Source organism: Ambystoma mexicanum, chromosome 1q (genome assembly GCF_040938575.1).
Source record: "Ambystoma mexicanum isolate Mex_15411 chromosome 1q, UKY_AmexF1_1, whole genome shotgun sequence".
NCBI classification, from domain to species: domain Eukaryota; kingdom Metazoa; phylum Chordata; class Amphibia; order Caudata; family Ambystomatidae; genus Ambystoma; species Ambystoma mexicanum.
The window spans coordinates 1,046,112,793-1,046,184,881 of record NC_090922.1 but is presented as its reverse complement, the minus strand read 5'-3'; the positions used below and the strand labels follow the sequence as shown (position 1 = coordinate 1,046,184,881).

Below are 72,089 nucleotides of genomic sequence, written 5' to 3'. Positions count from 1 at the left end.
CCTATCACCCCCACCCCCCCAGTCACCAGGGGCAGCCTCCACCAGGCCCCCACTCATGTCTCCCACCACCCCCACCCCCCAGCAGTGCAGGGGCAGCCTCCACCAGGCCCCCACTCATGTCCCCTATCACCCCTATCACCCCCACCCCCCCAGTCACCAGGGGCACCCTCCACCAGGCCCCCACTCATGTCTCCCACCACCCCCACCCCCCAGCAGTGCAGGGGCACCCTCCACCAGGCCCCCACTCATGTCTCCCACCACCCCCACCCCCAGCAGTGCAGGGGCAGCCTCCACCAGGCCCCCACCCATGTCTCCCACCACCCCAACCCCCCAGCAGTGCAGGGGCAGCCTCCACCAGGCACCCACTCATGTCCCCTATCACCCCCACCCCCCTGCCACCAGGGGCACCCTCCACCAGGCCCCCACTCATGTCTCCCACCACCCCCACCCCCCAGCAGTGCAGGGGCAGCCTCCACCAGGCCCCCACCCATGTCCCCTATCACCCCCCCACCACCAGGGGCACCCTCCACCAGGCCCCCACTCATGACCCCTATCACCCCCACCCCCCAGTCACCAGGGGCACCCTCCACCAGGCCCCCACTCATGTCTCCCACCACCCCCACCCCCCAGCAGTGCAGGGGCACCCTCCACCAGGCCCCCACTCATGTCTCCCACCACCCCCACCCCCCAGCAGTGCAGGGGCAGCCTCCACCAGGCACCCACTCATGTCCCCTATCACCCCCACCCCCCGCCACCAGGGGCACCCTCCACCAGGCCCCCACTCATGTCTCCCACCACCCCCACCCCCCAGCAGTGCAGGGGCAGCCTCCACCAGGCCCCCACCCATGTCCGCTATCACCCCCACCACCCCCGCCACCAGGGGCACCCTCCACCAGGCCCCCACTCATGTCTCCCACCACCCCCACCCCCCAGCAGTGCAGGGGCAGCCTCCACCAGGCCCCCACCCATGTCTCCCACCACCCCCACCCCCAGCAGTGCAGGGGCAGCCTCCACCAGGCCCCCACTCATGTCCCCTATCACCCCCACCCCCCCAGTCACCAGGGGCACCCTCCACCAGGCCCCCACCCATGTCTCCCACCCCCCCACCCCCCAGCAGTGCAGGGGCAGCCTCCACCAGGCCCCCACCCATGTCTCCCACCACCCCCAGCCCCCAGCAGTGCAGGGGCACCCTCCACCAGGCCCCCACCCATGTCCCCCTGCCCCCAGGTCCTGACGATACACAATCATGGCAGTAATGGGCAGCATACCCAGCACAAACACCCAGGCAAGGATTGCATCCACCCACATAGTGAATGCAATTACATGACACAACCCCAATGGCAAGTATGTAAATGAACACATGTCCGTCACACACACATACACAATGGCTGCAAGTGAATGTCAAAACCCATATCATGACATGTATGAAACCAAAGACAAAATAAGACAAGTGGAAGTAAAAATAAAAAATGTATTAAAGATTAAAAATAAGTAAACAAATCAAACATACAACTATGTGGATAATAAAATAAATGGCCCATGTTGGAGAACAAAAGTAAAAATCAAAAAACGAAAAAGGAATACAAAAACACATGTTGACCAAAGCAATATCAAGTAGAAGCAAAAGAATGAAAAACCATTTCCACATGGTGAACACAACAATGAAAAAAAGAAAATGTTCCTTCAAAAAACAAACTAAATACAGGAATGTACCAGGGTCCATGAGCCCAACACCATAAAGGAGACCTACTACTACCTAATGAAAAAAATATATACAAAAAAGTGGCCATTGTCCGAGCGGTCCAAAATAATAAAAGCAAATAAAGGAAACCTAACACTAACTAACTATATAACTATATACAAAGGCAGCGGGCAAGTCCTGCGGCTCACTTGTTGATGTTGCTGGCCAGGGCATCATCGAACTCCATGTCGATGTCCTGGAGGCGGGACTCTGTCCTGGCCCCGAGGTCTCGCAGGGATAACCCCATGTTCAGCTCAAACTCCCTGCGAGCTTCCTCGAGGCACTCAGCCCGCCTCAACGCCCGACGCATGGAGAACTCCGCCCTGACCATGGCGAGCCGCTCCTCTTCCGCCCGCTGCCGCTCCGCACCTATCCGCTGGACCAACTGCTCCCACACGGAAGACACCACCATCCCAGGGTTGCCCTGCCCTCCGGCCGATGCCTGCCCCTCTGATCTTGATGGCCCCGAGCCATGATGCCTCCCACGTCGAGCCCGCTGCTGCCTCCGATGCCACTGCCAGCACGACGGCATCCAGGCTGATGGAAACCACCGACGCCGTCGTGCACGTGCCCTGCCTGATGATGCTGTCACATCTTCCATCTGCTGGGGTCCAGTTGCTGTGTTGTCCACCCATGCTGGACCTCCGACTCCCAACTGTGGCAGGGATGGGATCCCCACCGAGCTGGCTGCATTGGTCGGGGCAGGTCCACAGGGGGCCCTGGTGGCATCTGGGCTGGAAGACGGCAAGGAGAACGACTGGTGGATAGCCTGCACAGAGGAGGAGAGGGCCGCCACATTGGCCAACACATGCAGGAAACCCCCGAACATGGCCGATCCCAATTGGGCCACGTCGGCACGGTGCACTTCGTGATGACGTGCGTGCTCCTCCCGGGAAGCACGCACGGCATCACGAATCACAGCCGTGCGCATTGCGACCCCAATCAGGACCTTCTCCGCACGGCCAGGGGTTCCCACGTCCGCAGGTGGAGGGGAGTCAGGTGACATGGACATCCCCTCTACCTGCGGACGGGCCTGGGACGGGGCATCCCTGCTGCTGCATGGTGGTGCACTCACAGGGTCAGGGACAGCGACATGCACAGGCCCCTCCACGGTGACCTGTGCTGCCTCCTGCCCCTGGCCCTGGACTGCACCACTTGCACCAGCAGGGATGCCCCCACCAGGCCCCATGTGTGCCCCAGTGGCGGCCTCCTCCTCCTCTGTGCAAACCACCAACCTGGATGGCTCCTCACCGTCTCCCACCGTAGCAGGCCCCTGTGGGGGCTCACCCACCCCTTCCGCTGCAGCCGTGGGGGCATCCCCGCTGCCTTGCTCCACAGCGCCGTCTCCGCCCTCTTCTTCACTAGCCGCTGCGTAGAGGGAGACAAAGAACACAAGCATCAGGGCACTGTACAATGGTCCCCTAGACAGGAAGCAATAGCAGATGAGCACCACTGTCAAAGTACACTTCCATCATGTCCCTCCACAACACATGGGTCAGTCCAGGCAAAACACACACAGTAACAGACATGGTGCATGCCATGGACATTTCCATGCATGTCCAATGGACTCTTGAAACATTCAATGATATGTAACTCACATGCATCATGGCTCATGCCTATCACATGCACACACTTCACCTCAGTCACATCCATCTGGCCCCAAACACACCAAACACAGCGGATACAAGGGTAATTTGGCTGCTTCACTGAATCTGTGCATTGTCACACACGTGTCATGCATCCATGGCATGCACAAGTCACAGACACGCAGGTCAGGCACACAGACATGGCTACCATATATGTACCTGGCATCAGCACCCATCCCTCACCCCCACCCATGTCCAGGTACAGAGACTGGCATGCTCTCATGTTCAAAATCTGCATAGGGCTCCCCATGCGGCATTTCAACACATGCAACAACCATGTGGATCACACATCACTGGTCGCACATGCATTACCATGATGTCCCTGCACACATACATGGCCTATGGCACACATACAGGCAAGTATCATAGAACCAGCACACCGCAACATGCCCTGTCTCACACAGTAATGCTTGGACACTTACAGCTCAACTCCAGACGGGCCTCCCTCTCAAGGATCTGGGCGTGGAGCGCTGGGCGTACGCGTTCCAGGACCCTCATCTGGATGGAACTCATGCGGCCCCGGCCCCCCTCCACGAGGCGCCGGGCCTTCACAAGGGTCCTGGACCTCAAGTCCTCCCAGCGCTTCTTGATCTTCAGGACGTCGCGGGTTGCCACCCCCTCCGCGTTGATGGCAACCACACAGTCGGCCCAGATCCTCTGCCGTCCTTCCTTGCTGGCGCGGGACGATCCAAAGAGGGCATCATACTGCCCCAGGACATGCTCCACCAGGACACCAACTTCGGTGACAGTGAAGCTGGTGCCCCTCTGGCCTGGGGTTGCCACTGGTGCCAGATGTGGAAGTGCCCGACATGGCAACCCCAGAGGCAGGTGTGGGTGGGCAACTGGGTCCTGGGGTTGGGCTGTGGAGCGATGTAATCCCAGTCGGGAGTCTTCAGTTCCAGCAGGGGTGGACACAGCAACTGGACCCCTGCAGATGGCTGATGTGCAGGCACCAAATGGCAGGGCACGGTGGCAGCAGGCAGGCAGCAGCAGATGGCACGTGGGAGGCTGCTCGGGGCACTGGGGGGCAGTAACTCGGCCTTCTGGGCAGGAGCGTGGTCTTCCGTGTGTTTTCGCGTGGCCAGCTTGATACGGAGTGATTTGGCACGTGAAAATCCTGCAAGTCAGCGTGAAATCCGAGGAAAGGCCCTTAGCGCGTAAGCGCGTCAGCACGCATACACCATTCTATTGGACCAGAGTCCCTCAGCGCGTAAGCGCGTCTGTGACGTGACCCGCACGGGTGTTCCCCACTCAGCACGTGATGACGAGGCACACGTGGAAATACTGCACGTCAGAGTGTCATCACGTGTAATTGGACAAAAGTGCGCGTACACGCGATTGGCCTATGTACGTGTATTTAATGGGTGTGCGGGCACTTACACACGCAAGTACGTCAGCGAACCTGTATCCCGTGGTGCGTGTGAATTTCCACACGCTATTGGACTGGGAACTGGATTCCAGGGGTGCGCGGGTCACACACTCGCCTAGAACACGCGCAAAGCATAAATTTGCGCACTTTAACAATAACAAGCTCAGACGCCAGGATGAACATAACGTTCCTAGCAGCAGTGGCAGTGGGCTACCAAAGGAGGAGGAGGAGGAGGATAGTCAGGGCCAGAATATTCCCACCCAGAACCAGCCTTTTCGGGATGCCTGATACAAGGTGTATGGGAGGTACAGGTTTCCACCACACATTATACTGGACCTGGTGAGTGAGTGGGAGGATGACCTCACATCACCCACCCTGTGCTCCCAAGCACTCAGCCCCCTGGAGAAGGTCCTCAATGTACTGCACTTCTTAGCCACTGGATCATTTCAGCGGACAAGTGCCATAGTGGGTGGGGTGTCACAGGCCACCCAGTCACGCTGCCTACACCAGGTCTTGAACATCATGACTGCACGGCCATCAGTCCGCAGGCACATATACCTGCCCAGAACACCTGCAGAAAGGCATGCTGCCGCCCTGGATTTTTACGGTGTGGCACGATTCCCCAAAGTGCTAGGTGCCATCGACTGCACCCATGTGGCTCTACGTCCCCCCAGGGCATCTGAGCACATCTATAGGAACCGCAAGCACTGGCATTCCATCAACGTGCAGGTAGCATGTAATGCCAAGGGAATCATCACCTCAGTATATGCCAACTATCCCGGCTCCACCCACGACAGCTTCATTTACCGAATGTCCACCCTAAGCCGGACCTAGAAGCTGGGCGGCATGGCGATACATGGCTGCTTGGTGAGTATGTATGCCACTGCACATGCATGCATGTTGGATACTGAGCAAGGTCACAACCCCACCAATGATACCAATCACCACCTCCACAGGGGACAGTGCCTACCCTCTCAGCCCCCACATGATGACGCCAATTCGGAACCCCACCACGCCACCCGAGGTAAGATATAACACAGCCCACATTACGACCCGGGGCATAGTGGAGAGCACATTCGGAGTGCTAAAGTCACGCTTTCGCTCCCTTGACCGTTCTGGCGGCCAGCTGTTTTACGCTCCCCCAGTAGTGTGCAGGATCATAGTGGCAGCATGTGTCCTGCACAACGTTGCAACACGCCGGGGCCTGGCCGTGGACATGGTGGTGGCCCCACATCCCCAACCACATGCACAGCCGCTGCGCATGGGAGGGGAAAGGGCACGGGGGAGGCAGCCCGTACACAGCTAGTGGCTAATTACTTCACATAGAAATCACACCCCTGTGGAGTGCACACTGCCCTGGCACATTCCATCTGACAATCAATGATGACTCAACCTGACACTGATCCTGAATGTCTGGAGAATGAACCGTGAAACCATATCAGCCTGAGATTGTTCACCTGGAAGTGTCACAATGTGTGCATCCCTACCCACACAGACACCACCAATGCAGTTTTGTGAAGTTACACATTCAAGCAGCTAAAATGATTACCCACTTGCAAAATGCAACAAGAGGACAGTGCCATGTCAGCCAACCCAACCCCAGCACCGCCACACGACACACCGTGCCATGTCATGCTAATTGCAGGTAAACAAAGTAATCCCCACAACATGACACTAGTCTCACTATGTACAGTGTCCCTATTAGAAACCTGCAACACCTGAAATGCTCACAGCAATGCCGGACCAACAACATACTTGAGCACGTAGTACCATTAACATGACATCACAAATGTTACATATTAGTAGTCTCACCACCTGGAAATGCCTGCACTCCCACCACTACCAACTGTGAAGTGTTGGCGCCTGTAGAGTTGTAGGTGCACTGCTGCCAACATGGACCCCATCTCCAGACTAGAGGACCTTGTGTAGACATGAGGAAGGGACCTGCAAATTGGGAGGTAGACACAGAAGATGAGTTACACATCAATGCAACACAACAGCAATATGCACTAGGAATGTATACACAGTATTGACTACAGACTGCCCACACAGCTCATGGGAGTCCAACGTCACTGTGTAATTCACTGTCACTTGGGCACACCCTTTGCAAGCCCATGGAAACGGGAAGCAGGAGGGGTGTGTGTGTGACTCAAACCCAAGCATCTGAACCAAATACATTACAAGCCTGCATGTGCCCAGCCACAATGCAGCGTATGCCCCCAGGAACCACGGAAGCCAACAAATCGTCCCAAAAAAATAGGGAATAAAAGAAATAAGAAATAAAAATAAGAAACAATCAGAAATGGCCATTGATGGGCCCGGGGGGGGTTGGGGAGGCCACCCAGGAGGTCCGAGGACAGGATGCACACCAGAACCCACCTGTGTGGATCCTGGGAAAATAAAACACCTCCATGGGCTCATGGCCCACACGGCTACCCTGTTGTGGGAGTATCACTGCTGTCGCTATTATCACCCTGTGCAGCTGCATCCGGAGGTGGTTGCACTATGGGAGGCAGCCCACGCAAGGCCCTAGTCTGCTCCTCCATGGCTGCAAGCATGCGGGTGTGGTAGGTCTGGTTCTGGAGGATGAGTGTGCGGAGGTCCCCATGCAACAACTCACGGGATGCCCGGACCTCCGCCCTCGTTGCCTGCATCTCAGCTGAGAGCGTACGGGTGAGACGCTCCAGCTGCTGTTCTGTCCTTTGGTGTGTTGAAGCCTCAAGCTCAACAAGAGTCGTCCTCAGGTGAAGGAGCTCCTGCCTCGGGGCTTCCCTGTGGCCCTGGGACTCAATGGAGATGGCCTCCTGCAGAGTCGCCAGTGCCGCCCGCCTGTCCCTGTTGGACCCCAACATGTCCTCCCTGTGTGACTGGCAGATGGAGTCGGTTGCCTGCTCTAGTCGCTCCATCAGCCTTTCTGGGGGGACAATGGAAGTGGCCACCCTATCCATGGCCTGAGCCATCATCTCGGATGATGCAGCCTGTTGGGTTGCCATACCGTAAATGGATTGCTCCCATGCGGTATTGCCGGGTGGCGTACGGCCACCACGTTGGCGGGCACCACACCTGTCTGGGGCAAGGCGAACTGCGCCTTGCTGTGCCTGCACTGCCTGAGGCTGCAGGACTGCATTCCCCCTCTGATCTGCTGGCCCAGGAACAGGATCAGATGTCGCGGAGTGTGACCCTGCATCCGTAACCACCGAAGGCGTAGCTGCCAACACTGACATCCCCATGGAGGGTTCTGACCCTGGTGCAGGTGGGTGAGACAGAACAGAATCCCTCCCTGGAACACTCACCTGCGACGGCATGTAGGTCTCATCCGAATCAACACCTGAGTACAGCTCGGGGGAGGTGCAGCCAGAGACACCCCTTGAGAGCACGACCTGCAGCACTTGTGGGTTCTCCCCCACCACCACACCACGTCCCTCACTGGTGGTTGGTCGGCCCTCGGACCCCTCCTGGGTCTGCACCATCTCCACAACCCCAGCAGTATCAGGTGCGTCTTCCACTGCAAAGACATGAAAACAAAGAAATGGAAACAGGCATTAGCACCCTGGCACACAATGAGGGCTGAGAAGCAAGAGAACCAGTACTTGATTGACACATGTCCCACATGACTAAAACCCTCCCATGCATGCACCCTCACTGCGTATGAAGTGCAGGCAAATGGCACACACTGATGACACCAAGATGGAAAATGAACACATTTTCTGCATGCTGCCTGGTAGTGGCATCACACATTGGCCTGCGATTGCCAGGTGAAACACACATGCCATCACACAGATGGCATGTACCATTGCTATTGAGTGAAGATGGAGAGGAGGGCAGCACCTATTCATTCAGTCCAGTTGCCGCATGTAATTGCTTTTCTAATTCTAACAGGTCAGATTTTTCACCTGGAGCTGCCAGTCTGAAATGGTCCAATTGCACAGGGACATGTGTGTACAAATGATATCCAGGTAACAAAGTCACTCCACTTCACCATTGCCATGTCAGACATATGACTAGTGGACAGCGACATGGCTAGTAAAAGTGGGGGAATGCAAACAATCTGACTGAATGAACAGTGAAAAATCAGCAACAATGTTGTGGCAAGGTGACACTTCAAGGGCAACTGGCGTGGAGTTGGGCTAGATGTCTACTGTTGGCAGAAGGGATACTGCTATGGCCAAATGCAGCTGCGCAGGAAGTATTGCATGAAGCACATGGCTGACCCATACGACTCAGGCGCACACACTCTTACCTGGCACACAAACAGAAGCCCTCACACACACACCATGCACATGGATGACACACACATGCATGTGCACTCACCGGACAATGCCTCGTAATCAGCCAGATCTCCCACGCCTTGGATCTGTTCCTCCGGGACGTAGGTCCCAGCGACTGACTCATGTGGAGTGAGTTCCATGTCTACTACTGGAGACCCACCTCCAGTCACTAGAGTTGCGGCATGACTTGAGGCCAGCTTACTCTTTGCCCTGCGCTTTAGGTCATTCCAGCGCTTATAGCAATCATTGGCTGTGCGCCTCACGATTCCAAGGGCACTTACGATGTCCGCAACGGTCTGCCAGTGTGCCTGGCGTTGTGCAGGTGTGGTCTTGGATCCTGCAACAATGACCATCTCGTTGTCATGTCCGGACACATACTCGACAAGTGCATTCAGTTCGTCATCCGTGAAGCTGGGCTTCCTGGATGGGCCGGACTGTGTAGCCGTGTCTGGGGCATCAGCCTGTGCCGGACGAGCACTCTTCCTCTTCCGCTTGGAAGGTGGTGGTGATCCTGAGTGTCCTGCGCCGCTCTGGACACTAGGGGCAGGAGCCCTGGTGGACTCTGTATCAGGAGTGTGGGTTTGCACACTCAGCATGGGAGTTGGTGCAGGCATTGGCTCTAGTGTGATGGTGTCAGGGGGAATGTCAGCAGCATGGACTAAGACCGACACTGTCCTGGCTGGGTGTGTGAGGGCTGGGGTGGATGGAGCCGCAGCTGCCCCTGCAGCCTCTACGCCCTGCCTCCTTGGTGCAGCAGATGACCTTGCTGCCCCAGATCCACGTGGCATGATGGCATCAACGTGCACCAGCGCACGTGTCGTAGCCCTGCTGACCTGGAAGTCAGCCATGGAGTCAGCCAGGTCTGGTGCCACAATGGGCTGGTCCAACAAGGGCTGAGCATGGATGGTGTCAGCCACATCAGCCTCAACGGGAGGGGGGGAGGGGGGGATTATGGGTGCCCGTGACTGGTCCTCCACACATGGGGGGACAGGCTCACCCTGCAAGTTACGACCACGTCCCCTACCGGATCCACCACGGCCACCACTTGTGGCTCTTCCACCTTTGCCACCCTTACGGAATCCTCGCCTCCCAGCCATGGCACTGATGTTAATGTGCGTATGGGAGTGGATGTAGACTATTGTCCTGGGCAATTGGGGGGTCAAAGGGGTTGGGTACCAGATGGTAATTGTACCCTAGTGCTCTAGCAAGGCTGATTATAACCCCTGGGGAAAGATGACGGGTCACGCAACGCACAGGAGGCCCAAAAAAGGGAGATGACGTGCACGCAACCCCTCCTAGACCACGTATGCAGAAAGAAAAACCTGCACTACGCTGTGGCACCCAGTAACACAAGAATGAACGTATGCGTGTCACACGCAGCCTAGAATGACCTCTGAAGGGGTAGGCTACACACGGGGCAAGCACAGATGTTAGATACGTGCGTGACTCACCGTCTGCCTGGTAAACGAGCGTGTAAAAGGAGCACGTTTGGTTGGCAACACCCCCGCCAAAAGAAGATTTGTACGCTGTCTGAGGAGACAGGACAACAGTAGAAGGGAACACTGTTTGAGGGAACAGGCCCAGGTAAACCAGTAAAAGAGAAAAAAGAGAAAAAGCTGTCAGAGGTAACAGGGAATACGAACTTGAAACGCCGTGAAGTAAATCGCGTGTGAAACGACAAGAAGTACAGAATTCACCCACTCGCTCTCCACGAAAAGCACGTACAAGGAAAACGTGTTCTACACGTACCTTTTATACAGGCCCACACGTCCAGCGTCACTTACGCGGCGTGTACGCACTAGGGCCATTTCCACCAATTACATGCGATTACACTCTGACGTGCAGTCTTTCCAAGTGTGCTCTGTCATCACGTGCTGTGTGGGAAACACCTGTGCGGGTCACGTCACAGACGCGCTTACGCGCTGAGGGCCTTTCCTCAGTTTTCACGCTGACGTGCAGGATTTTCACGTGCCAAATCACTCCGTACCAAGCTGGCCACACGTACGCACACGGAATACCACGCTCCTGCCCGGAAGGCCAAACTACTGCCCCCCAGAGCCCGAGCACGCTCCCACCTGCTGCTGCCTGACTGCTGCCCCTGCACTGCTGGGGGGTGTCGGTGGTGGGTGACATGGGTGGGTGCCTGGTGGAGGGTGCCACTGGTGACTGGGGGGGGTGGGGGGAGACATGAGTGGGGGCCTGGTGGAGGGTGCCCCTGGTGACTGGGGGGGTGGGGGTGATAGGGGACATGAGTGGGGGCCTGGTGGAGGGTGCCCCTGCACTGCTGGGGGGTGGGGGTGGTGGGAGACATGAGTGGGGGCCTGGTGGAGGGTGCCCCTGGTGGCGGGGGGGTGGGGGTGGTGGGAGACATGAGTGGGGGCCTGGTGGAGGGTGCCCCTGGTGACTGGGGGGGTGGGGGTGGTGGGAGACATGGGTGGGGGCCTGGTGGAGGGTGCCCCTGGTGACTGGGGGGTGGGGGTGGTGGGAGACATGAGTGGGGGCCTGGTGGAGGGTGCCCCTGGTGACTGGGGGGTGGGGGTGATAGGGGACATGAGTGGGGGCCTGGTGGAGGGTGCCCCTGCACTGGTGGGGGTGGTGGGAGACATGAGTGGGGGCCTGGTGGAGGGTGCCCCTGATGACTGGGGGGGGGGGGTGGGGGTGATAGGGGACATGAGTGGGGGCCTGGTGGGGGCTGCCCCTGCACTGCTGGGGGGTGTGGGTGGTGGGAGACATGAGCAGGTGTGCAGGGTAGTCCCCTGTTTTGTGGGCTGCCTGCAGGGGCCGTGGAGGGTGTACAGGGAACACCTGTGAGGACCCACCCAGCCTAATCGCGTGTAAAAATTCCCGTGCACCCCTGAAATGCATGCGCCCAGGCTATTCGCGTGTGGAACTTCCCGCGCACCCCTGAAATACACGCGCCCAGGCTATTCGCGTGTGGAACTTCCCGCGCACCCCTGAAATACACGCGCCCAGGCTATTCGCGTGTGGAACTTCCCGCGCACCCCTGAAATACACGCGCCCAGGCTATTCGCGTGTGGAACTTCCCGCGCACCCCTGAAATACACGCGTCCAGGCTATTCGCGAGTGGAACTTCCCGCGCACCCCTGGAATACACGTAGCACGCTGGGAGACATGAGTGGGGGCCTGGTGGAGGCTGCCCCTGCACTGCTGGGGGGTGGGGGTGATAGGGGACATGAGTGTGGGCCTGGTGGAGGATGCCCCTGCACTGCTGGGGGGTGGGGGTGGTGGGTGACATGGGTTGGGGCCTGCTGGCAGGTGCCCCACAGTGCTGGGGGGTGGGGGTGGTGGGAGACATGAGTGGGGGCCTGGTGGAGGCTGCCCCTGCACTGCTGGGGGGTGGGGGTGGTAGGAGACATGGGTGGGGGCCTGGTGGTGGGTGCCCCTGGTGGCTGGGGGTGCAGGGGGACATGAGCAGGTGTGCAGGGTAGTCCCCTGTTTTGTTGGCTGCCTGCAGGGGCCGTGGAGGGTGTACAGGGAACACCTGTGAGGACCCACCCAGCCTAATCGCGTGTGATAATTCCCACGCACCCCTGTAATACACGTACCCAGCAAAATGGCGTGTGATAATTCCCACGCAACCCTGTAATTCACGTACCCTGCCAAATCGCGTGTGATAATTCCCGCGTACCCCTGTATTACACGTGCCCTGGACAATCGCGTGTTGAACTTCCCGCGTACCCCTGTAATACACGTACCCTGGGCAATTGCGTGTAAAACTGCCCGCGTACCCCTGTAATACACGTACTCTGGCTAATCGCGTGTTAAAACTTACCCCGTACCCCTGATATGAACAATACCCGCTTTGCGTTCCTCGTTTGACAGCCCTGTAAACTGGTCCAGGGTTAGCGCAGCCCTTTGCAATGATTTAGCAATTTTGATGGCTTTTCCTTGCGCGGGGGCGTTCTTGGGGGCGTTACTGGCGCTGCTGCAGGGTCGCTGCGATACTCTGCGCCACGGCTGGTTTGGGAGCCTAAAATCCATGAATACGCTGTGCGCGGAAATCGGTTTTAGCGCACGTGCCTGGCGCAGACAATCGCACGCGGACACTCTGCGCCAGCCGCTTGCGACACTTTTCTGCGAAATTCTATTAATTACCCTGATAGTTTCTCATTTTCAGAGCTCAACAAGATATACACCACTCAAGGGGTTAATTCCGGGAATCTCCGAGCCCAGTTAACATCCAAAATCGAATAACCCCATAATGGTAGTTTCTAGTACCATAGCTGGGGCTGAATCAAAGAGGGAGGACCCAAAATGGATAGAATATCTGGCCCAATTTAATGCTGTATGCCTGCAGGAGACCTGGCTGACAGGTTTCATTATTTCAGGATTCCACACATTTAGTCTGAGTGCGGAAAAAGGCTCCTTGAGGAGAAATAAAGGTGGGCTGACTACCTTAATTCACAGCCAGGAGGCCTGGAAGGTCTCCATGGGAAATTCTCACTGGCAGTGTCTCGAACAGTGGGACGAGGGAAAAACAAAGTTTAAGCTAAACCTGGTTAAAAGTCCCTGGCAGAGATAAGAGTGGGTTTGAATGATCTCTCACACAAGGAAGGACCTAGGAAATGTAGTCATGAAGGAAGACCGGAATGCTAAGCTTGGTCAACCCACGATTAACAATCTGGAAAGTAGAGTAAGGGATACACGAGGCACGCAACATTTAATAACCCCAATAGCAGCGGGAGATAGCTAGTACAATTCTCTAGTGAATATATTTTGGTTGAATTAAATGGTCAATGATCTCCTCTGAGGACATTTCTGAGACGTCAATACTCATCCATTATAGACTAGATGTTCATTAAAGGCCATCTTTTCAACCGAGTGGTGGAATTTGGGGTGGAGGACAGAAGGGAGTGTTAACAATTCCCCCTACTCTAGGCCCAATGCGGACCGGGCACCATCATTCAAACCAAAGGCATGGCCAGGATGAATGTTCGACGGAATGGCTGAATAAACAAAAAATGAATGGCCATTTCAGCTCTGGAGAAATACTTCAGTGCTGTAAGGTGCTACTGAAAATATGCAACGCAGCAGACAAAACTCTTAGCTTTTGAATTACTCACGAGATCCACAAAGAAATATATAACATTGTCAAAAGACAGGGTAGACAGGGTGACAGTATAAGAACCGATGCACCCTGGTTTGACCAGGAGTGCAGTGCCCGCAAAAGTCAACTATTTCTGGCAATCAAGGACGGCTCTATATCTGTGGAAGCAAGGTACAGGCTAAAAAGAATACAAGAAGTTTTTCAATTGAAAGGAAAAAGTTGCCATCATGAAACAATGGGGTATACTCGCCCAGGCAGTAAACAATGACCATTGGTTACTCTGGAAACTTGGGGAAAACCAGGGAAGCAACAGTTCAGATCTATAGAAGACAGATGGGTGACATTTTAAAAACATCTTCCACATAGAAGCGGGGTGAAGACTGTGCTAAAATAGGATTGCTCTAATAAAATTAACTTCACTAAAAAGGTGGAATTTCCAAGGGCCATTGAACAGCTTAAATCTGGAAAAGCAGCATGCACAGATGGGCTACTCTCAGAGGTGTAAGGGTCATGGTGGATGGTGGGCCTGTACACTCATATTGGGGTTGGGAGGATCCCAAGCAATTGCTGGGTGGATTATTGTATCAAACTTTAAGAAGGGTAATAACTCAGACAACCCCAATTGCTACCGCTCCATTACACTACTGGACATCACAGTGAAGATTTATGCTAAATGCATTTTGGGCAGATTAGATGAATAGGTAGCGGAGAACAATACCTTGGGTCACCTATAGAAGGTTTTAGCAGTGTTTTTTCCACGTTGGACCACTGTTTTGTAAGCTCCATGGAAGGGTTGTTTATGCTGCCTTTTTTAGATCTGGAAAAAGCATTTAAAAGGATGGACAGGGGTATATTGTGGACGAAATTAACAGCACTGGAATACCTGCAAATTGGCTGAGACTCATACATCACTGAATTCTTTGACTCAACCGGGGGGGGTGGGTGTGGGGGGTAAAACAAGGGTGCCATCTGGCGGTTACCAGACATTTGGTCGAAAAAAAATTGGTCGACCAGACAAATGGTCTAACCAATTTGGTCGAAAACCAAATGGTCGAATTTTTTATTTTCACCCTTTTTTTTTTTCTAAAAACCCATTTTTGTAAAAAACGAAAACCCGAAAAATAAATATATAATTAAAAAAAAAATTCGACCATTTGGTTTTCGACCAAATGTCATTCGACCAGTTTTAGGTCGACCAAATGTCTGGACACCCCATCTGGCACCACTACTTTTTATTCTTTTTATGATGGATTTTGACCGTACAAAGTATAACAGAACAGCAGGGTGTGCTCGCCTAGGTTGGGAGACAAGGAATTCAGCACTCTACTGTACTCAATGCTGATGACACTGTCATTCTGGCACTTACCCCGGCAGGCCTGAATCACAGGCTTAACTACGCTACAGAGTTCCTAAAGGTTAACCACCTAGAATTAAACAAGGATAAAACTAAGATTGTAACATTCAGAGGAAAGGATAGGAACACCATTTGGCAACTGAAAGGGGACCCAGTGGAGGTAGTGGACTCCTATCCGTACTTAGGGATTACATTTTCGAAAGACTGCAAGTGGTCACAGGCAGTGAGGGCCAGAATCTGTTTTCAGGGTTTATGAAGGTTCTACTTCGAAAATAGGGCGCCCGGAGACTGGATAAATGCATTGAGGTTTTTAGATGCAAAGTTTTTACCCAAATGCTTTATGGCAGTGTTTACTGTTCCTGCAAACCCCTTGAGGTAGTACAACTGCAATTTTGGCACCAAACTCTAGGGCTTCCAAACGGCTGCCCAATTAGCGCACAGAGAGTCGAGCTGGTGATCCAGAGTATTACTTCTCTGGCAAGAGCTAGACAATTAGCATATTTTGCTAAACTAAATCCAAATACGAAACTTCAAGTGGGATTCTCAGTCATGGAACGCTTCCCGGACTTACACAAGCCAGCATAGTAAAAGACTTGGGAAAGGTTCTTGGCTGGAAGAGGAAGAGCCATCAAGACAGAAATAAAAAAAACCTGGTCCAAAGAAAATCGCTGTGGGTGGATGAGTGGACAATGTGTTCTCTCCCATCTCTTGCAGCCTATGAACAGTGCAAGAGGACAATGTGTGCCCCAGAGCCAATACCAGATTCAAATTCGCGGGAGCTATGAAGTTTCCTACTCAAAGCCAGTTTACAACTGCTTCCACTGGTGAAAACAACTACCTTGTTAAAGGCTCCTTGCAAAATGTAACTGACATGGGGGTGGATGAAGATCTAGCGCACTTTATTTAGTTATGCCCATTTTATAAAAGGGACAAGATGATGGTTGAGACCTCATTTTCTCTGATCAAATATAAGATATTGCAAGGATGTGATGCTTTTAATGTTCAAGTTTCTTTATGATCTGATGAACTACCTAGTCCAATCTTTAAAGAAGAGGCTCTGCACAATAATTCTAGCATTGGTTTATGAGGAAAAGTGAAGGTGACATTAAACCATAAAGGATGCTGTTTTAGATGTATTTAAGTTATAATGTATTGATATTTAAAATCTTTGTTTCATTGTGAAATGTGTATTATTTTATCAGGTTAATGGAGATATCACGATAAAATGTTATGAATTAATGAATCCTGGGTGGGTGGGAGTGGATCACAAAATAAAGATCCATCATGAGCCGAAAGGGAAGTTAACCTCACACAAGAGGCTACTGAATGAGTCATCTAGCAAGGGCAACAGAGGTGGTGCAACCTTGATCTTCAATGTCTAGTTTAATAAGCTGAAAATCTATCCCTTTGTTTGGAAGGGATTCCATAAATTGCAAGAAGTAAACACAAAACCGACTTCAGGCCGATGTTATTATATTTGAGGTACTGGGGGAGAATATTTAATTACACAGCCACAAAACTAAAAGCATATAAGGAGATCCTCTATGTGAATACCCTAAGACTAACGGGGCTCTTGATGTCCCCACACGAATTGACAATGATCATCTGTGGCTGGCCCAAATGTCCCTTATTCCATGCACATTGGCAGTGGTCTCCGGGAAACCAACACATGCCCATCTAGAGAGGAGAGCCTCAGCAGATTCAGATGTGAAAGAAATAATTCACAGCCAACTCGAAATTTTCTCAGGGACAAAATATAACTACTCTTCACTGTTAACACAAAAGGAACAACCCGAATCACTAACCAGATCATCTACTTATCTGGTGGACAACTATTTTTGTTTTATCTCCCACCAAATGCTGAGGGAATTGCAGGCTCTGAAGTCTCCCCTGACAACATATTGGCTGTTACAAACACAAAATAACATGGAAAGATAAAGCAAATGTAACTTCATAACAAACTATGATAACGAAACAGCATAAGGAATATGCAAAAGGATTTACTTTTCGAGCAACAGTGCGTACTTCTGAGGAGAGAAAAATAATGCATTTACGATATGTATGAGTGTCGCAATACAAATGGGCACAAGCGCTTTAAAGCCCTCGAATACTGCTGTTAAAGCACACATCACCGCTGACCATCATCGGTTTAAGGTGCTCCCAAAAGCATCAAGATGATGGGGTAATTGTACCCTCTGCCCGTCAAACAGTTTGCACACCAGAGCGTGGTCACCAGGGAGGAACACGATATGTGCATGGAATAGTACATCAAAAAACAAAACTTTTCGCTGGTTTTGGGAAATTCTACTAATAGATTTTGCCAACATCTCTAAACAAATCGCAGGGGGCTCACAACTGCCACTTTTTTTGCGAAAGAATTTGACAAGTGCCATTCAGTTCTGCATGAACACGGCAGTTGGTTTCCTGGCACCCATTTATAAATGTAAATGAGCGACCTGCGGGGGCTCAAAAGCTACGAGCTTGGTCTGTCTGCACACCTGAGAAGAAGAGTCACTAGCTATGATGGGGGGGGGGAAAGTCAACTGTGGCCAAAATCTCATAGCAGCGGCTTGAGGAAGTTATGCACAGGACTACAGCTGGGCAAAAGTGCGCAATTTCCGTTGCAAGCCATGACTAAACCCGAATAATCCACGGATGGGGAATTTTGGAGCATTTTCAGGCACGTTTAAAAAAAAACAAATGGTTCAATGTTTCCATTTAGGGATTCGATTCATTTTTGCAAAAAACCCCAAAAGGTATCCACTCGTGTGTAACTGCATATTTCTAATATAACCACTTAAAATGTCCCCTAACCCCAAATTAAATACGATAAAATCATTAAAGCCTATTCCTCTAGACAAAATCTTAAAGGTGACAATCGGGGGCGGGGGAGGTCGAGTTCAAATTTGCTAGTGGAGTAAAAGTGTTGGCAAATTCTTCTCTCTCGTTTCTCCTTTAGGTGAATTCAAATTAATTAGGCCCCCCCAGACAAAAGTCAATGCAAAATAGATTGTGTAAAACACGTGCTTTGTTTAAGTCCTCTATAACTATAGGTTTGACAGGGGTGGAAAAGTTACTTAAAATCAAATAACCATATAATTAATTATTGTGCATGCATCACAGAGCCATGATCCCAATATGGCAGCCAATCAACCATATTCTATGTTGCCATTAGTGATTCAATGGTTCCCGGCATTACTACTGGACTCATTTTCCACCCAGTCGCAAATTGGTTTAAATTGAGATCTACTGCCTGGGCCAAGAAGCATCTTACACACGCAACAACCCTTTTAGTATTTTATTACTTAAATACACCATACTAGAGCAAATGTCTCAGAAAATATCACAAATAAAAGATTTGTCTTCATTCAGCAAATATGTGAACCTTTCTACACAGTGGCTATGAGCCACAGTTTTTTTTTTCCTTTTTACCATGGGAAGTAGTGACATTTGGACAAAAACAGGTACATGCATACATACATTGTATTTTACAGCGCTACGTTAAAAGGGGGTTTGTGATCGGGTACCACAAAAGCCACATCTCTTTCCTTATCTTATGTCGAGTTTGATTGAAACACGTTTCCTTACAACACTTAAATATACAAAGAAGCAAGGAGAATGTTGTCAAGGTAAGACACAGGGTGCACGGTCTGGCCTGCGCCCTGCTAATTGTTAATGAGGGTCGAAAGCAGATTTCGATGCGTCTTTTAATTAGCTTCATTAGTCATTTTCCCCTCAAAATGTCGCCAGTGGATTTTTTTTCTTGTCAGTTGCTCTACAGTCTCCCATTAGCACAGGTTCATGGAGTCCTTAGTGGTGCTCTTCAGTTATTTTCATACACCGATTGACGTGGGAAGGGCAGTCAAGAATAAAAGGTGCAAGGGCATGGAGCCGGCGCAGCATCCGGCTACAAAGGTGACTTGTCCACTGGAGACACATGGCATCCATCTGCGATGAACACAATCTGAGATGAAGGCACACATTCTGCATTTCTCCGGCTTCTTAACAGACCTGGAAGAATAAAACAGAACCTTAGTTACAATGTAAAATGTAAACGAACATGTATACAATAGCATCCACCGCGGGGCAGCCAGCCAATCGGCTCCCTCCAACGCCAGGTTAGCATGCACAGTAACAGCAAGTGTGTGGAGGGAGCCGCTGATTACCTCGCCATATGGGTACCATTCTTCCCCTGCAGCTCCCAGTGGGCACCACTCTTGCCCTCACTCCCCAATTACAAGTTCCCATCCACACTTAAAATACCCTGTTCGACAGTCCCTATGGCAGATCCAGGGCTCAAATTATACTATTAGCACCCTGAGCAACAGAAGTGTGGCAGTAGTATCAAGTCCTGCATAGGCAGGTGGGCCGTTAATGGCCAAGCTCAACGAAAAACAAAAGGGCTTAATGCTACACAAAAATAAGTAGAATTCCCCCTTTTTTTTTTTAAGTCAATATAGAGAGTGTGCCATACTTTTTTTATGGCTTCCCTGCATTCCGAGTCAACCATATTTTCTGCACACAGTAATTCTATGTGCCATACTTCCAAGTTAACCCGCCGTCCTGATCTCCCAACCACCGACCCATCCTAGTAATGCAAAATTCTCAATTTGTACCCCTCTACTGATCCAATGATCCAGAGTAACAGATTATCATAATCAAGTCAGCGGGCACTCGGGCAACATACAACCACCAAAACCCAAATACCTACTACATCCCGGCGGTACAAGCAACTTGCCTTTCAGTCTTTCCCTGATGCCTTCTTAAAGCAATCACCGATAAGTGGTAGCCCATATTGGTAGAGCCAGTGCTTTAGGCGGCCCAGTTGCATCAATTCGGCAGGCTCGAGTACAAGGATTACTGAGGCCAAAATGAGCTTGGATTGTCCCAAGGTGCAGTTTTAGCATGTATGTGGCCTTCCTCCAACTTCTGCCCTTTCCTCGACCACCACCTCTTATTCTCTTGGTTTCCTGCTCCTAGATTAGCAGTCTGCAGGTTAGGTGACCGAGATGTGGATGTAATAAGCTCAGGTACAGCTTATATTTATAGTTTACAACTGCCACCAGGATAGCAACTCTCACAGTTCTGTAGTTTGGGAACAGAGGTGCATCTTAAATGCAGCTCCTGAGCATCAATCACTTGGCGGTCATGGCAGTAGCCAGAGGACACTGGTTACCCCTGAACCGGGAGAGCATGCACTGCAGAAACCGGCTACCGAGTCAGCAGGGCACAGGTCTACACTATGCTTTTGCTATGGACTTTAGGAAAGGGGGACATGGCTAGCAGGTCACCCTTTGAGATGGAATTATCTGCATTAGTACATCGATTAACAACATTTAGACAAAACTGTAAAAAAAAAAATAGCCAGGGCTTTCACACCCTTACCAGATGACAATGCCTCAACACAACTGCAAACTATTTTGCCTCTTGCTGGTAACCTAAGTCAACCCCGTCTCTTTCACACGTACCACAGCACCTGTAGAGAAAGCCAATGGCAGTGGTGCCCGCTACAAAATGCACAAATGTCAAGTCCTTGCATTAAAGATTGCTTTACAAATCAAGTAGGTGTACAATGCATTCTGGCCCATGTGTGCCTGTAAATTCTAAATACAGTCCAAGGGGTGCAAGCCCTCACTGTGGTAGAACAGGCACTCTTGCCTATGGGAACCCAATAGATGAAAGACCTGCACTTTCACATCCACCAGGCATTTAGAAAGGGTACACCCCAGAATTGGCCACTTTAGGAATTAAAATGCTGTGCAAGGAACAAAAAAGGCACAGTTTGTGAGAATGTGATGCCCAGCGCATTATACTGCAATTCATCAACAAACATGAAGGCTTCCTTTAAACTTAGATTCTATTGATTTGTGAGATAAGACCTTCCACACTTCCGCCAGCTCTCTTCTGCTTACTTTGGAGCCCCTCATTCAGACAGGAGCCAGCACAGCAGCAAGTGCCACTAGATACAAATTCCTGCCTGTGCTCAATTGTAGCGACTGATTTTTAAATATTCTGTACAATTTGCCCTTTGAATACAACCCAATTTCCTTCTGCAATATGGTTTAAGCCTTGCAGCCCTCAGATTTTAGGCCCAATCAATTCAAGCTTTAAAATACCATTCACCACATATATAGGCATCAATATTTTACAGGACTGGTTTTATAAAAAATCCCATACTCATGACTTTCAGGATGAAGAGCATAAATACGGTTATTACCCATTCAGGGGTATTTCACTGTGTGCATACCTAGAACAATAATATAACTGAAGTCAAAGCAGAACCCTGTTATTAGTGCTGAACCACTCAAGACAACTAGGGAAAGGGAGGGATTTTCTTGCCCATTTTCCCCCCCCGCCAGTAAATTGTCCTTTAAATTGAGAAATACAATTTTGTTTTATATTAAAACATCACTGACGGGAATTTAGCAACCATGCACGTTGAATATACATATTTCTTTTACAAGCCATTAGCATGCGGGAATGTCAGGCAGTCAGTATTTCAATTGAGTTTTCTGGAACCTTCTTTGAAAGCGACATGTCTATTGAGTAAGACACCAAATGACGCTGGAAGTTCAAAATCTGTTTATATTTAAATTGATTAACTTCTTTCTATTGTATTAACAAATAGAACTTGTGTGCAATATTGTGTTTGTCGCGAAAGGGGAGGGAGGCTGTAGGGAATCAATAGTGGTAACACGAGTGTCCCAGGATCACAAAAAGAACTCAAATGAAAATTGTGCGCCCTTGATTTGAGGTGGGAGGAAAATACACTGGAACTAGAGGTTACCCATTTAAAACATCCTACAGAGCCAACGTCCTGGTGACTCTAGACAAATCACCTAGGGAACTGGATGCAGTTAATTTATCAATATGAAAGTGGATGGCCAATGGTCCCCCACAGTAGACTTTGATCCATTTGACCCTGGTGATGGGTCTTCGGGTCCTCAGAACTCTTTGGGGGGAAACGTAGGTTTCATACAGATTTTGAATCTCAATTGAATTCCAGGGAGTGGCGTTTTTCCAATTCAGTCAGTGATTATGTAATTTTTTTTTTTTTTTAAGTTGCACAATGGAGCCAGCAGTCGGGAGTTATGGGAAGGCAGAGGGTCCTAGGCCTCCTCTCCCAATCAGGATAGCTACAACACCTACGACGGACGCCAAAAGGGTTACAGCATTTCTTGATAGGGGTGTGATGTTGCCAAGGGGGCCCAGCATTCTTGTCCGGATAGACTGCTGTGTGGGGTATTTTCAGCTCCAGGATATAGATTAACTATACCAGACTATGTTAGGTACAGAGGTGTGGACGACTAACTGTTGGCTGTCAGATGAAAGCCCAGCAGATATCCACCATTAACTCAACTGTTCAGACACTGCCGTCAGAAATATAAAAATAAAAACACTAACTGTGCCCAGTCTTCGAGTGGCAAGGCTGAAAAGCTACAGGCCTACTTCTAACTACATAAGATTGATGCACTATGAAGTGCAGTTTTGCTAAATCAGAACTGCCATGGAGAACTCCCTGCATCCTGTAACTGTGATTGAAGTAGTATCATATCAAAAAGAAAACTCAATTGCCAGAAGTAATTGAAAGGCACACTTATTGGAAGTTGTCGCTGTTAACCTGCTGAACAATATATTGGCACAAGCAGAACAAGGGAAAAGGAAGCAAACTTAATGTTATGTGAAAACAGGCCTAATGTAACAGTATGCATTTTAAAGAGAAAAGCACAATTTTGGCTCATGTGAAGCAGACATTTAAAAAATAAAAAACTGTGCCGGGATACACAAGGAAACCTTCGCCCCTCCTCCAATCAGATCACAGAGGTCCAACACTCTTCACCTCATCATTACATTTACCAGGCTCACTCTGTCCATCTCTTGTAGTTTACCAAAGCCAGGAAGCTTGGGCCTAGGAGAGATTTATTCGGGTGGAATAGGTCCACTGGGAATTCAACCTTTCTAAAATACAAAATTGAATCTAGTTTTGGGAAAGGCTGGGTTGGGATCTCAGTGTGATGTGCAACAGATGGTTCCAAGGGGGTGGGGTTATGCTTTATCTGCCCAAGGAGATAAGGAAGCACATGGTCAGGTCAAATGTTTGTGTGATAGAATATTGCTAGAAATGGAAAGTGCAGAGGGCTGTCGGAGATGGAGTGCTGTGGATTTCTTTTATTACAACAAAAAAAACTACCCGTTATTTAAGCAGACAACATACAAATGACATGGTACAACAAATTTTCCAGGATGTTGCATTAATTCTCTTGACATTAAGGTTATTTTTGTGAGCAACCCAGTTATTTGAAGTATTCATAAGACCTGTGTTTTCTTTATCTGTGACCAGGGCGGAATAGCGAATAGAGATGGGAAATGAGCACTGTACATGTTGTGGTGGCTTTTATGTGGCTCTAAAAATGAATTTGTGGTTTTAAATTGTTTGCAGTAAGAACCAGTGTCAGGAAGGAAAGGTTTGCCGCCACAGAAGGGAATGGCAGACTTCATGGTAATTATTGTGTAAATATAAATATTGTCTATTAATTTAATAAAAATCTATTCTTTCTGTACCACGGCCTGGTCTTTGGCTTGCATGTTGCAAAAAGTGTTCGGACTACCACAGTGGGGTTATATGGATCAAAAGGCAAAGTTAAATCAATAATCCAATTAATTGTGGTGCTCTTGATTAGGGTTGGGGGTGCAGGGAGGGAATGAGCTCCCCAAATTGTTTGATGCCCATAAATATATTCTACAGATGAATACCTCAAGCCCTGTGGTAAAAATCTGTGAATTTGCTGGACGAGGCCAAGACTACAGATGGTTCCTTGGATCCGGAGGACGAGTTTGGCTCAGCAGGCCTTGTGTTTCTTGGGGAACACCAGTGCACCATTACACTGGTGAGGTGCAAGTGTAGCCTGATGAAGATCAGTTCCATATTGGGCGATTAGGAAGATATCAAAAAGGGACAAATCGCAGGTCCACATATTTGGAGAGGAGTTTGTTAAAGAACTCAGCAAACAATGTAAACACCTACACTGCTTTAGAGAAAGCCCAACCATTCTGTGGAGGAAGTTTGTCATGGGTGTCAGGGCCAGCTACAGAAAGGGCCATTTGGCCAGCCATGTTACCTGTTCCTTGTGCTCCATCTCCCACTGGTCCTCATGCTCCATCTCCCAAAGGAAGATTGGGTAATAGCCAGTCCCCCACAGACCCAGTTCGAGGTCTCAAAGATGCAGATCTCATGGATTCAAGAGGTTTCAGAGCTGAATGTATCCAGGGTAGGTGGCTCCCTTCTGCCCCTTCGTATTTCACCAAGCTGTTCAGACCAGTGGTGGGGTTTCTCAGGGTCAGGAGTATCTGTCTTGTGATTTACCAAGGCAATGGCCTCATAATGAGCGAGTCTGCTCAGTTCATCCAATGCCATGCCCAGCTTACTGTCGAGTTACTCCAGTCATTCAAATGAATCCAGAGTTCCAAGAAATCCAATCTGGTTCCTTCTCAGACTATGAAGTTTCTAAGATTTGTGACAACCTTCAGGCTATCATCGCTTAGCATCCTGTTGAAGGAAGTAGTGGCAATAAGGAAGGAGCCAAGAAGGGTTCTGCGATTATTAGCCATTTCTGTTATACATCTGGCCACCTGCTGCAAGGACTTCCAATTCTAGCTCTTCATCAAGGGCTAGGCTATTTAAAACGGGCTACCTTATCCCTCAGAAAGAAGAGAAGAGCTACAGTGGTAGGCGTGCATATGGAAGCATGGAATAGAAAGGGCATATTTGCTATATCCTCAATCTTCAATTAGAAGATGTTTGAGAACCTGGGGCCCCTCTGGTGTGGCATGAGCTTGACTGGAGGGTTATGCTCTCTAGGGGAGTCATACTGGCCCATGAATTGGCAATGCTTGACAGTTCCATTGTTATCAGGTGCTTTGCAGATTGGTTCTCGCACTGTATGACGATATTGTTAATGGGCAATTGTTCCCACACTGAGCAGTGATACTTTTAAATGACAATGTACAGTGGTACATTACACAACCAAGCTAAGCTAGGTTGGAAGCAGAGACTCACTCCCACTCAGATCTGGCTTTAAGCTTTTGAGATTTTTGCTTTGAGCTTTGATTAAAATCTGAAGCCGATTGGTCAGCCAGTTAGTGGTTTATTTTATTTATTTTTATTTTATTAAATCTCTTACATAGCACATCACTGCCATAGGCCTCAGTGTGCACAAAGAAAACAAAAAGACAGACATAAAAAGGACTTGCTCAGGTACTGGTTGGATTCTAGCAACTGAAAGCTTAGTCTCCGATGGGGACAGTTGAGGATGAGTCCGATTGCATTCTGCAAAAAAGGACCAACTTATGGATTTTTTTTCCAGTTTGGGGCCATACCCTTTGCCCCAAACGATGGATGACTCAGCAGTGGGCAACAAGTTAACATTATGTTTCCCCTCAGATAGCAATGATTGCAGGCACTCTGCTTCAGAACAGTTGCCTTCAAAAACCCTTTTTGAAGGGCTCACTCGGTACCAGTTGGCCTCGGAAAGGTCTATTAAGCCCCTGATTCGGATTCCACTATTTTAAGATATTTTGGACCCTCATCTTCAACCCCATCCATTCAAGTGATGGCCTGGCTGGTGTCGGGAATGTTGGTTGCCCAAGGGCATTTTGGAGACAGTTTAGTCTATTGTCAGACAATCATGGGGCCTCCAGTATGGTTAGGGCAGACAACAGTCTGGAGAGTAGTATTGCTAATGCAGAGAGGTCTCTATGCAATTCTTGCAGTGTATTTTGTGGATTGACAACCAAGCTCCCTTACCATAGCATAAAGATGTGATGGTCTGCTATTTCAAGCAGGCACTCTTTGCTGTGGTGCTTTCCAATGGAGGATGGGGGACGAGGGGGGATATCGCCTAGTTTGCAGACTGCTTAGGGGCATCAGGATTTCTCAACCCATGCTGCCTTGTAAATATGCCAGGATGTGAACCTTCTGCTTTCCATGCTCAAGGAGCGGCTTGTTAATGGGAATTTTTTATTTATTCGAATTAGGCCTTTGATACGTCTACATTGATTCAATACATAGCATCCAATTTCTAAAATAAACATTAGCAAACAGCCCAGCAAAACATAAAATAGCAAAAAAGATGGTTTAAAAACAAATCCTAAAAACGGAAGGTGTGTCCCGTCCATAGTAATAAGATTTACAAGAGCAATTGTAGGAGGTCGTGTGACTTTTTCCCCATAGTTTGTCATAGAACACACATTATCACCTTCAAAATAATGTTGCCATAACCGAAGGAAGTGCTCTCTGAATCCACTCCAATCACACGACACATACGGTGCTAAAAAGTTACTAAAGCTTCACACTCGGTCGCAAGTAGAGAACGGTTTTCTATTTTAATGGATCCACAAAGCCTACAAAACACCTGGTACCATGGGAATGCCCCTTTGACAATCAAACACTCTTAGCGCTCCCTGCAGATTAAACTTAATGTGAATAGAAGTCGCACAATCAGATTATGACGTGAGGCAGTTAAATACATATTGCACCCTGTCTTGCATAAGTACTAGAACAAGCTTAAGCGGCCAGATTAACGAGCAGTCCAGAATCTCAAATAAGACCATTTTCCCTACGGCTCTCAGTTTTTGGAGTAAAGGATTTTCAAATGAATGCCCCCAACCTACACAACCAAGCACAGGATTCTTGTTTTGCAGAATAAAGTTATCAAGATAAAGTACAATTTCATTGATGTGGAGAAGAGAATCCTCTACTGAATGAGAGACTTGTACACAGACTAGCAGGTGTACCCGTGCTTTGCATGGTAGTTCCTACTTCGGTCCTAGTTTGAAGTTTATTTAATGAACTAAACCAATGCTTCTTTTTAGACAATATTGCTAGTCTTTCCTGTAGGAGCTGATGTGAACAAATTGTCTTTGTTTCCAACTCTGGAGCAAGCCACAAAGCGGACCACAAGAAAAGCATGAATCCTGCAAATCGGTTCCAGCTACATTAAGCTGGAACGTTGAGATTGTGCAGCAACATTATTGGTGTTCTGATCTACGGCCGAGGCAACAGTGACCTCAACATAACAAGCACTGTACATGTAGGGCTGAAGCATGCAAGCTTTGTACTGGTGAGATTGCATACATTCATTAACTTCCATGCGAAATTAAGTTTCTGTAATTTTCATGAGAGATTTGCCACAATGTGACCGCCGTCGTCATTGCAGACACTATTTAAGAGACATGCACCGTTTCCGGTCACCCGCCTTGTTAACCGCACGATTTCAAAAGTGAGTACTGCTAATGTCCGCTAGAATGCACATAGTGTGGAAAGTTTAGGAACTATTATCTGCTTAAGTTTCTATGAACTGCTGAACTTTAGGAACAATGAACGTAGAACTATGGCAGAACTACAGCACGAAGAGCCATATGGCAGGGGTAAGCATTTCAGACAGCTTAAAAAATTAAATGTCAGGGCTCGCAAAAATCTACTAGCCCACTAGCATTGGCAAGTTGTTTTTATGAAGGGCGAGTACCAGTTGCTTGACACTTGACCTTGCTGGCTGGTATGGGGATGTTAGAAATGTATTTTTCATTTACTGTGAACACACTTTGTTTGCTGTAAATGACATACATGTTTCACTGTGCATGCTTGACAGCACTGCACCGAATATGAAGTGTGCTTATGGAGATGTACTATTTTACAAAAATCACTAGTAAATATTTTGTCACCAAAATCACTAGTAAATATTTTGTCACCAGTCACCTATGGGCAAGTGCATTTCTCTTAGGTCGAGTATGTAAACTAAGGAACTCGCCCTGCAGGTCTAGCGGGATTTTTAAGAATTTGCAAGGCCCGTTAAAGAAAAATGTATATTTTATACCTTGACATGGGTCTACACCGTGCAACACCTACATGCCAAATTTTAGGTTTGTAGCATGCTTGGTGGAATGCTGAACATTTCGAACAGACGCATGCATATCCACAAGTTTCCCTTTTATATACAGAGGTTAAAATTGCTCATCTCAAAAGAGCAATCAAGGGAGTGCATACGAATCTCAAGCAGGACACATTCACAAGAAGTACAGATAGGTCAATTTAATTTAATTTTTTTAAGCTACATCTTTCAATACGATTGACCCCATCAAATACCTGCAAAGCTTATAATGTCCATATTCTTGCTCCCCTTTTTGAGGGGGGCAGATATTGCTCTGGAACATTTGGTTCTTTTTTTTCCCCTCACCAGACATGGCCACGTTCCAGGTTAATTGAAGGAACACTGGTTGAATTTTTGCTTCCTTTACTCGTTTTCCTTATTTGGCTATGTGTGCTCCGGTGTCTGCGTGCCTATAAAGCCAAGATGGTAACCTTTGAGGGTTCTTGGGTCAGTTGTTTAACCGGTTTTGCAAATCCCATCTCCCGGTTTCTTCCCCTAACTTGGCAAGATGGTTCTCATCGGTTATCATCCATGCAGGCGTCGATCGTTCCAGCTTTAAGGCCCATTCTGTAAGAGGGGACTTGGCTTTCATGGTGTTGGTCTGGAACCTGGCTAGAGAACATTTGTCAGCCGACGGGTTCATTCACTACGTTTTGCCCGTGCTTTGGTCCTGCATAAAAAGGTGGTCTCCTTGCCATACCATAGATGGTAAGGTTTGTGATGGAGAATCTAAACCACATGATGGCGGGAAATGTAAAGTGAATAAAGAAAGGACCGTCGTAAATTAAATAAAAACTCCAGGTCCTTATTCAGGATTTTACATTTAAAATTCCCCAGCTGCCATGTTGGCTAATGTTACACGTGCACTGCAATAGAACATCAATCGAGCTCCAAGCCATGTGCTAATTAACTCCAATAATGAAAAGTGCCTGCCTAGATGCAATGGCCGCCTTGCCTCGGTAAGAAAGGAGGCCCAAGCACCCAAAGTGCGGGTAATCTGCAAATGCAATCTGTTTGTCATTCCCAAAATGAACTGATAGATTTTTATGGGTTTTTAAACGACATATTGAGCTTCCCAGAAAGTTCTCTTTTCACCCTTACTTTACGTTGTTAAACGCCAGAGGTCCATTAGTAGCGCAACCTCCCACTTTCAGGCTAATTAAAGTGCTGGAAGCTTGGAAGTTTAATTCCCTGGAGTCGGAGCTCGGTGTGAGAAAGGCAATTTGTCTGTCCAGGACAAAGATTAGGGAGCAGCCAGCGAGCATATCCAATAAATGAACATCACATGCCGCACTATGGACACACACACACACACACACACCAATTATGGCGCTGCGATAGAACTGCTGAGTGACGTGTAACCGAGAAGACTATTTTTAAGAGCACTGCTTAAACGTTAAGGTGAATAAACCGCTCCCTCTTTCTATTCAGAGTTGAGCAAAGGGGGCTGCAAAAAAGTAAGGTTTTTAACAGGATTGGGGATTTTTTTTTGTGGGGGCAACATGGTTCACAGGGGACATTTAGTGAGAAAGGTGTCCCCGCTGTTGCAAATTAACAGGGCTTTCCAATCAGGCACACTATATTAAAGGGAAGGATGCAGTGCAGGAGCGGGAGGGAAGTGCTCTCCGGCTCAGAGTGGGTGCTCTCAAAAGGATGCACATGTAATGTCATGCACCCGGTGTGTGCATTGCGCTAGACATCACTCGCATTCCAGCTGCAAATTGCAATGGCAACATGGATATTTATTTTATGAGGTTACAAAGTTCTTTGTGGGGTTCTTGCTTCATTTGTGAGATAAAAACCTTCTGGGGAGAAAGAACCCTGTAGGAATGCTCCCATCTCGTTATACCACAGAAGACCAGCTGCCAAGTGTGGCTGTGAAATGCTAAAAATGCAGGTTGGGCTTGAATGGGTGGGGGCTCAGTAGAGTCACACAGAAGTTTAAATCGCTAAAAAAAACATTTTCAGGCAGGCATGGTAGCATCTAAAGGAACCCCCAATAACCTGGGCTCTGCCAAACAAATCCAAGGTTAACTGGCATTCCTATGCCCGCATATAGCAACCTTCATGAGAACTGTTCACGGCCTGTGTGGGAGCGCACAGCCTAGATCCGGCACCCTCTCCTAGATCAGCATGGCAAACCTGACGAAAGATGCCCAGCATCTGCTGAACCGTGACAAAACCTGGGAGGCGACTCCCGGCAGAACGTGGAGTTCATTTAAAGATCCAGCACAGGGAAGTTGAACCTTTTTTAAAGGGGGTAGGTGTTGCATTCATGGTGAGCAACAGAGGGGTCTTAGATCGGAGGTATGTGCATTATGTGCAGAGCCGGCGTTGGGGGGTAGTGGGGCGAGCCGGGCGACTGCCCAGGGCGCGATAAGCCCCCACCACGCCAGCTCGGCAGAAGGCGTGGCAGGCGCCTATTCATTTCATTACCTCCTCGCCAGAGCGAGGAGGTTTAAAAAAAAAGTGGCACCTCCTGGCCCCGCCCCCTTCCGCCCCACCCCCTGTTAACCAGGGCGCACAATGGGCGAGGGGGGGGGGGCGGCACCAATTCGCCCAGGGCGCTGCTGCCCTCAATTCCGGCCCTGATTATGTGCAGTGCTGATCTCCATGCTCAGCAAATGACTATCACGTGATCTGATTTGTTCGCGATCCTCACAAGTAGTGTTAGGAAAGACAGCCCGATTTCTCAGAAGAGAAATGGCCCAATTCTGGCAAAAACTGCCTGCACAGGAGCAGAATTGGGCATTATCGGCCGTTTTGCCCGCAAAACTTTTTGGTGGTTTTGCTTCAAGCGCCCAAATGTTTAGCTAATGCCCAAAAATGTGCAGACCCTTAAATGGTCAACAATGCTCTCAAAACCTGATCATGAAGTTAGAAAGACTTTCAAAATGGTTATCGGTGGCTTCCCATAGGCGAGTACGTTTGTTCCACAGCTGTGTTGCCTGAACAGTAAAACTACCTTCTTCACTGCTGTGGATTGCCTGAAAATGTTCCCTTGCAGTGATAGCCGAGTGTACGAGTTGGCGCATAGTCAACCAATTTGTCTGAGTTAATTTGGCCCAATTGCAGAAAAACTCTGAATAATGCACAAGGCCTTACAGACCATTCTGTTTCGGATAGGTAACCAGTGTAAGGAAGGTATCCTACCATTACCCTGCAGCGCATTACTGCAAATTCGGTTTTATCTATTAAAATCAAACTGAATTGCACCTCGCTACAATATAGATTGGGGGATGGGGGGCATAATGTGCTGAGATGTGATGGGTGGAGGCTGCAGGGGTTGGGGGGTTATTTTAATGCGATGAAACGTGCAATCACATTTGCACTCATGGTTTCGATGTAATAACATAGACCCATTCCGAAGCCTCTGTAGGTTCGACAGCAGGTATTTGGGGAGGCCTAAACATTCTCTATTGGTCAAGTCCAGGTGAGGCAGGACCAACCCTTGCGCAGCGTGAATCCTGTGCATCATTGGTGGTCAAAACGGGGCAATTCTGGTCAACAGCCGAAGATGGAACAAGCCGGTTTTTAAAACCGCATTAACTTGAAACTCCAATAGTAGCCAGAGTCCAGCAAGATGCCCAGATTTCTGCATTGCAAGACTGGGTCAAGGCGTAGGACCTACTTGACAGAGACTGATAATTTGCCGAATCTGTTGACAAGGCACCCACTACCATGATCATTTTTTTCCAGTGACCCACTTCCGTCATGCACGGATGGATAACACTTGCTTGGATTTGGGTTGATTGTGTTGAATGCTGCTCGTCAAGTTGCATGGATGGAAAGGCCCATACCTTGGGACACTTGGGTGGATAAACACATAACATTACCATATTTTGAATACAACTAACCTTTCTCCTCGTTGGCAACAATGAGCTGCAAGTTAGCAGCAGCATCCTTAGTTGAGGACTCTATTAAAATGATACAGATAGTCAACAACCCTTTAATAGATGGCATAACAGTTTCAATTGATCACCACTATTCCAGTCAAAATGGACACAGTTTCAGTCAGTTATTTTCCAGGTCACAATACGGTCAGTAAATAAGAAATAACAGCCCTACTGCCTTTGAAGAGACGGCTACACTGCACCCTCGACCCTATGTGTGGCCTGAATGCCTCATGCTGAAGCTTCAGGGACAGGCGGCTACGCTGCACCCTCGACCCTATGTGTAGCCTGAATGCGTCATGCCCGAAGCTTCAGGGACAGACATCTACACTGCACCCCCGACCCCATGTGTGGCCTGAATGCCTCATGCCCGAAGCTTCAGGGACAGATGGCTACACTGCACCCTCGACCCTATGTGTAGCCTGAATGCCTCATGCCCGGAGCTTCAGAGACAGGCGGCTACACTGCACCCTCGACCCTATATGTGGCCTGAATGCCTCATGCTGAAGCTTCAGGGACAGGTGGCTACACTGCACCCTCGACCCCATGTGTGGCCTGAATGCCTCATGCCCGAAGCTTCAGTGACAGATATTGCAAGATTAATGCTGCACTGAAAGAGCATCATCAGTGAGGCGGAAAGACAGCGTCGGAACCAGGAAGCAGAGGAGAACCTAATGCAGACAGTGTGGCCGTAATGTATACATAGGTACCGCATAATCAGGAAGCCTAGCTTTTCAGCCTAATGTTCTCAAGTCGGGTGAACGGAGGCATTATTGAAATCCAATCTATCCAGCTCGTGCGGCGCACTCATGCCAAACCTTTCAGTTGCCATCTCGCGCACAATGCCATTTTACTTCTCCATAAAACTCCTGCGGGTCCATTATAAACATAGTTCCTGCCCATCATAACCACATAAGAATTGATTAGATGGAATACATATGGTTTAGAGATCAATAGGCTCCTGGCCAAAATGAACACAAACGTCATAAATGGAGTGGACTATTTAATCCAAGTGACCACTGGCTGCCCTAATGGAGACCTGGTGCAAAAGTATAACTGCAATGCCCCGATGGCACAACCTTCATTCAGAAGAACAGAATGGGCATTCGTTAGCTAGCCAGGTAGGCTGGTCTTTGTCTGCACTATACTGACATCTATCAATCTACCATGTTTTGGTGTTAATTCTCAGAGGTGTGGTCGTTCGGTCATGTGTGGGCTGTCCTGTGCAAAACTTGGTCCAGGAAACGGCAAAAGAAAGGCCTTGAGATAAGCAACCCCAGAACAAAAATTCTACTATAAAAAGGTTTGCAAGGTGTCAGGTGAGCTGAAACACAACAGGCCACCTTTATCGAGAACCAAGACTGGGCAGAGTTGGAATTCCAAACGCTTATGAGATGGTTTAATATAAATACTTTTGTACAGAAACAATCGTGCACAAGTAATATTTCAAGGCAAAAAATACTAAATCCGGAATCTACAATACTGGACAAAAAGTCGCATTTCTCACTACATTTGGTGGAAAGGGGTAGTCGATTGACTACTGTCGAATTAGTTCAGCTAAGGTAGAACCACCCATTCCCAAGGTACACCGCCATGCGAGTGCGCCTTCAAGAACGCCTCTACCATCTCATTTAGGCTTCATTAGCATACAAGCCACACAGTTTAGCGATCATACAACATCAGCTCCAAACATAGATGGGCTAATGTGTCTGCAAACGTTAACAAGCATTGGCAATGCCAATGTTTTGGGCCTTTGTGGTTATTTGAATGTTACATGTATAGCTACCAGGGTGCAAGAAGGAGGGTGCAAAGTTTTCAATGAGAATGTCATAAGGGGTGCAGGTGTGCCAGAGATGAGCAGGAAAAATAAGAGCAGTAGCCAATATGAAATAACTAGCTGGGAAATGGAATGCCAGGCGGTGGACGTGCTTCTTACAAAGCTGCCGATTGTAGCAAATATTGTTAGGGACCTTCTCAAGTGCTGTACATAGCACACATTTATTTATCTGCATTTTACATTCACGTGCAATTATTATCCCAACTGTAGTCGATACTCATTTATCGACCTTGTAAAATTGAAAGACTCAGTTGTCTTTGCCAGGATCTGAACCGGAGACCTCCTGACCCCTCACACATTGCTGCAGCAAGAGCTCAACCCACTAAGCTAGCTCACCTCCAGAACAAAAACCCAGCTGTTCCCAAACCCCAGCACATAGCCTGCAGGCATCGACACTGGTCAGGGCTTCCAAACACAAAGATGCAGCAAGCGCTCAACCCACTGAGCTATCTTACCACTTGCAGGCAGCACAGCTCCAGTAAGCATGCATGCTGAATGCCTGTACTGCGCAACGTATGTCCTATCTGCGACTTTAGAGTGGTGTTACATAAGCTACAGAAAAGTAAGCAACCTTGCAGTCTTGGTCACTGAAGGCGAGAGGTGTAGGGGGTAAGCAGCGCTTAACCCTGCGACCCTGAACTTTCTGTATGCGACTGAATGACCCATATGCTGCAAGCACGTGTCGACCTTACAATCATTTAGAGTTTTCAGGCAAACACAAACAGTAGAAAGCGTAGGAGCTCAAAACAAACTACTAATATGCCCCTACAAGTACAAGGGGAATGGAGGTCGTATAGAGACATGGATGGGAACTAAAAATGGTGCTACTCTTTCTTATTTTCCTTCTCGAAATTGTATTGCACCCAACCCACTTCACCAGGAGCTGAAAATACCCCTCAAATGCACCTAGACTCCATGCATTGGTACTGTGCAATGTCAGCGGATTTACTTACAGCCATCTGGGGCTAAGCGTTTTAAAATCACGGAGAGACATCGTTGCCTTGTGTTGTGTGGAAGGACAGTGGGGTAGAAGGGGGGGGGCATTGACGGGTTCCTGGATTGTCTGCGTCAGAGCCTGTGATAACGCAAAGGGAAATAACTGCTTTTTGAGGTGGGGAGGCCTTGAATAAATGCACTGTCTGTATTGTGTAAGAACAGAGGGCTGCTGTGTCGGGGGCAGCAGCGACCCTGAACAGAGATGCCCCTGCCACAGAAGCAGCAGCGCATGCTGACGGTGTGAGCAGCTCCGTGTGCACAATGTAGGTACCTGGGGCCATTATTGTGGCAGTGAATGGGAGCACTGCATGCAACACACGGTGGGCAGAAGCTTCGGCATGAAGGTCCTTGCAGGACATGGATAACAGTGGAGGGGGTGGGGGGGGGGTGGTTTCGGGTCGTGGCATGCCCTGTAGAATGCAATGTGAAGGGCAGCACTATGAGGGCGGTTCAACAGCACTGACGGCAGAGCTGCCAAGCCACTGCATGCAGTGTATGGAGGAAGGTCCAGAAAGCACAGGCAAACGAGGAGCCGGGGATACTGCGGGAGCTCCACCAACACTGGCAGGTTTACTGTATGGCGTATAGACCGAGCTGCTGATCTTTGGCTCACCTCAGGCTAGGCTTAAACTTGAAGCCAGATAATCTTACTATTCAAGACTGCAATATCCATGCATCTGAGACGCTGAACACATAAGGCACCCATCTCAAGTCCTCACTCAGTTCTGAAGCTCATGCCAATCGGGTGAGAAAAAACTGCACCCATTAACTTCAAGCGCTGAAAATATTCGTCCTTTTCTCCAAGCCTAATTGTACATGAATAGTATGGGCCATAATATCACGGATTGATACTGTAATGCCTTACTGATAGGTGCTAATAAGAAATGTCTGCAGAAACTGCAAATCACAGAATAATGCTGTTCGCATCATTAAAACTAAATTCTCAACAGGAGCACATATTCAGCAATCGACAAGACTTACACTGGCTCACGGGAACCTGCACTTCAAGTCAGCTGGGATTATTCACAGATGACTACATGGGACGGTGCCAGTTTACCTCAGAAACATGGGAACCACATACGAACCAAAATGTACTCTTCGCTGATCTACAATATCTCTGATCACCAACCCTAGCTTTAAACGGGCTAAAAGATTGGGGAAATCTTTCCCTGTCCTCTCAGTCAAACTTTGGAACTCCCTTCCCGAGGCCCTGAGACAGGAACAAAATCACAAGATTCCGAGGACAGCTAAAAACCTCTCCTTAAGCAATGTCTCCCCTGATGGAAATCATAACTTAACCTTGTTGCTTTCTGTCCCGTCTTCTATATATATATATATATATATATATATATATATATATATATATGTAAAATAAGGGTAAAAGTCAAAACCGAACAGGTTCACAGCACTGACAAGTGTGGTTGGGTGACTGCATGCAATGTAGGTTGGAACGTTCAGAGTGGTCAGGTCATACTGCAAGTTGTGTTGGTATGGTCACACTTTGTATTGGAAGGGGCACTGCTGACAGAAGAGTCAGGTGGGGGCTTTAGAGCAGCACTAGTAGCAATGTTAGGTGCAAGATATTCTGCTGGGCAGCACCGAGTGTGTGTGGGGGCAATTTAGAAAGACCACTGCATGCAGAGCATGTGTAACTCCACACCCTCCAAGGAAATAGTAACCCAACTCAAAGAGATAGCTAGCAGAGTCACTGCACATTGTGTGTGGTTAATGTCTGGGGCAGCACTTAGTGGAGAAAAGGAAGCAAGGTACTGCAGTGGAGTGAGCAATGTGGAATGGGCCGAAAAAGTAGCAATGAGAGCAGAAGGCGGAGGGTCCTAGGTCACTGAATGCAGTTAAGGTAATGTAGGACTGGCAGTAGAGAGTTTAGGAGGGACATCGCATGCGCTGTATGGCGTAGGGTGGAGTGCATAGTCTGCATTAGCCCCACCGCCTTTAGGGTAGCAGTGCCAGCGGATGTGGCATCACTGTGCAGGTGTATAATGGATGGCCACTGGCAGCACAAGACTAGCATGGTCTGGGATAAGCAGGTTAACCTAGAGCTGACATTACAGGGTGTGAGGTTGTGCAGTTTGTGGTATTTTACCCCAACCCAGACCCACAGTTAGAGGGCTAGGAGTCATGCAGTGAGGAGCAAGTTCCCCCATCCCAGACAGAAATTGGTGTAGGGTCAGTGCAAGGTGGAAGCTTTGTTAATGGCAGCAGTGACCGTAGAGCCAGCACAATGGGAGTGACAGGTCCACGTTCCTCTCCAGGCAGTGGCACAGTACCTGTGAGAGGACATATTCCTGGCTTTCACCCTCGTCCTCCAGCGCTCCCACCCGTGGCTCTGCAGACTTGTGCATCCTCTGTGGGACCGGCATCCGTCCTGGGGGGTGGCAGGGTCACGGCGCTCGCATCTGCAGGGCTGGGTGATGGCCCAGGTGAGGTGATTTCCTGACCCAAAACAGCAGAGCATCCAGTGCAAAAAAAGCCATTGCACAGTCCATGCGCACCAGAGAGGGCAGAAGGCGGTGGTCTACTGTGCAGGAACATGAGAATTTCAGGTGTCCAGGGACACGAGCATGCAGTAAACCTGCAGGGACCTGTACGCTGAGGAATCTCCATGGCTGCGTCCATTTCCTGAGCAGCCTGTAGTCAGCAGGCCACGCTCTGCAATCCAGCGTGAATACCGCTGGACGGTGGTTTCTCTCCTCCATATGAAGCATGTTGCCAGCTGCAATCCCCTGCGTACACCCCTACTGTTCCTAGGCACTCCATACTGGATGCAGATCACGGCGTGTGTAGCAGCTCATGGATCCTTGCTGTGGCATCGGCTGTCTCAACTTCCATCAGCCTGCTCCTCCACTGTGTGGCCGAAAACACGGTCCAGGCAAAGGAGACCAAACAGAGATCACTCTGTGGTGAACTTTAAACACAGCCCGACAGTTGTTTATCTGACAAAAAGCATTGGTGCATAAAAATGAAACAGGCATCTAGTTAGGTGTAGTCATTTTGCTCCTACTTTGGTAGTGGCACCAGCTCCACAACAACAGCAGCAGGTCAGCAGACGCGAGCGAGAGGGTAAAGGCCCAGCTGGTGCTTCGGCCATTTCATCCCCGAGCATCAGCAAGTTGTCATGCCAAAGCTATACTCTGCCATTTTTATTTTTATAGTTCCAATGTTATTAGTGATACTGATGGCTTATGCCACCAAGCGCCAAAACCAAAAAGGGAGGAGGGGTGCCCATTTGTGCGAGAGGCTGTGAACCACAGTACACACGGCACTGAAGCATGCATTGCATGGGAAGTGGGGGATTCTAAGAATGATGCCTTAGCGTAATCAGGGCTCAGAATTTGCACTAGTCTTAGCCATTGGCTAGTTATAATCGACTCTTGGCTAGTAAGATCATGGTGTGCTCTGTCTATGTGTAGAATATATCTCGCTAGTTGCTTGCAACTTGAAATCAAGCAGATTCTAGCTGGGATGGGTAGCCAAAGTAATTCACATGATGTCAAAATGCATACAGGCAAGCCATGATGGACTGCTTTGGGGGGGGGGGGGGACTAGATGAGCAGCCGGGAAGAGGGAGTTACCCCCCCCCCATCAATATGCATGATTACTGTAGCATGCACCACTGTTCAGGTCCAGGTGCAGGAGGATGGGCTTAATCTTCCAGAGAAGAGCTCTGATAGCAAGCTGTTTAAGGATTGTTCCTGATGTATTAGAAAGGATAGATTGCCATCCCCAATCAAGCCTAGTGATTTTGCTGGGTCACGGAGAGCTGAACCGGTTCACGCGCATACAGAGGTGTGCAACCATTTGATCATTTGCAACAATACACCACTCTGACCTGTGATGTCACTTTTGTCTTGGGGGAGGGCATTTGTATGATGCAATTGAAGGAAGAAGCATTCTTTAAGGTGTGCACCAAAGCAAGGAACGTCCATTCAGCAATTTCTGAAGGAATATCATGATAAAGGGGTGACAACTTGTGGAACATGAGAAAGGTAGGGCTTGTGTCATGCTGTGAAAAGCGTTTTAATGACATGGAGTACTTTCCAAGGAGAGAAAGCAGCCCCTCAGGGGGTTTACGTGGTATCTGTAGCCATTATAGGATTATGGCCTGAAGTGGCATTTCACAGTACCGTGGTAAAAAGTGAAAATATCAGGCAAAGACGACACCATAACATTATCAGCATTTCAGCTTTTAGCCTATTCAAAACATTGTCTTACATCTCTATCCTTCAAATAAATCCCAAGTGAATGCATTCATACCGATTACCATATCCAATTCGGCTCCTTAAGATAAACCCACCCTTTGACTGTAAACTCATGGCTGTCCTGATCAGAGCCTGCAAGGGCACGCCTGCAGCGCTGCCACAGCAAACGTTGAAAAAGCACACAAAATCAGAAAAAGACGAGCCTAACTTAACATTCGACCAGAGTGAAATTGAAGAGAAAAAAAATATATAAATATCGAGCCACACCAACCAGTCCCGCAGGATCTCCACTGAGAGCAACCACCACTCTGCGGGCTTATTATGCCACAAGACAAGACCCGAAATCCTATCAACTTGGTCCTCCTCGTGTATGGAACACAAGGTCAGCTAAAGGGAACAGAGTGAAAAGGTTTAGCATTGTGGACCCAAACGTATTGAACAATCGCCAGTCCAGATTTTTTCTTGAACAAAGAGTACGTTTCTTAAGAAAATCTTGTCAAAAAGGGCCTTCCAATCTTCACATACCAACCACATTATTCCAGGCGTTATTTTTTGCAGGCGAACAAGCTTTGTTGGTATAAGATCCACAACCATCTGGGACTGCAGTTGGAAATTACATCCGTCCCCGCTCATGGGTGCTTAGAAAATACTGCCATTTTCTTTTGCTATTTTGTAAATGCATGTGGACATTTTTTTTAAATGCTAGAATGGAAATGCGCATCAAGTGAAACGACTTCCGTGGAGAGGGACAGGCTATTTTTTATTGCTTTGATAAAACTGGGCCGTTTAATCAGGTTATGGCCTTGGCAGTTTGAGCAAAACGAGAAAAATTGTATAATAATGTTCTTGTTAAAAACGCGTTGTCACGGAAGGCCCTACCTGCTGGAAATGTAGGTAAGGGAAATGAAGAGACCCAAACTACCAAAAACAATACACTACTCTTTAGCGGAAAACTACCAAGTGCATATTAAGTTGCCCTATTTAGACATTGGCACCGAGTCCAGTACGTTCAAATGTTCAGCCTTTGTTACACCACAAAGGAGAAGGATTGGAAAGCTTTTCCCACTGGTGAATTCTTTTTGCAAATGAATGTTATTTTTGAGGGGGGGGGGTCTATTCTGCAGGCATTATTGAAGTCCCCACTGTAAATCCATACAGAATTACAACTGAAGTGTGGACTTTCTGTTGCAATGCAATAACTCAGTGCTGTGCGATTGCCTGGGTTAATGATGAAAAAGTCAAATATGCTAGAAGACCTGATGGAAAAATCCATCGCCAATCTGAAATTAAAATTCGGCTGTGGTCAATAAGATTTAATATCCATGCAAGTGGCGCCGTAAAGAGTAAATGAATCAATGTCATCAATACATAATCAGTATGAAATATGATGCGAATAAAATTACATGCAAGAGTCCAACATTCACTCTTTTTTGGAGCACGGTGGAGTGAGCAGGCTTTTCAGAGGAGGTTGACAGTCATTACAAATTAGGCAGAAAAGATATCAAAATTCACTCCCGGGCAATGCTGCGAATTAAGCAGAATAGAAACGGATGGAATCCCAGTAGGCTGAAGAGCAGGTTCCCTTCAAACCTTGCAACAGAAAACCCTTTCTTATATCACACACACACACACACACACACACACACACACGCTCTCCAAATGTTTTGGACTACATCGTCCATAGCCAGCAAAATCCAAGGTGAGGGAAAATGTAGCCACAGGTTTCAGACCCCAACCCATATTCGAATACCTTAATTCAGCACAGATTATCCATCAGGGGAACCTTGATCAAGGTAGCAAAATATTGCTTTTTAACTCTGAAGTTTAAATGGCTATTGCAGGTTAATCCCGTCAAGGCTGATAACTGTCCAACGCAAGGGTTTCTACCACAGACAAACAATTGCATTCAATTCTTTTCCGGTTTACTCAAAAGAGCGTGTCCACGTAGGGCAAGAGAATACAAGTACACTAATAAACAAATGTAAGCCAGATCTTTTTAAAGGAAAGGACCCCTTAATTGGTATAGGAGTCAGACCAAAATAAATGCTGAGACAAGAATTCAGGATCACCCAATTTGGGAGCGGCCCAGGAATCGTTGCATAACAATCAGCAGCAAGATAGAGACAAACAAGACGTCGGAAGGTGTACCCCAACCTAGAAGGGAATAGCTTCTAGCAAGGCATACACCCAGAAATCTCCAAGTGTTGTCCCGACCCCCAACCCGCTTCCTCGTGTGCAGTTATACAGTGTACGGTGCACAGCAGGGCCATATTAGCAGTTAAGGACACAAACACAGAGAAATGTATTGCAGTGAACCAAAGATCTGCATGGTGGAAAACACAAGCGACGGGCCAAGACGCTCAGAGTGAACCATTCTGAATGGGATAACGGACTTTAAAAAGGTCCTGCCCGTGAGCAATCGGCCCCTGAAGCTTGCGCCTCATAGACCTTTCCAATGCTCGACAAGGCGAGCCTGTACAATAAGCCGATGTCCAGGACTTGCAACAGTTTATGGCCATTAGGAATCAAAACCATGCTCTTTTGTGACATTTACTTCTATTAATGTCAATTCTCTACTGTATTAGTCTTGATAAATGAACTTGCTTGGTTCCTTGATCTTGCCCCAAACTCTCAGACCAGTGTACAACTTCTATAAAAAAATAAATTAAAAAATTTAAAATAAATAAATAAATAAATAAATAAATCGACAAACAGACTTTCTCATCCTCAGTCATCTTTAAAAACAGCTTGAACAGCGCCCTCTGCCTAACTGGGAGGAACCCTTTCTATGGGCAGATGTGCTATTCTGTCAGTAACCTACTGTTCAGAACAAGGCCACATGAAGGAGACACCATTCTCTGCCGCTTCCTATTTTAAAGCGACACTTAAATTCTCGGCCAAAAATTCTGAAACAGCTCTTCTCTACCACTGCAGGTCACTTCAGACGATGCATAGTTAGGATTCCTTGTATAGTGCAATGTTATATTAGGACACTCTTGAAAAGGTCATAATGTTAAAATGGCATGGTAATTATAACAGAGGGCAAGGACATGGAATTAAGAATTTAAATGATCCTATCAATCCGAAAATACACATGTGCAGGTGTCAATTTGAAAGCGTTCGGTTGAATTGCAGGCGTTTCTCATCTGGAAATACAGTTGCCCGTCCGTGAATGCAGCTGGCACTACTTGGGATATGCATTTGTTTCTGTGGCGTAGATGGTTGGATGGGCAAGGAAAGGGGGGTGCTTTAGATCCCCAAATGATGCCCCTTGAGTGTATGGTTTGGTGAAAGTGGTCAACCTACTACTGCCAATGCTGTGGCAAACTGTGGCTGTCCGAGACGGCATTTGTTATTTGCATTTCTAATATTGTATCATCCACATGCCAGACCTCACAAAAGCGAAGAGAAATGGACGATATTATAACAAAATACAAAAAGTATTTACATACCATTTGACTATTACTAATTACATCCCAAATCAGCATTACTCAAAGTTACCAATCTCTAAAGGAGAATTGGACTTGCCCCCTCCACCACCCACCCCCATGAGACGGACTGCTTTCTTGGCACGTTTCCTTGCTGCTGAACGCCTTACGTGTTCAATACATTGGCCATCATAAAACTGGCAACATGGCCAGCGATAACACACACTGTCTTAATGAAACCCCACTTCATCACTTTGATGATAGGTGTGATGGTTATAGGGCCAAACAGGTGCTTCTTGTTGGCACCCTTGTCCCCCACTTTGCACTGCCTTGTTGCAGCACCTGAGTGGTTCATCAGGTGCACAAGAGCACAGAGGGATCCCAGTAGTAATTTGGGGATTGAAATTGAATCTTCATGGCCCACCAATTGTTTTGATAAACTCGTTCATCTTCAAGTTATAAAAGCTCCAGGGTCTTCTGGAATGTACGGTTGATGGTAGGAAGAGAATGAACCTTTGGCAAAATATTCACATAGACCAATTGGTGGGAGGGATGGGGAAAACACTTTGCCAGGAAGCCAATAATACACATTTGTAAAGGGCGCAAACAATGGAAAACCACCACAATACACCATTTTAGTAATCGTGAATAGGATAAAACCTCACCTTCTGGTCTGGCAGCAGAGGACTGCTCTGGAGTGAATTCAAGTGCCCGTTGAGGAGTGCTGTGGGTCGGTCGTGTTCACAAAATAAACTGCCATTGATGTAGTGAAACTTGTCTCCGGGAACCAGACGATTCCGGCACGTTGAGCACGTAAAACACTAAAAAGCAAAAACACCCTAATTGAAACCAGCACAAACAAGTGCACCCTCAATGTACACGTCTAAAGATACGCAAATGTGTGAAGGAGTGGATGACCCTCATTCCGCAGAGATGGCAGGAAAACTTAGCTCTCCGAGGCGGCTTCACAAAATTTGGCAAAAAGCCAGAAGAGGCCCCTAACCAACTATGGAGAATACATGTTAAAACCATTTTTACACGTGCAATTTCTTCCATCATTAAGACATGATTTTTCCTGTTTTTAAAAATTAAAATAACACAACTATATTCTGGGAGGTGTGGTCATCATGGTCTTTAAAATTATGCTACCTGAATATTTGGAGAGAGAAAAAAAAAACTCACTATGTGAAATATGGTGTCCCCAGGACTAGGACGTGTGTGCTCATACTATCCAAGCTAGAACAAGCCTGTGACTAAATGAGAGTTACATTGTTTGGAGCAGTGTTAGTGTATCAAATGGTTTTAATGAATTCAGAGTTCAGCCAGGGCGATTTTCCTTTGTTTGCATAAATGTTTTGTATAACGTCAGAAGAAAAAGAATACAAATAAGTGTTGCAGCGCTCGACATGAGTCAACTCTGCAAAGTGCTCAGACTTCTAGGCAGGGGGAGTGAGGCATAACCAGTAACCCGGCTGCAATGGCCTAAACTGCACTGCTTTGTCCCTTAGGCCTCGTGTGTTCACTCCTCACCAAACAATACAGGCTGCAGTGGGTTCACATAGACAATTCTGCTAATCTGAAGGGTGAGCACAACTTCAGTACAAATATTCATCGAGAAACTAGAAATACAGGTTTTATTTGTCAATCCATGGTACACAATTGACAATAGTTGGGCCGGCGGCCTATGTTGGAATTTGTACCAGTGACAATTGTATTGAGCAAACGTCGCTGCATTTGATGCATCACGTACTCACAAAATTCCCACAAGAACTGTTTCTGGGTGTTAGCTCACCAAAAACAGTACAATCTAATCCGTTTTTTATTTTATTAAGAAGACCTACTGTGAATGAGTAGAAGACAGACTTCCATACAAGAGGTTTCATTGAGAGATTGTTTGGCACAACTGCTGTTCTTGACTGATGGTCAATGGGTTCATCCCCCACTACAGCCAAGAGATCCCTAAGGGGGACAGGAAGGGCACGGCGGAAGGCTGCCATGCTGCCTGTATGCCGTTCCCATCATCTATACTGAAAGCAGCCTTAAAGAGTCTAAAAACATATTGATAAATGTAGTGAAAAGTGCAGTAGTAAAGAATCACTTCACGTGAACTCTACCCTCAAGGCCAATCCCTTCTTTACAGAGGACTGTGTGGTGAGTAAAGGCTGTAGCTACCTTGTACATAGCTCAGTTGCTTGCCTGATGGGTTTTGGCCCGGAAGGATAGCTCAAGAGCTATGTGCTCGTCTTCGAAGCAAGACTACTTTGAGCAACATGGGTTAGGCTCCCGGTTCCCCCAGAGGCATGAAGTGAAATATTAAAAAAAGCCCAATTTGTTAAAGACATGTGCACTACAGAAATCCCTATACAGTTGCTAAAAGCAATGCCAATGTAAACAAGCATTGGCAATGCCAACAGTTTGGACTTGTGTGAAGGCATGGGAAAGGCACTTGGAAAGCACTGCCGTAGGGGTATTTAACAGGCCATTTTTGGTAACGGGTACAAAATGGTGAGAGGACCGGGACATCCAAGCGCAGTGTCTGTCGAATGCAGAATACATCTACACAAGCAAAAACTATTGGCTTTGCCAAAGTTTTTTTTTTTTTAACAGAACTTCAGTGAAGGACAGTCTAGGGCTTATAAATCGAGAGGCTGGAGGCTGAGGTTGACATTTTTATTACACCAGTAGCGTGTTTACTGCCCCAATTAAGTCATTAACTCTTGGAAGATAGCTTAAAAAAAAATAAACACCGGCATACCACTGGAGTGCAACGTTTGATGGCAAGACTTGCGTGAAGCAAGCTCAAAGAGTTCCCATGAGGAGGTGTTTTGGGTGTGTGTGCGTGGGGGTTTTGGGGGGGGGGGTTGAATTGGGTGGGAATGGCCAGAGGCATTAGCAAGGCCATGAGCAGTCAATGAGTGGGCAAATAACACCTACAAGCTCTGTGGTCATACACATATGCAGTTTCTCCCTGCATGCACTCTGGTCCAGTAGTTTTGTCTTATACGTGGTGCTTGCGCCACCCAAAAGCATGCATCAGTCGGCAACAGGCATACACCCAGTAAAGGTGGGTCACAATGACGGACGCAGGGTCAACTACATACAAGCGCAACGCAGACACGTCAAATCGTGCCACGCCCTGGACGTGTGTGAAGCATACCTTGAGGTGATACACGTTGCCCTGTGCCCTCATGACCAGCTCACTTGCTGGGATGGACTGTCCGCAGGCGCTGCAGGCACCACTGTTTCCAAATAACCTGAAACCAAAAGTGAAGCTCGTTATTTACATGGCAAGAGGGGGTGCTCAGAAATGTGCCCGCTTCCTGAAGGGCAGGCTTTTGGGGACAAACGCCCACTCGCAGTTAATCCATGTCTTAGCAGGTGGGGCACAATTTATGCAGCACCAAAAAAACAAAAAAAGGCAGCACCACCACAACAGGTGCTAGAAGCTCGTTTGCATGCGCATGGCGGCGGCACAGGACGCAATCAGCACTCTAACTTACAACTGCAGCAAAGCACAAAAGCCATTCCACACAAGCACACACGCTTATCAGATTTCTGGGTTCCTCGTAAAACAGATACAATTCATGGCCGGGGTTTAAATGCATTGTGTCCTTGAAATTATATGAATAAGTCCTTTTTGTGTGCTTTAATCATATCTGGAGATATGAGTCATCGGAAGGGTTAAGGGGATTTGATTGTATATCTAAGAAGACATCAGGCTCGCTGCACGGAAGCCCCAGCAAAGCTCCATCAGCGCCGAGTTTCCATTAGAATCTCTCGGCTCTCCAGGTTGATATATAATGTGGATGGGTTAACCTTTTCAATCATGGTGTCAACACTCCAGATTTGCTTCTGCTCATCTCTTTCATCCTAACCTTCTCCCGCTCCCTGGCTCCCCCTTTTGATAATGAAATGCTTGCTCCAACTTCCCTCTATCAGCTCCGGAGTCCACAATTTAGATTACTCCCATCTCGGCTAGCAACAAACTGAATGAAATTTCGATTTGAGCAGAAAGTAATTTGCCGGGATCTGGAGCCATTTGTCATCATATCTCTCTGGGTGTTTGCAGTATCGCTGCCGTTTTCCTATGCAATCAAATGAGACCACAACATCTGCCATGAGCCGTGCAGGGGCGGGAGGGATGTACACGAAATGCCATAAGAGCGTGTAAATGCCCGCCGCACTTTTTTTTTCTTTTTTTAATTAATATTGAATTTTCATTTGGACAGAACTGGCTGGGCCCCAGAGAACTCAATTCGCCGGCATCCTTCTTTTCTACCCAGCCATGTGAAATGAGCAGTCGCAAAGCAGGACGTCTGCCATGGCATGGAGGGGAAGAGCGGCCCTGTGTGTGGTTCAGAATAAAGGAACAGGGGCGCCTGGAGGTCCGCCATGGCAGCCCCATTGCCATCCCATGAAGGCGGCTGCCTCTCAGGGGGGGGTAAGGCGATGTAATTTGGCAGGGTCGCGTGGAAATGAGGCAGCCTCCTGCCCCAGCCCTCCCTGAATGATGCAGGTCTGCAGGAAGAATTGGAGATTGTTGGCCCGTCTCGGGAGGATAGCTCAGCAGCAACGTGCTCGCCTTGCAAGCGAGACGACACAGAGCAACACAGGTTCGATCCACGGGCATCCGCGCTTAGAAACCTCTGGGTATTAAGCGCGTTATAAATAACCCATCATATCATCGCACAGAGGTCAAGAAGCCCCATTAAGGTTCGCCCCGTTTCTATCAGCCAGCAGTGTTTTTTCATATAGTGGAACACGTGACGCTTTCGCGTTGGGTAAAGACCGTGCTGGCTGGAGAGAGGACGTGGACCCCATGGCAGCTGTCACCCTCCCATCCAGGCAGAGGCACTGGGCGGCTCCAAGTCTCCCCACATGCCACCAGGCCCTCCGCCCGCCCCCGGCTGGGGCTGCACGGCTCCCGGCTTCACGGAGCAGGCTGGCCGTGTTCTCAGGAGCTACTAATTCGCTGTCGCCACTTTATTGAAAATAGCCTGTAAGTTGTTATTAAATGTATCGACTGCGCGACAGGGAGAGTGGTAAACCTGCCCCTTAAGATGGCTTTTAATGGGAAGCCCGAGAAACAAATTTTGCAGCAGCATCGATTCGGAGAGTTCAATCAAAACTCCATTTCAAAACTAATTAGTCTGCGATCAGGGATCGCACACGGACACGCTCCTGCAGAATGAGAGGGGGCGGGGCGGGGGCTAGCGCGGCAGGGCCCCCGCCCTACCCCGCCGCATGACGTGGCAGAGGACAGCTCGGCAGCACCCCTGTGTGCAGGGTGGGGGCAATCCCTATGTAGCATAGGGACCCCCCCCCCACACACACACAAACACAAACACACACACACTTCCCCGCAAGCGACTCGGAGCAACAGACTGCACTGCACGCCCCTCGCGAGACCGGGGTTATGGGCCCCAATGGACAACGCAGGGCCGCAAACGTTCACTGCACACTCCTGGTCTGTTCTCCCTTTGCTCCCAACACACGCGGTGGGCCCAGACAGTCGTGCCTGTGTACACGCCCGCCCACCACGCGCACAAGGAACGCCACCTCTGCTGCTAAAAAGGAGTGTCTGCCACACCATGCTTTCCGGATCCAGAACACGGGTGGATGGAAGTGCGCAGGACCCGCTCAGGTTGCACATCAAGCAAGTGCTCCCCACGCAGCCTCTGCCCTTACACCAGTGGGAATGCCCCCTCACCTCCAGGCTTGGACTGCCCTATAGGGCAATAGGCCCATGGCCGAACCAACAAAAAAAAAAGCTGGGGACAGTTTATTTGGTCAACGTGGGCCACTTTTTTTGGCCAATTTGGGCCATTTTGAAGAGTTAATTCACTCGCGGCTAGTAGTTTTGCCCAGTGTTACTGAATAACTATTTCTTAAAATGCTCAATTTTCATCACCCGTCATCAACCCCCCCCCCTTGTTTACTATTCAAACTGTGTCACAAAAGGAATGAACAGAGATTTGCAACTGCGGGCCAATTTTTCATTGGCCCGCGAGACAATTTTATGGCCCGGTCCGACCCTGCCACCCATCCTTTGGGTTGCTAGCTGAACTCTGACGCTCAAACTTCTCAAGAAGAGGCAATCTGGGTCGAAGACAGGCCGCAGGCCGGTTGGGCTGGGGCAGAGTCAGCGTAAAGGCAACCCACACAATGAAAAGCGCGACACCCGGAAGACACTGCCCTTACAGATGCACGGGCCAGCCTGGAAATAGCAAAACTCTACAGCAGGGGCGGCACACGCACAAGTAACAACCTCCCCACCTCCTTCCGCCCCCCAATATCCCGCGAAAAAGTTGTTTTCGCCGAGTTTCTGTGGACTTGTGCACGTAATTATTCGAGCAAGTATTGTTCTGGGCAGCGTTTAATTTAAAAAGCTCGCGGCTTCAGGTGCTCAATTAGGGAGCGCGCGGGCTCTGGCCGGACTTTAATGGGCTCCCTCTCTTTAACTGGGAGGAGGGGGGGGGGCAAGGTCAGGCTAATTAAAGCCAGGGGACTCTTAATTGTGATGACAGAATAGGCTTGGGTTTCCTCTCTGGGTCCTCGGCCCAGGGAGGTCGTTAATATTTCAGCATCTGGGCCGAGTAATCAATCACACCCACCAGGAGCCCCCTTCGGCAGTGCTGGGGGGGGGCGTGTGCCTGGTCGGCTGTCACTCAGCGGCCCTGCCACCGTGGGCTGCAGAATGGCCAGCGCCACCCCAAAACGGCACCATCCATCAGGACGACAAGACGGATTTAGATCACCAGGGTCAATTACTTGGTATTTTGAGAATGCATTATGGGAGCTGTAGTACTTGGCGTTTACTCGCCGTCCACAAAGCCAGCCAGAATTGTTCAGAGGACAACTGTGTAAGCGGCTCGTCTCTGAAAACCGTGCACAGGAAGGGTGTCTCCGGGATGAGACACGATGCGCTTTGGCAATGGGGGGGGGGTCGCCGTGCAGACCCACAGCTGATCCGTTAATATTTAGTTTCTTCCACCGGGCCTCGGTTTAATGCAATTTCTGCACCAACACCATTAAGCGTGGCAGAGACTCACACCACGGCTATAACGCCCGGAGCCAAGCCCATAACGAGGATCTCGCAACAACAGCAGCAGCAGCAGCTCCAGCCTTCAAAGCACCAAGGGCCTTGGCGAGGCGGGGCGCGTAATGGGTTAGGCAAGCGCTGCTGCAATGGGGGGGGGGGGGCACAGCCAAATTATGTTCGGTTAATTCAGAGTAACAGATCTGCCCCCCAGTGTATTGGGAGGCCTCAAATTAATTCTGTTACAAATCAAGATAAACGTTCCCCTTAAATTGCATGCGATTTAATTAATTTTCGCGATCCCGGGCTCCATTCCCCTCCTAGCAAATAGTTCGCATGCTCCTATGCTGTCAATGTGCTTGAGTGGGCAGACATCAAAGGGATATTAAAGAACCGGCTATTAGATTTACCTAGCAAAGGCCTATTGGAAAAAGGCCATTTAATTACCTAGTTTGTTCTATTAGAAGGACAACTCTTCCCCCTCCCCCCCCCCCAAAACCTCCTCTCCCAGAACCTGGCAGCTGGCTGTTGATTACCAGGGAAATGAAGTGTCTGCCCCGAGTCTCCTGTTTGCGTGTGAGCAGTGTTATTAAAAAAAGGCAACTGGAAACACAGATTAGGAAGGGGGGGGCTTAAAGAACTACACAGCTGCCAAGGGTCTCATGCCAGGAGGGTCAGCTTTATTCAGTCCAGACATTTTAGCCAAAAAGCACTTTTTACTGGAGTTCGAATACCCAAATCAGAACTACAAGTACAAGCATGCAAAATAAAGGCAGTAGAAATACAGGAAATGGCCACAGGAGCCAACTGGCAAAGATACAACTTCAAGCAGCCACCGAAAAAGGCAACACAAATCTCGAATTGCATCATGACAGGCCCGTTTTTGTGTGTGTTCATAACTCTTCGTACTGTTGCTCTTACCCCAAGAATTGCACCCCCTTCCCCCATATGGAAGACAACTGGACAATCTAAGCCACATTCCATTGCACACATTAAGGTTTTGTGATGGGAGAGAGTAGGCAAGTAGGGCGACCATCAATCAGACTGCATAACATGGTACGGGTTAACAGAGTATTTTGGGGGTAATGACGACTGGACATTGTATCCAGTAGTCACTCCTGGTGGTAGTACCTGCTCACCCATGCAACCCGGGCTTTCCTATGTCTTCCGGTGCATCTACCGCCACCCCTGTGCAGCTCGCGTCAATGACTGTCGAGCCGTCAGGTTGACTGGACGTGGTATCCAGCCAGTGGTCACTCCTGGTGGTAGTACCTGCTCACCCATGAAACCCGGGCTTTCCTATGTCTTCCGGTGCATCTACCGCCACCCCTGTGCAGCTCGCGTCAATGACTGTCGAGCTGTCAGGTTGACTGGACGTGGTATCCAGCCAGTGGTCACTCCTGGTGGTAGTACCTGCTCACCCATGAAACCCGGGCTCTCCTATGTCTTCCGGTGCATCTACCTCCACCCCTGTGCAGCTCGCGTCAATGACTGTCGAGCTGTCAGGTTGACTGGACGTGGTATCCAGCCAGTGGTCACTCCTGGTGGTAGTACCTGCTCACCCATGAAACCCGGGCTTTCCTATGTCTTCCGGTGCATCTACCTCCACCCCTGTGCAGCTCGCGTCAATAATGACTGTCAAGCTGTCAGGTTGACTGGACGTGGTATCCAGCCAGTGGTCACTCCTGGTGGTAGTACCTGCTCACCCATGAAACCCGGGCTTTCCTATGTCTTCCGGTGCATCTACCTCCACCCCTGTGCAGCTCGCGTCAATGACTGTCGAGCTGTCAGGTTGACTGGACGTGGTATCCAGCCAGTGGTCACTCCTGGTGGTAGTACCTGCTCACCCATGAAACCCGGGCTTTCCTATGTCTTCCGGTGCATCTACCGCCACCCCTGTGCAGCTCGCGTCAATGACTGTCGAGCTGTCAGGTTGACTGGACGTGGTATCCAGCCAGTGGTCACTCCTGGTGGTAGTACCTGCTCACCCATGAAACCCGGGCTCTCCTATGTCTTCCGGTGCATCTACCTCCACCCCTGTGCAGCTCGCGTCAATAATGACTGTCGAGCTGTCAGGTTGTGGGTGTGACATCTATGACAGCAACTCCAAGCCGCTGCTCACTCACTTAAGTCGAGCGCTTTTAGGCCCATCATTTGTAACTTGCAACAGAATGACAGCGCACAATGCAAGGCGTTGTGTATTAGAATCCTGAAAGGGGCCTCCTCAGAACGACCCCACCTTTCCCCACCAGAACTCTCCTTTCCTTTTACAAATCATTCCAAGCAAATGGCGATGCACATAGATAGGGCTTCGTCCCTGATCCTGCCACTTTCTGGGCGCTGTAAAAAAAAAATCGAGGTCTTCATTTGGACCCACTCGTGCTACCAGTTTCTAGAGCGAAGCCATTGTTGCACGTTTTTAAGTCGCCACATTCTCTATGAATAGACGCTGCCAAGCACCGGAGTAACTTTGCTGAAAATGTTGGGGGGCGTGGAGGGTGCATGACATCTGAAGAAAAGGCGCCCAATGGAGACATAATGGTGTGCCATGAAAGTTGGGGGGGATAAACACCCCTGACCCCCCCTAAAATTACACCCATGCCCAAAGACTGATAAAGTACGACTTTCTGATGTGGAACCGGTTATAAGGGTGGGGTGGGGCGCAGGTTACATCAGAGCCTTCCTGCCCAGCACCAGGATCGCTGCATCCTTGACCTTCTCCCATAGGCCGTCCTCCTGCCTAGATTGGGGCAATTGGATAGGCAGGTTTAGGTGTTATTTCAGGTAAAGGTCTGGACTCTGGAGCATTCTGCGCTTATTAGTTTCAATGTTTTGCCATGGAAATTTTCCAGAAACGTTAACGAGTTTCATAAAACTGAAATAACCTCCTCAACCAAAATGTTACCTTAAAATAGGATTCGATCACGTGCTTAAGTAGAATTTCAATGATTGAAGACTACAATTCCCAGAATGCATTAGGTAGAAAGGCGCTTTAAAACAGCGCCTCTCCGAGGTGTGGACGTCGACACTAGTGCATTAACAAGTGTTGTAGGATTAAGGGCCACAATCTCCTTTTGGAGCATCGGACAGAGCTGTTGACACTGCACCCATCCGACCCCTTTCAGAAAGAGCTCTTGGTGTCGTCGCTGGTGAAAGGCGGGCCAGAAGCCGCCTCGCCCTACGCACATTCGCCAGGTACCGAGACAGGCCAGGCCCCAGAAGGACACCCTAGGCGCAGACAGCCTACACCGCTAAACTCCATCAGCAGCGCCGCCGCTCTGGCCCTTTAAGACGTGCAAGCCTTGGCCCCGGTTAATAATCCCCTCTCTTACAGGCCAATTTTGTTAATTAAATGTTTTGTTTGCGGTTCAGCGCTCATTCATTTCGGACACGTCATTCGGCGCAGATCTAAGCCAGGGCCCCGATCTCATTAGATAAAACCTATCAGGACGAAAAGAAAATGGAGGCTCGCTAATTAAAGCTTTTAATTGTGTAAACTCACTGTCAGGCGGGTTTATCTTGAATCTGGGGTTGGGCGCTGCACGTCAGGCTCCCCACAAGAGCACTTTCATTAATGGAAGCGATGGATAACCCACCCCTCCTCCCCCCTCCCCGCCCCCAACCCCCGCTAGTGCACGGAACGAGAAGCTCTGCGCCAGGTTAGGGCCCAGCACTGCTTCATAGCCTGTGTGAAAAGCTTCCCTCCATTCGTCTCCCTCGAGTCCTAGTGAATGCTCGTGCACTTGGGAAAGGCCTGGGTGCTGCATTCACAAGGCAGCAATTCCTCGATGATCTGGGTTGCTTGCTTTGGCCATTCTAAAACGATGCAAGTCTGGGAATGCATCACACAACATTGGACAAACTGCGAGCCATGCACTCTGATGGTCAGCATTCGACGTCAGATAGGGCACGCACCAAGGTTCGGTAGTAGTAAAATTCGCATTGCTGGAGAGTGCCACACCAGGTTCCGTACAAGTACCCACCCCCAAGCCCCACCTCTAACACAAGAACCAGAAAGTGAAGAACACACACAGCACATGCTTGATTTGAACATAACCACCACATGGCTCAGTTCTACAAGTTCACTGACCAGTCCTGAAGTAGCTTTGCATTCTGGGACATGTAGTATGTTAGGTCAATGAGAATATAGCCCTCTACTGCCATCTGCATGCTCTTCCATTGCGCTGGCGAATAGGAGAGGAAAATGCAACGTAGCTTGGCTTTTGATGCACACAAACCGGAAGTAGCATGAGCTCTGCGTGTGAGTCTGTTTCTAGGGGCTCTGTGTCAAACGCACTTTTTTTTTTTTAACTGGTCATTATAAATGGCACTTCAAGGTACCACAAGACAAAAACGGGGGAGGGCAGCAGGGATTAACAACTATAACAGTCCTACTAGGCCATGTGTCATTTGGATCGTGCAGTCACAAGAAGTGCAGGGGGAGTGCCAGTTGGAGCAGGATGGGGAAATCTAGCCTGGGAAGGGAAGTGCAGAGTAGAGCATGCAAATACTGGGGGCACGGAGGAATGCCCCTAGGGCTAAGAGAGTGCTAATGGGAGGGCAGGTGGGAAGTGCCAGGGAATGCATGGAGCGAGTGTCCACCTGCTAAGTGCAAGGACGAGGGTGGACCAGGCTTGGTAGGGATGCAGAGCCCGCCAGACCAGTGAGGGGAAGGAAGCCCAGAAGGGCAAGTGCAGGTTGGGAGGGGGGGCAGGGAGGGTGTGGTGCCCTGTAGGACACAGAAGGATCCAGGGAGACAGTCAATGCGGCAGATGGGGCCATAAGCAGAAAAGGGAAGGAATAGAAGAAAATGAGGGTCTTAAGAAGCTTCCAGAAGGAGATCCGGCTCAAGCCAGAGAGGGCAGCGAGGCCATTCCAGAAGGAGGCTCCTGCAGAAGAGAGAGATCTACCCCTCACTCTCTGCTTGAAAAATCGTCTGATCTGCAGAGTTAGAGCTAGATGACTGAATGGCTCTAGCAGGGAGAAATTTAAGGAGAGATTGTTGGACGTTGCAGGGCTCCAGAAAGCATTGTGGATGATGCAGGGGGTCTTGAACGTGATCCGCACATGAACCAGGAGCCAGTGGAGAGATTTTAGGGCTGGAGAGATGTGGTCCCTGGGCTTGAGGCCAATGATAAGTCTTGCAGTCCTATTATGGATTAGTTGAAGGGGGGAGGGGGATAAAGGCAGAGTAGTCCAGCACAGAGAGAGCTCTTTAGACATTGAGTTTCTGCGGGAAGGCGAGGAAAGGGAGAACGCCTCCAAGGAGGTGCAGCTGAAAGTGGGCCTTCTTGGCAAGGTCCATGATCTGAGGAGAGAAAGGGTACACAGGGCTCGAAATTAGGATGGGATAAGCAGGAGCTACAAACAGCTCCTGGGTCTCCAGCAGTGAATGGTTAGCAGGAGCTACTATATAGCATTACGCAAATCTAACATACACATAAAATGCATACATGTCATTTTATACATTATGCATGACCCCTTATGCTTTAAATCTCAAGTTTATTTACAGAGTGTCCCAAATGCACAGAGTTAAATTCACATAGTTGTGTTTGTTCGCCATCTGTTGGCCAGAGGAGCCAAAAGTGCCTCCGGGTCACTGTGGTTGTAAGCTAGCCAGGCTCTTCTAGGCTACTATCAGGAGCTAAAAGCTCCCCTCAATTTCAAACCCTGGGTACAGAGGAGAATCTCCTGTCCTCGAAGTGCAAGGATGGGTTGTTCAGGACCGTGGTCCATAAATTGGTTGGAGGGGTGTAGCATTCGGTTTGATGTCTACCGGGAGGGGAGGGACGTTGCCGTTTCTGGGTGCCTTAGCGGGCGTGCACATGCTGCCATTACATACAGCAAAACTACAAGTGCCAAACATAAGATGACCGGGTGAAAAGAGAAGGGGCCCTTGTGGGCCGGAAGGACCGATCCCGTCCACATGGGCATTGGGAGAAGGAAAGGAATGGGGAAGACACCAACCTAGAGGGATTGGATAGCAGGTCAGCGTCATAGAACAGAAAGCATACCCTTTCTGAAGTGGGGCGAGATAGGGGCGAGCAGCAGCAATGGGTGCAACGTGCCTGTGCCCAGACATTGTCCCGGGTTTTGCCAGCGCTTGTGGTGTGGGAGAGGGTGGTAACCAGCCTCAGACGAGTGATTAGATAACATGGGCCAGGCCACTGCAGCTAAACCGGTTAAAGTGCCCAGCAGAACGGTGCCCACCTGTTGCCCTCCGGAACACCCATTTTGGATTCAGATCCATTTAGTTAAGAGTCTGTCAAGCTCTCTGCCGCTTCTGTTAAAGCAGGGCAGCCAACCTGTGCTTAAAAGGGGATTTCACAACATTTGGTGGCTCTTTAAAAGTAGGAAAACACAACACTTAGTGGAATTAATGTTTCAATCCCTGAAGGACGTTGGCCAGCCATATTTCTTGTGTTCGGTGGATGTGGGCGGTGCGTGCAGAGGAACAGAGTTGCATTATCTGAATGGCTGCAAGTTATTGTATACATGGTTTCAAACTAATGAGCTCTCTCGGCAAAGTGTTCTCATAATACAAGCCCAGGCTCAGCGGCGGCCCATCCACTGACGCACACACAGGCACACTTAAGCATTCCCAGACCGCTTGCACCACCGAAAACGCCACAATGGAAAGTGGCACAAAGGAGGCAGAAACACCATTAACGTTAAACGCCAAACGAAAGCAGCCTCGCCAGAAAGAACCCGGCAAAAAACAGCAAACATGTAATTGGGATTTTAGCGTTGCTTCCTTCGCCCCCCCACAAGCAGAGCTTTTTAATTACTGGATGTCGAAACAGAATACCTCCTCGACGCATTCATGTGCAGCGGCCTATCAAACCATTTACTCAAATTAAATGTGTAATCCTTCAAAACGCCTGCCTCCAAATTAATGAGTTTGAGGAGCGCGGGTTCACCTGAAAGGCTCCCGGAGGCCGGGTTCCCTTAAATTCGCTCTGTAATTGCTTCGGGGAGCGGGTGAAAGGGAGTTCGGTGCCCCACAAAGGCTTACCCACCCCCGCATCCCCAAAGCAGGTTCCAGCTGGAAACTTCGCACTTGCTAGACTCCGTCCCGCCTCTTGCCACTTTTAACTTCTTAAACCTTTACAAGACGTGCCTGCTTTTAAGAGGAAAGGTAGGTGGGTGGATGGAAGCTGGGCTGCCTCGGGAGATGAAGGCAAACTTACACACGCCATGGAGGCTACTTACTATTTCGGGCGGGACCCTCGAGGACAGGAATGGCTTAACCAGGCGGGCGGAATGAATAAAGGCACCACGTACACTCGGAACTTGCTGGGGGTTTTAAGAGTATGCAGGTGTGGGCCAATAGACATGGGGCAGAAAGCTAGCTCCTGGACGCGCTCGGCATCCACAAGCGCATTCGCGCTTGCATGAGTGACTTAACACATGTGACAGACAGAGCATGGGAGTACGCCCGTTTCATGCCCCTGCTCGTACCCAGTACCCCCGCCCAGAATCTGTGTCAGAACCACAAAGTAGGGCAGAACTCTAACCCCACGCCCAATCTGCAGGAGGGGGTCACTCAGAGGCGCTGTGTCCCGCCTCACAAAGAGTGGCGCCTGCAGTCGGTGGGAGGGGAGCCGTCTTCATATAGGTTTATTTATTTGTATTGCACACCAGACCAGAAGGTATCAGGGCACAGAGGTTGCAAAGTAGATTCACAGCTTGGTACACAAAAATAAGTTACACATGGCAAGCACATACAGAGCAACATCTGTGTGCAGTCACAGGCAGCCCCTGTGCTGCTCGACCAGTGTGGTGGGGTTTGTAGGTGTTAATGGGGGGGGAGGGGGTGCTTGTAGTGTACCCAGCATGGTGCCATTGGGTCTGCATTCTCCCAAATAGATTGTGTGAGGGAGACACGGCGCGGACGCAGCGCTCATTTCTGCTGGCAACGCCACACGGGAGGGGAGTGGGTGCTTTGGCTCGGGGGCCGCGCAGGTGGAGCTCACCTGATGTAGTCGTTCCTGCACAGGATCATGCCGCTCTTCGTGTAGCACGAGGTCCCGATCTCGCCCAGCTGGGCCTGGCAGCAGGAGCACTTGAGGCAGCGGCTGTGCCAGTAGCCGTCCATGGCGTAGAGGAGGAAGCGGTCGGCGATCTTGCCCCCGCAGCCCGCGCAGCGCTTCCAGCACAGGGAGGCGGCCGAGACGGGTGCCGGCTGCGAGCCGCTGCCGGGGTTCACCATGACCTGCAGGGGGGCGAGAGAAGACATTAGGCTCACAGTAGCAGCCCCCTATCTCACATCTGGAGGCGGTGCCAGCTGCCAGCCTCATCAAGGAGTCCGGGGCAGGCTAGGTTCAGACTGCCCCGGCATTAATTGCCACAGCACACTTCAGGGCATGCAAGCTGCTAGAAGTTATGAAATAAACCCCTTCTTTAGTAGCCACAGTTTGGAGATGATACAACTTTTTTCCCTTGCATTGTACCTTGTAAAATGAATGTCTTCCCACAATTGAAACTCGGCAAACGACACGGACTCGTTCTGTCTTTTACTTCCCTCTGCCCCCCCCCACACACACACAGACTAAGCGTCGGTGCAGTTCTGAACTTGTCTCATGTTCGGGCTGAGGGAGGTGCGTGCAAAGCGGTGGAACCGGTCCCTCGTTTGCTAATCCCTTCCTGTTTTTGGTTGGTTCACGCACCCGGGTCAGAGCCCTCTCTGGGTTCTAACACCACGAGCTCCCCCTCTGACCTGGTTAACAGATCAGGGGCTTTGGGGCGCCTGGTAACCCCAAACAAACACTACTCCACTTTAGTCCGGCTAATCTGCCCCTGATCCGCAATTCAGAAGAGCAAGGACAGGCCTCTGATAAGAGTCTGGGGAGGTGATCAGCTGAAGGGGGCATTTGAATTGCAAACTAGTCCCGGTGTGTCTCCACAATGAGCAGGCCTGCCTACTTCCCAGCCTGGGGGAAGTGTGGCCAAGACGCATTGCCTCGGCCCTTTAATCTGGCCAGATCAAAGAGAGCGGTGCATTAACTGCCCTGCCCAAAGCGGCCCTCCCAGCCTTGAAGTCTATGTCCCCTTAGGGAAGGGCCACCACATTGCACTAAACAAGTGGCACAGTCCAAGAGAAGCCCAGCTGCCCAGTGTGTATCTCTAAACAGAGTACTACAAGTACCAGAATGCAAAAAGAATACCACAACCCAGCCTCGAAGTATATGCCCCTTCAAAAGGAAGGGCCACCACATTGCACTAAACAAGTAACGCAGTCCAAGAGAAGCCCAGTTGCCCACTCCACATCTCTAAATAGTACTCAAGTACCAGAATGCAAAGAGGAAACCACCAGAACGGAGCGAGCGGTTCAACCCCCGACATGGGCCAACCTGAACATCTCCTGCAACATAAACAAGCACGTGCACTTTCTAAACAATCCGCATGCCGGTCCAACTAACATGTTATGGGTGCCAATGAGACAGGGTACACTTTGCAGCTAAGCAAGTGTCAGAACAAGACAGCACCCTGCAGCACGTTATGCTCCCCTACGTTCTAACACAAGTCCACTTGGATGAGTGGATAACCGCCTCACACATGCTCCATCCTCGTCGTCCTTTGCGGTAGTGGTTTTGGAGGTCCCTGCCAGATGCCCAGACGGCCCCGCGTCAGAGGACAAACTCATCACACAATCAATATGGCTGCGAACTTCACAGCAAATGAGATGCGGTTCAGGGGCCTTTAAGTGGACGTAAAAAATAAAAAGACATTTGCCCAGGAACACAGCCCTCAACATGTGTCCCAAAACCGCACAATAAACCAGAATCGGAGCAATTAAGCTGTAACACAACACCACGACTTGGAAACCGGGGCCACTCTAAAACCCATTAGCATCGCAGTTATCCAAAAGGCATCATACCTTTATGTAAATTGATTTATCCGATGCATTACCCCAGGAATTGCTTTTGTTACGTTTTCAGCCCTTGCACGCAGGAAAAAAAAATATAAGAGGCTACATTTCCTGCTAGCGAGCCTTTCAAGTCGTCCCGCGGCCTTTTAATCGCCTCGCGTTTCTTGAAGCAGGTTTTGTGCTGCCTGCCTGCCCCCGATCCTGCTTGAAAGGTAAATATACGAGGGAAAAAAAACGGAAACGTTAGACCGAGAAAAGCATCCAGTAACCCCATTAGCCAAAGCTCTTAAGGACAAGCAATACCTTAATGCTGATTACATCTGAGAGATGAATCAGGGCCACTGACCAGAAAGTGACTCCTCGGATAAGTGGGGGACAGACAGGGGCCTCATCGAGTTTCATTTAGAGGTAGGGAGGGGAAAGAAAAAAAAAAAAAGCTTTTAACTTAAACAGGCGCACTCTGGTAATTACAGAGCCAGGCAATTTAGGGACTGGAAAGGCAAGCTGGCAGCTAGAGAGAAACTCGCTCCCCTCTTAACTACCTCCCTGGTGTTTTTATAATGGAAGGCCTGCGATGGGGGCACCGTGCGCCTGGTAACGCGTTGCAGGAAGCCGGGGCTGTTAATGCAGGTCTGGGTCTTAATGAAAGAAGGGGGAGTGGGGGGCGGGAGGTGCTGGACACTGCGAGGCTGTGCACGGGACAGGGTTTGCATACAAGATAGATGAGCCCCTCTCTGTTCCACAAGACCCCTTTAACGGACCAAGCAACTAGTTAGTCCCGCAATGGGGGGTGGGAAGGGGTGTTCTCCCAGACATTAAGTGCTTCTGGTGTGTTAGCAAGATTCGTGGAGCTGGGGGTGTGACCTCTCTTCCAAAACGTCTTGGACCCGCCTGGAAAAGTCAACGTGAAGGACAAATTGAAAGTGAAGGGTGCAGCTCTTCCTCTGTACCCCGTACCCCCCATAAGATCCACCGATGCTGCACTGCCCGCCTCACAAAACCAACAACCTAACCCCCAAGCCGGGGGGGCAATTCCTGGATCACTTACAGCAATCCCAACCAACAGCGGCCACTGACAGGCAGGGTGCCCCCGCCACCGGACTCCCAATGCCCGCCGTTTGCTCGGGTGGCACCTCCGCAGACTTGATTAACGTGCCTGCTGCCATTCGTTCGCCCCCCAACAGGCAAGCAGAACAAACACCCTGTGGCTGCTCCTGGCCTCTCCCATCACCATTGTTTTGACTCGGATCACCAGTACTTGCCTTGCTGCGCCCCCCCCCGTCACCAATGTTCCCCCCTCTCCCCTCGCCCATCACCCGTGCTTTGCCTACTTGTCCTCTTACCACCAGTCATTTGCCTCCCTCATCACTCACTAGGGCTTGTGCCCCTACTCATCAGTACGATGCCCGTTGGCCACTGCCCCCCCCCCCATTACTGCCCTCGCCCCTGTCTTGGATGCATACAGAAACTCCTCTTTTCGGAAGTAACCAGAGCAAAGACTTTACAACAAGTTGGCAGGAATCGTGGGGGTCTCACGCGGCTGCTTTTCGGGTGTCTGCGCCCACCAGTGCCAACAGCAGTCACCCCAGGGACTCGAGCCTTGGCGGGGAAACGGGCACAGTCCCTTACCTCGCTCTGGGAACGCGGCAGCCTGGCGGCCGAAGGAGGCGGCGCAGTGCTCGGCCCCGGCCTGCCCGAGGTGCTGGGATTCCTGCGGCGGAGTACCAGGGGGCGGAAGCGGCTCCTTCTGGCCCCGTCGGTACTCTATATTCCGGAGTTCAATGCTCCACGCTGAGGGAGAAGCAGCAAAGCGCGGTAACACCAAAAAAACAAACAAAAAAAACACAGTCCGGTTCAAGGGAGCCACGGCTCTGGAGCACGGAGAGGGCAGGCGGAGCTGGGCTGCGGGGACTCCGAATGTTGCGGCTGCGGGGACTCCGAATGTTGCGGCTGCGGGGACTCCGGCACCTCCGGGAGAGAGAGCGGGCACGCGAGCGCCTGCAGGCTGAGGGGACTGGCTGGCTGCGGTGCGTTCTTCGCTCCCCACCCTGCTCGCTCTCTATCCAGGCATGTGTTAGTGACAGAGGAAACCCACAGCCGTCCAGCCCCGGCTCCGCCCCGTGCACCGCCTCCGGGCGGAGCCACTCCACGCACCAACTGGAGGACGGCGAGGGCGGGGCAGCGGGACGCGGAGCCGGCTGCCAAAACACAGGCCGCGCTGTCAGCGCGGAGGGGCAGGCGCAGGCACGGTGCACGGGAGTCCCGGAAGGCACAACCGGAGGCGGGCAGGAGGGCCACCTCTCAGCCCAAACCCCAGGGCAGGGCCCGCTGGAATCCAGGCTTCCTCTCGTTGTATTGGCTTCCTTCACATTGGGGAGCTTTGCAAACAGAAACGACACATGGAAAGATGGCAGTGTTGGAGGAGTAGTCTACGTTCCACCGCTTCCTGGTTATAGGGGCCAGATCACCGATGTGTTAAACGTGGGGGAATCTTCCTCTCAATTTCGCCTTTTCCTTACAGCCCCTACACAGACACCCACTCAAATGCCAACTCGGATGACTACAACTTCAAGTGGGAGTCCCTTCAAAATCACACTCTCAAACTTGAGTACTTTAAAGGGGATCACACACACACGTCTCTTAACTCGCATGCTTTTTGTGGGGGTCACCTCTCATGGGGCCCGTTCACTCAGTTGCACAGCCACAACCCCTAAATTCAATAGGCTCTCAACCTCCAAAAACATCTGTTTTCCCCCGCCCAGGGGGACACATAACGCTGAGAGGTAGGTAGGCACACGTCTCTGAAGTGACCGCCCTTGTGTGTACTTAAACTCGCGTTACCCTCTGCTTGAGTGAAACACAGATGCTATCTGTGTGCCGCCTAAATTGAAGTCCTGGTGAAGTGTGGTTGCTGAGAGAAGGAAATGGAGAATGGTGGTCGTTTGCTACTCCACCTGCCTCCGAAGGAAACGACTGCGGCCTCGCGTGCAAGGCTAGAGACTACCTGAAAGGCAGGCTGCTCACGTAGCTCGCCTGATGCCCAGTGCTTATGGGGAACAGATCTGTGCTCGAGACTAGGGTAGGCTTTTAACATCCTTTTAAGGACGTCTAGAGCTAACTTCGCCGCTACTGAATTTGCCCACTTGACCTCTCTTGCTATACTGCCTCGTACTTGATTTTAAATCCACGTAGTGTTTAAATATGATGAATTGCAAACTCTTACATTTGTGTTTCGAAAAAATGTGTTTGTGAAACTTGTAAAGTATTTATGTATGACGTCGAAAGATGAAAAAAAGAACAACGAATATATCCACAGTCTCCCAAGATACATCAACTTCACCCATGATCTTGTTTTGGGGCCCCTTTTTACAACTTTCACATGTTGAATGCGAGGGATATGGGGTGGGCCATGACAGGAACCCCGTTTCATACATACACTTTTGGCAGGAGTCGTTACAGGTGAAGAGCTGGTCACGTGAGTTAAGCACTGAGATCTGTGATCATCCTTCAAGTCACTGGTTTGAACCACTTCATTGGCAGATCAGTCTGTCATCCTCCAGACATCTATACACTGAGTAGCATTACGTTGTATAATAGTAGCAGTAACGGTAATGTTATTTCCAGCACTGTGAAATGATACACTCTGCAATAGCAAAACATTATCCATAAATGCAGAGAAACATAATGGTACCTTATTTATATACATTTTTCGCACAACTGCTTTACATAGAACATATTTGCATACAATATCACTAACTGAAGTTAATTCTCATTTATCAACCCTGGAAGGATGAAAGGCTGAGCAGCAGCAGTGAGCGCTCAACCTGCTGAGCTATCTTACCAACCGGAATGATGTTAAAGTAATAATTAGATGAACATTCAGTTTGCAGAAAGTTGTTTGGGAGCTACATTCACTTCACATCCTGTTTTCACTGGGAGGAGTGCTTAACATCATTATTACAACTAGGGCTTGCTGTATGCGTGCAGTATGCATTAGAGTTGAATAGTGTGTAGTTTTAGAAGTTGGATTGAATGACCTCACTGTAACTTTTTTGTTTGGAACAGATTACCTTAGCAGGCCTCTCTGTAATGGAGATCATTGTATTGAGCCACTGGACAGTATGATCATGACAGGTTTCTAGAATGGTCCAAACATTTACACACTCTCCACTGACATGTGTCGCAGTTACATTTTCATCATACATAGTAATTCAGAAGATCCCAAAAATCTGCCTGGATTTTACAATGCAATGGGCCAAATGAACTTCTTTGAAAGCACAACAATGTATCCCTTAGAACACTTGACCCTTTGGAGGTCTACACATATGAAAAAGTTGCTATTTTTAGAGGAGGAATTGGTCACAACTTGTAATTATCATTAAGTAATGTGCAAGGGTCCAACCCATGAAACCATAACAGTTAGATATGAAGAGGGGCTTTCCATGGAAAGCTATTGAATGAAACCCTCTCACCATGGTTGCCTTGTGACCGCATCTCCTGCTTTTTTTTTTTCAAGAACGCAACCAGAACTGAGATGCCTGTGAACACAGGTACTTAAGGGAAAACCTTGCATACAGGGCAGCAAACGGGCCTTAGCAGAACTGAGCTGCTCCTGCAGAGTTTGTCTTGTTAGATCTCTGCTCCATCCCAAGAACCAGAAAACTCCCAGATGTGTCCCCAAGCCAAGCTCTCAAGCACGAGCATTCCACACTTCAGAAGACGCGGCATGTGAGACTGATTGCAGAAACAGCTAAAGGCACTCGCATACTGTTCTGAAGCTGTCCAAATTGGTTCATGTGTCTTGCAATTTGCAGACATTTTTTGTTAGTGTGAGTATTGTAATCAAGTGTAAAGAGCAGAGTCTAACTTTCATTACTCGCTCAAAAGGGTTTCTTGCTAAACCACAATCACAGACTTCTTGGGCGAGGTAGCTGCCTCCCCAAACACCAAACACTTGTGGGGTCCCACAAGCCTCTTGCATCGCCCCTACTCTATATAACATCTATACAAAACCCCTCTTCGACCAACTTGACAAGCCAGGCATCTCATTTATGAATTACTTGACGACACACAAATCCTTACCCCTCTCTCAGGAACCTATGCCCAAGACTGCTCTGCTGTAAACTCTATGAAATAATCCAAACTTTGATGGCCAAGCACAGCCTGTGCCCGAGTGACAAGAAGACAGAACTTCACTAGTTGGTTCACCAGCCCTTCTTGCCAGTCTTGGCCCAACCTATCAGAGCTTCGACATAGATGGTCATGACACCGCAGTCTCCACATCTATAAACACATTGGGTGTCTACCTTGATGCATCCCTGAACATGGCCCACCAAATCAACAATATCTCTTCTACCACAGCCTACACCACTAAACTTAGAAAGGCAAGCAGACCTTTCCTGTCGCCCGCTAACCGGCTCCTTGTGGCCCGTGCCTTGATAGGATCCAAATTGGATTACTGTAATGCCCTACCCTGGACCATCTGAAAAACATAGAAGGCTATAAACAATGCCCTTCGTGCTGCACTTGACCTAAACAAAAGGAACCTCATATCGGAAACAAGAATGCAGCCCACTGGCTCCCTGTCAAGGACCCAATAACATTCAAATGCCTCACGATTGCCCACCGCTACCCAGCTAACGCTGCCCCCCCACCCCCACCTTACGCAGAAGATCTCACAATACACACCTGGAAGAACTGTCAGATCATTAACAGCCAACGTCTACTTACCCCAAGATTCAGACGGAAACTAACAGGAGGTTCTAGCTTCCCGGTGGTGGTAGCAAACCCGTGGAACAATTTGCCACTACACCTGTGATCTGAAACCTCATACCAACTTTTCAGAAGAAACACTTTTTTAACTAACCTAGGACACCAACTTACTGTTCACTTCTTCTTTGGATAACAGCTCGTATATAACTATGTATGTAACCCTTTTGTCCATGCTCGCTTTTCATCCTGAATGTAACTAGAGCTGAGATGCCTGAGAGCTTTGTGCGCTGCTATGCATGCCTAAATAAAAAAAATAAACAGACACATATAGTCAGGCTTGGGTTCCTTGAATATCTAGGTGTTGTGTGACCTGGCCTGGGGCCACGCTCCCTTAGGCTCGACCCCTCCTTCCCCAACCCACCCCCCAAGGAAGAGGGGGATCCCAAAGTACATGTTTTCCCTTTCCAGCACTGCTTGCATATGCAACACGTTCTTAGAAGAGTGTTTGTGCGTACACACAACCACACATACACTTGCAAGAAGGGAGGTCGCCTTCAACAAAGAACATTATTCTTTTGGCTGTTTCCATCGGTTTCCTCACGAATAAACAGGCAATAAGATGACAATCACCACTCCTCGGAAGTTTCATCGTGGCACTTTGTTTACTTCCTGCATTCTTCCAGTTTACTCGTTTCCATTCCACCACTCGCTCCTTTCTCGTCCGTGTACTTCCCTTGCCCCTACCTGCCATGTCCGATTCTGCTTTCTTGTCCCTTCCCGCTTTTTTGCATTCTGGGGGACCCCACTATCACCCCTCCCTTTGCTGCCTGTATTCCCAAGTGCAGAAGAAACCCTGCAAGCCCTCACCCGGTCTAACCCTTCCTCTTCCAGGTCTGTTCCTGTGTGCAGGGGAGACACACACATGCTCCTGCAACCTCATTACCAGGCTGCTCTCTGGCCGACCACTGTGCTTCTTGCGCCGGTCCTGTCCTCCTTCCTAGTCCCATTAGGCACTGCTGTAAACACACTGTCAAAGGGGTAGATCTCTATAGTGGTTTAGTGGCAATCCAGCATTTTCTTATAGCTTTATTGGCAAAGTAAAGAAGCCACGTACATTTTAAACCCAATCATCTGTATTGCAGCACAGCATCTGTCTTGCTTCACATCTAAATCTCATGAAGGCATTTCATAGGTTCTTACTTGACTGCTCGAATCTCAGCACTGTATTTAACATGCATGCATCTAATCATTCAATTAACAAGAGTACGCCTACATTTTTGTGTGGGCTATTAGGTGGCGCTTGCACTACCTATAATCTGAAACTATTGCATTATAGTACAGATAGGGAGAAATGGCATTTGAGGGGGAGGGGGGCACACACCATGTAGGTGTAGTTTGGTTATTTACCTGCCCATTGATCGCCCATGGGAATGCTAATCCCCATGGCAATTCCCACCCAGTACCTGGCCCTCCCCCGCACAAAACCTCCTCATAGGAACTCTGAACTCGCTTTACTCGAGCCTTACATTCAAACGTTGCACTCGAAGTGCCTGCCAGTGTTTTTGCAAAGCAGTGCCCTGAAAGTTAATGACTTAATTGTAGCTGTAAACCTGCTGCTGGTGTAATACAAATGTCTTAACCAGGCCTGCTTTCAGCCACTTGATTTATACGTGTCCTTCACTGAAGTCCTGTTAAAAACAAGCATTGGCAAAGGCTACAGTTTTTGTCTTGTGAATAAGTATTAGACATTTTCCAGGCACTGCTATTAGATTCCCAGGTACTCATACCATTCTGCACACCTGCTACAATCAATGCGCAGTTAATACAGCCACAGCAGTGCCTGGAAAGGGCCTTTCCCATGCTTATGCACAGACTCAAAAGGTTGCCATTCCAAATGCTTTTTATTTTTATTTTCCACTCCCGCTCTTGAACATCCTAGAGGACGGTGTTCACTCCCTGAAAAAAGTGTTTGGATGTCGTCCACCAACGTGCACCCACGACTTGTGCCCTTCTTAGGACTTCAATGGGGAAATCCATTACTCTACTTTAAACTTTAACATTTTAAACAGCCATTTTCTCTGGGTCCTGCCAACATTTTTGTGAGACTGACTTCCACATTCTGCCATAATTTGATACGCTGCCTTTGGAAGAAACATTTTGATTTTAATGTGTTTCCAGAAAAAACTCTAATGGAACAGGGCCTCAAGAAGCCGTGCACATCGACCGATAAACCTTTGCACGTGTGCCCATGTATGCAAGCGCCAATACACAGTGCTAAGCAGGCCCGTTTCTTGACCCGGGCAAAGTGGGCAGTTGTCCCGGAGCAAAGTGGGCAGTTGTCCCGGAGCGATTGCTCTGAGGCGACTCGGGCGAGTAGCAACAGCAGGTGCTGCCTCCTACGTACGCTACGTGCCCGGGTCACCAATTTTCGCGCAGCTGCTTGGGGACAAAAGGGTGCCTCTCGCTTGGGTTCCAGGTTGGCAGACGTGAGGCCTCCAGCAATAGGACTGACAATCAGTGTCTGGTACAGCTAAAATGGTGTATCCCCTTTTGTGAAGCCAAGGTGCTGTGCATATTTTGAGATGGCCTGAGTGCAGTATAGGATGGCAGATGGGGGGTCAATATATATAATATCAAAGTGTGAGTTGGTGGTATGTGGCACATGGCTGCACTATCGTAAAGGGGTAATTGGCGAATAATAAAGGAAGGCAAATCTGGAAGCGCGGGCGGGGCAGATATTTTTTTGGTCTGGATTATAGAATGTTATTGTTCCCTTTAACAGCATCTGTAGTCCCCAATGATCGGCTCAAATGGAAAAATAGACCACATTTTATAGCCAAATGAGGGGAATTTTGCAGTCTACAATGCAAACTTTCATTTTGAATGAGCCGAACCCTATGCTTTGTACTAGAATTATTGCCTTTAGTGCTTTGGTGAAAACAGTCACCCACGTGCATGTGTGAGGGGCATCTTAGAACTATTCAATTTCTCATTATTTTCACACTCTTGATTTGCCCTGTGTTAGATGACAAAATGCCACCAGAAGGCTGAAGTTGTCTTATATTACAGCGCCAGTGGTAGCGGCTCTGTAGTTCTGTTTAACTTGCTCAACTCATAGGAAGAGCACTTTTTGGGTGATTTATAACCCCCCCCCCCCCCAAAAAAGTATTTCGCCGGCCGGAATTTCTTTTGGCAAGTTTATGAAATGATATGGCATTTATAACGCACCTGTACACAAGTGTTTGAAGGCGCGACGAGGCAAGGGAGGGGGAACAGAGGGAAGACAAAGACAACAATCTTACTAGGCCAGGTGACATTGAGATCACGCAAGTGCAAGGGGATGGGGGAAAGGCAAAGTGCGAGAGGGAAGGGGTAGGGGGCAGTGCAATACATAGGATCAACAGTAAAGAATAAATAAAATAATAGGTAAAAGTGCGGCCAGCTGTAGCAATTGCAGGGGTGAGTGCAGCCATCAAGTGTCAAGAGCTGGGGAGACTGTAGGGATACAGAAACAGCCCCCAAGTGCAGGGGTTGCCCTGGAGGCAATTCAGGTTGCAGCTTGTGGAGGAGGGGACCCGGGCCCGAGATCAGAGGGTAGCCAGGTGACCAGTGCAGTTTCAGTCAGGAATTCAGCAGGGGAGAGGAGGAGGGAAAGCAGAAGCAAAGGGGAAGGTACTTAGATGCTTCCGGAACCGGAGATGGTTCTCCTTAAGTTTCAGGGAGGCGGGTAGGCTATTGTAGAGGGAGGCCCCAGCAGGAGAATGAGATCTACCACCAACTCGTTGTTTGGAGAAGCGACTGACCCTGAGGATGTTGGAGGCGGATAAGCGAAGAGCCAGTGCAGAGATTTCCGTCCTGGGGAGATGCGATCCCTGGGCTTGAGGCCAAGGACAAGTCTTGCAGTCCTGTTTTGAATGAGTTGCAGAGGGCGGAGAGTAGAGGCAGGCAGATTTAGAAAGAGGCTGTTACAGTAGTCCAGCCTAGAGAGAACCAGAGCTCTGGAGACAGCGAGCGTCTGGGGGGGAAGGATGGGAAAGGAAGAATACCTCTGAGGAGGTGCAGCTGGTAGTGTGACTTCTTAGAGCTATCAGAGATGTGAGGAGAGAAGGAGAGAGTGGTGGCGAAGATGATCCTGAGGTTTTTTAGCCTCATAGGTGGGAGAAGGAAGAGGGTCAAGAGAGGCCGGCCGGCCAGAGAGCGACAGGAAAGGAGGGAGCAGGTGTGCCGATGAGGAGAATCTCAGTCTTACTGGCATTAAGGTAGAGATCGTTGGCTGCACACCACTCCTAGATAGTGGACAGTCAGAAATGAGAGAGGGAGAAGAGGCGGTGGAAGGGAGACTGAAAATGAGCTGAGTGTCATCCGCATAGCACTGAAAGTTGGGGCAGAGACCTGCAATGAGGTGGGCAAGAAGTGCCAGGTATTGGTTGAAAAGCCAGGGAGAGAGGTTAGACGCCTGGGGAACACCAAAGGTAGAGATAGAGGAGAGGAAGGACCCAAGCTGGACCTGGGAGGGTGGATCGGAGAGGAAATAGGTCAACCAAGCCAGGACCTAATCAGTGATTCCCAGGTTATGACTGACGGAGTTTAGCAGGATGGCATGGTTGACCGTGTCAAAGGCAGAAGAGAGATCAAGTCAGATGAGGACATGGGGGTATTGGAGTCAAGGTTGCAGAGCAGGTCTTCACGGATGTTCAGGAGAAGAGTTTCCATGCTTCTGGCAGCTCTGAAGCCACAACCAACCAATTCAGTCTGAAGACTAAGCTGGGAGATGGCCAGTTTTTACAGGAGTTTGCCCAGGAAAGGCGTGATGGAAATTGGGCGGTAGTAAGCAGGGCAAGAGGGGTCAGCTGAGGGTATATATATATAACTTGCGCGCACACACATAACCCAACTTTACATCATATTTTTGCCGTAGACATCCTTGTCACCTCTCAGGCAGGAAGAGTCTGCCACACCATCCAGAACAGCTCATGTTTGCTTGTCGTTTCCATGTTACTACCGAACACAGCATTGGACAATAGTATCAGAATAATATTAACTTTAAAGTTCATGCTTGCTTAAAAGTGTACATGGTTAGTCGCTTGAAGATGGGAAGTAAAGAGAGACTAACCAAAACATGATGGGAGAAAATCCATTACACTAGAAGATAGATAAAATATATATCACTTTCGGTAAAGCGCTATGCATAGGACATTTTACATACAATTGTTATCTGGCAACTGATTTATCGACCTCTGAAGGATTAAAGGTTGAACTGGTCTTGCCAGGATTCGAACCTGTGACCTGCAGTTCACACAAAGAATGCATCCGCGAGCACTAGAATCGCTGAGCTATCTTACCAGCTATCTGTAGTGGCAGTTGCACACTGGGAGTAGGGTACGGCCATATCAGCAATGAAGGCAGAAGAGCTGGGGCTGTGAGTGGGGAGATCAGAGGAGCTGGAAACAGCTTAAAAGTATGTGGTGCACACAGCACCCGGACCCTTTACAATGGCTGAACCTGTATTGGTACTCATTTATCGACCTCAGAACGATGAAAGTCTGAGTTGAGGTGTTTAAAAACAGACAAAATCAGGGACTCACCTCCTGAAGTGTGTCTGAAATAAACCTTTAATGAGTCTATCGACTATTGTATAGAATTCCCGAAAGACGCATTTTGTTATTACTATTCTTTCTTATTTGGGGTCACTGCTCAAAGTGTTATAGTAGTGCAACCCCCTGTTTTATTTTAATTTTTTAAGAGGCCTGAACAAGAAAGCCAGCCACTCCAGAAGCAAAGAGCCACATGGCACTGGCCACAGCCAGCCCAATAGCTTACATTTAAAAAATAATAAGTTCGTTTTTTAGGGGTAGCAAGACCACAGGGGCAGCAAGGGAGACCTCATGGGTCACATTTCTTTCTGTTTTGTATTTGTTTTGTCATGCGGGCGCTATTAGGCCGACGGGCTCGTTACCAGCGCGTTACAAATAATATTATTTTACATTTTTTTTAAAAATGTGCGACCCCTGGCGACCACCAAATGACGTCCATGTCCATGACCTCCTCTTCCTCGTCCCTGTTCGTAACTCTATAAGGAATTAGCCTTCACATCAGTCCCTTATTGCATTTTTTTTTGTAAACGCCACTTTCCCCTCCACCCTGGTGTAAATATGACGCACTACCCGAGCACCTCATGTTTGGTCAGCTGCACTGCAGCCTCTTCTGGCATTTCCAGGGACCGCCTGCGCTGCATCTGTGCGCCCTGATTTTGAGCATTATGTTTGGTGGTGCTTGCCCGGAGTCCAAGTTTGCATCATTGGAGTGTGCCGCAAACTCGTGGGGGAGGGGGCCGTTTTTTTGCTTGCCCTGGGCACCGTATCGCCTAGAAACTGCCCTGGTGCTAAGCATTACACACGCCCCATGGTTTGTGCTCGGTTTCGGGTGTTTTGTCTTAGCAGAGAGGTACTCATTCATGGTTTTAAAATGTGCGAGTAGAATCGGCCAGGTCAGTTAACACGCACATTCAAGTTCTCTGCAGTGTATACCTTGTCGGGGGCAGTTTTCAGAGAGCTATACATATTCTAGAGTTCTTGTCCTATACTTCCTACATTTAGACATTCTGATTTCCATCAAGCACCAATTACTTTGACATACGATTGTGGCAGGCTAGGCGAGAAGTGCCGTTGCATTCCTGATCCCTGGCTAACCCTCTAAAAGGGTTCATGTATTAGAAACACGC

The 72,089-nt window shown here is 49.1% G+C and overlaps 1 protein-coding gene across 3 annotated transcripts; it reads right to left on the bottom strand.

Annotated features, from left to right (window-relative positions):
- Window positions 1-18,730: 18,730 nt before the first annotated feature.
- Window positions 18,731-61,843, bottom strand: LMO4 (LIM domain only 4). Of its 3 annotated transcripts, none has more exons than XM_069641737.1 (5): window positions 61,286-61,843; window positions 57,762-58,000; window positions 45,904-46,000; window positions 43,412-43,567; window positions 18,731-19,457 (listed from the first exon to the last, which is right to left on the bottom strand). In XM_069641737.1, exons 2-5 carry the CDS (start codon window positions 57,995-57,997, stop codon window positions 19,449-19,451), a joined length of 498 nt encoding a protein of 165 aa, XP_069497838.1. In that variant the 5' UTR covers window positions 57,998-58,000; window positions 61,286-61,843; the 3' UTR covers window positions 18,731-19,448. The 3 variants fall into 3 exon arrangements, with proteins under 3 accessions (XP_069497838.1, XP_069497840.1, XP_069497839.1); XM_069641739.1 differs by lacking the exon at window positions 61,286-61,843 and adding an exon at window positions 59,666-59,824; XM_069641738.1 differs by lacking the exon at window positions 61,286-61,843 and adding an exon at window positions 58,239-58,377.
- Window positions 61,844-72,089: the final 10,246 nt, after the last annotated feature.

Coding starts and splice junctions, on each gene's coding strand:
- LMO4 (XM_069641737.1), bottom strand. CDS start 57,997: ATGGTGAACCCCGGCAGCGGCTCGCAGCCGGCACCCGTCTCGGCCGCC. Junction 46,001..57,761: donor TGCAGGAACGACTACATCAG/GTGAGCTCCACC, acceptor TTTTGGTTTCAG/GTTATTTGGAAACAGTGGTG. Junction 43,568..45,903: donor GCAACGTGTATCACCTCAAG/GTATGCTTCACA, acceptor TTTGCTTTTTAG/TGTTTTACGTGCTCAACGTG.